At 45.8% G+C, this 72,089-nt stretch overlaps 1 long non-coding RNA gene across 1 annotated transcript; it reads left to right on the plus strand.

Annotated features, from left to right (window-relative positions):
- Positions 1-18,200: 18,200 nt before the first annotated feature.
- LOC132652093 (uncharacterized) lies at positions 18,201-37,113 on the plus strand. The gene is made up of 5 exons (XR_009589583.1): positions 18,201-18,364; positions 30,620-30,745; positions 31,107-31,184; positions 31,551-31,720; positions 35,836-37,113. It is a non-coding gene; the product is annotated as an uncharacterized LOC132652093 (long non-coding RNA).
- Positions 37,114-72,089: the final 34,976 nt, after the last annotated feature.

The following is a 72,089-nucleotide window of genomic DNA, read 5'->3' on the forward strand; positions in this document are numbered from 1 at the left end:
AGGCTATGGGATGAGTCATTAGGGGTCAGTTTAACACTATGCCTATTTAACAGAGAAATATCTGTAGATCCTTCCTTAATGCCTGTGACCTAGGGAGCTGTGGTTCTTTTACATGTGACATGACTTTCTTTTTGGTATTACTTTTCTATAAATGGGCATGAAGGCAATGAAATAAAAAATGTGGTTCAGAAGATCCAAAACAACAAGGAAAACAAATTAACTAGCTCCTAGCAGCATCATGTGTTTGGGGTTTTATTGAGATAGGTTTACTTTTCTGAAGGCACTTAGTTTCCTTTGGATCAACTCTATTTCATCTATAAGCATTTTTTATCCTTAAATTATATGAGGCAAAGTCCATACATGTCGTGTCCAGACATGTTGTGTCCCGGGTTTGTGATACTATAGTAAGAAACAGTCACCCAATCTCAGTGTATTTTCCTGAACTCTGAGCTAAATGCCTGCCAGGTATCGGCAAGGGACTCTGTGCTTTGTATTACACAGGGACCCATGTCTATGAAATCTGCCTCAATTTGTGTTTCCATGACTGCAGAAGCAGGAAACAGAGACAGTGAGTCACACACTGGATTGTAAAGTGATTGTCCAGAAGTGCCCCTACCTCTTGTAATACATTCTCTGACCTTGTGCTTTCTACCAGGTGACCAAGACAAGAGGACCAAGCATTTGAGCAAAAGCTGAAGGATAGCTGCAGGAATTCAGACTACAGGATAGTTATCCTTGAAAGCATGGTTTCAGCCTTGTGGAGTTTCTGACATGGGCAGAGTCTGAAGACGGGTGACCCATGACTAAGCCACTTGATTGTCTGGCAAGTGCAGTGGAAGAGCCTGGTGCCCCACATCAGATCATGTTCACTCACCTCTAATTCAGCTGCAGCTCGAGGGGGCGGCTCCAGCTGAGCTGAGACACAGTGTCCTCACCTCTCAAGTGCACACCGAATTCCAGCCCATGCCTTCTCCAGGAGGAATTTGTTCACCAGTTAGCCAAGTGACATCCAGAAACACAGGCTTTACTGTCCCTGGGTTGGTGCTCATCAGCAGGGTGAGAAGCCAGCAGACAGCCTGAACTCTCACTCTGCAGAGGGCTCTCCAAGTTCCCGAGGCACAGCAGACCTTACTTCCTCCTAGAGCCTCCACCTTGACTGTGAACCTTTCCTCTGGCCTTTTCTCCTTCCCTGTCTCCTCTTTATGACCCTGTATTTTCTGTGGGATCACTTCCCAAATAAATAATCTGCCTCCAAGTTTTTGTCATGTTCAGAATACGGGAGAATCCTTTCAAAGACATGTAATATTCAGAGAAGAGGCATTGCAGATATTGGCTTAAAAATATAGGACTAGAACTGAGGTGTCCCTTGGTGGCAGAGCGCTTGCCTAGCATGTATGAGACTCTGGATTCAATTCTCAGTTGAATATGCATTGGAAAGGAAAGGAAAGGAAAGGAAAGGAAAGGAAAGGAAAGGAAAGGAAAGGAAAGGAAAGGAAAGGAAGAAAAAGAAAGGAAAAACAAGACAGTAGGGTTAATTTAGATCATTTACATTCTGATACTGTTTAAACCCCTTCCTGAAAACTAATCTGGCCCCAAGAAACCCCTGAAGGGTGTGATCTCAAACATACGTAATCTCAGGACTCTGGAGGTAGGGACATGAGGACCTTTGTAACTCTAAAACCACCCTGATCTACATGTCAAGCGCCAGGACATCTGGGACTACAGAGAGGAACACTATCTCAAAACAAACGAATAAAACCCACAAAACAACAAACCCTTGACTGTGCAAAAGGAGCCGGGGTCAGAAAGAAAGAAAGAGTAGGATGGCTCTGTAGGAGGAAACTGGAGGAAGTGACTTTGCTCTGAAAGGACCAAGCCAAGTTGAGACCTGGGCAGATGGAGGGAAAGCTCAATGCTAGCCTGAAGCCTGCATTGTGGGAATGAGCTAGGTGGGAATGAGCTGAATCTTCTTCGTCTTCTTCTTCTTCTTCTTCTTCTTCTTCTTCTTCTTCTTCTTCTTCTTCTTCTTCTTCTTCTTCTTCTTCTTCTTCTTCTTCTTCTCCTTCTTCTTCTTCTTCTTCTTCTTCTTCTCCTTCTTCTTCTTCTTCTTCTTCTTCTTCTTCTTCTTCTTCTTCTTCTTCTTCTTCTTCCTTCTTTCTTCTTCTTTCCTCCTTTTTCTTCTTTATCTTCCTCTTTCTCTTCTTCTAGTCATTCTTTCATAATTTCATACATATAAAGGTTTTTGGTCATATTCACTCCTCATTATCCTTATCTTCTTTCCATTCTCATAAACCCCCATTTATCAAGCCTACCTCCTATTTTCCTGTCTCTTTTTTTGTGACCTGCTGCATTTAATTAAGCCTGAGGTTGATGTGATTGTGGTTGGAATCTCCCTCCACCTTCCCTCCAAACACCAGGCAAGGCTTCTCCACAGAGAAATGCCTTGTGTGCAAGCTTGGCCTGAAATTACTGCAAACCTCAGCCTGAGTCTTAAGCCCTGTGAACTGCTGTGGAATCAGACTGTGCAGGATCTCCACCCAGAACCACTTCAGAGGATCTGGGGCTCAGGAAGTGGCAGAAATCTTAGGAATCTCAAGCCTTCTTCAAAACTCTACAGAAAAATAGCTCTAGTCAATCTATCCTATATGGTAAGGGTAAGAGGAACCCCCAACTCATATCTCTGTCACCAAACATATGCCCCAAGGAATTTTTAACCTGTTTTAGTGGCTAAATAAATGAAGATTAGGGTTGCCACATGAACTTGATTTTTGTTTTGCTTTATTTTGCCCAGGGGGTTGGATTTGTAGCTCAACAGTAGAGCATTTGTTTAGTATGGGCAATACCACAGGTTCAATCCTCAGAATCGCTTACTTAATTAATTAGCCAAGTGCTAAGTGCCAGCCAAGTGCTAGACTATAAAAAAACATTTGCTCCCTGACTCTGCCCCCAAAGAAAATCAAATGGGACAGAGCGAAGCCAAAGGCTTCACTTGCTGATCTCATTCAGGGAGGTGATGGCTTCACAGCCCGCCCCTCTAGCTTTCCCTGAGTTTGAGAATCAGTTACCGAGGCGTAGCTTGTTTCAAAGCCCAACCAGGGTGCCTGCAACACTCACATGAGTGAACAAGTTGGCAGGTTTTAATCACTGTGGCAGATTCAACTATTCACTGATGAGGTCATTGCTGACTTCGTGTGATCCATCAGCCTTCAGTTACAGAATTCCAGAAGCTAGGGATGACGGCAGCTGAGTGTGAGATTCTGGAAATCCAAGGCAGCTGTGTTAACTGTTTCAACAGCAACTTCTTTCTAGTCTGTCTGTCAGTAACTGCTAGGTTCTGTCACATGTCTGTCTGTTGGCCACTGGAAGAGGTGAAAAGGCTTCAGTAACAGCTGTGATTCCAGCAAGGCATTTTAATGAGGAGAGACACCGTTCCTTCCAGCTGAACTATCTTCAAGTCTCTTGCTTTCTCACATTCAACAGATTTTGTTACTTCTCCACATGAAGCTTCTATTTCTTCTTTTCCTGTCAACTCTATTCTTACTCTTCAAGGCCTAAAGGAAGTTTTTTCTGTTAGTAGTCCTCCTTCTCTTGCCCTCTGGCTCTTATAATTTTCTCTCTCTGTGTGTAAGTTGTTGCTTTCATCCAAGTTGATGGTCTTTAGAAGATTGATCCTAAAAAGAGCTAATAGATACTAGTGGAAAAAGCCATCCCTTTGTCACATAGATGTACTTTGGAAGCACCAGGCTTAACAAAGTTTCCTTGAGAAGATGACTCAGAACCTTTAATGCATTCGTATAATTATGCTCAGGGTGAGTGTATGATTTATTAACCAACTGAGGACGCTGAGAGATGAAACAGTGCCGTTAGTGATGACACAGAGTGATCATAGGTCCAAACTGGGACCATCCCACCATCTACGGCATGCAGGCCAATTGAATTTAAATCTGTGCAAGTAGTGATTCCCAGACTTCTCAGACCAAGGGGCCTTCTGTCGAGGAGCATATGCCAGGTGTGTCGCACACTTTAGGAAGTGCTAGTTGTTTTGTGACCCAGTCCACAGAAAGGAACGTCATGAGCAGAGTCTGGACTGCCTTCATGAGCATTTCCCTAACACCTAATGTAGTTCACTGCAATACAAGAACAGAGACGGAGACATTATTCTCTTTTGATTAGGCATTTCAAGAAAGGGTTGCTTTAACGAATCTTGGTACGTATTTTAGACAGGTTTCTGAAGAGAAATGAACCACCATAGTGTGTGTGTGTGTGTGTGTGTGTGTGTGTGTGTGTGTGTGTACATCCACAATCAAAAAAACATTTTTTAACATTTAATTTTGGATTGGGGAGATGGCTCAGCCCATAGACTGAATATGTGCAAACATGAGAACTGAGTTCAGATCCCCAGTACCTGTATAAAAGTATGAAATTCTCGAAGAATTTGTAGAACATTCTTTAAAATGGTAAGGTGGAGAATCATAGTGGAAGACACCCAGCTCAACCTCTGGCCATTGTATGCCCCTAAACACACATGTGCATTTACATATGCACATCTCCAGGCACACACGCATACCAACACAAATCTTTACTAAACATTCCGAAATTTTTCTTGCCATTGCTCCGCCAAAACACAGTATAGCTACCGCCTGCATTGTCTTAGCATTGCATTCGGCATCATAAGGCAGCCAGAGAAGAGACGGGGGTGAGTTAAAGCATATAGGAGGGCACATTCGTTATGTGTGAATAGTCTGCCTTTGTGCTTAAAGAACTTGAACATTGGTAGATTTTGGCATCCATGGGTGTTTCTAGAGACAATCCCTTATAGAAACAGTTAAGGCTTGTAGAGGGAGAAAATAAAAAGAGGGAGAAAAAAAAAAGACGAGGAGAGCCAGGGGGAGTTATTTGAGTGTTACCTTAAGAATTGGCTTATAGACTGGCAAGGTTTGACAATACAATGTGCAGATGGGCCAGCTGCTGGAGATGTGAGGTAGAGCCAAAGGCTGAGAGGTCTGCTAGCAGAATCCCTACTTGCTCAGAGAAAACCAGGCCCAGCTTCCATGCAGACCTTCAAAACTGACCGGATGAAGCCCACACATTTTACAGAAGAGTTGTGTCTGACACGTAAGCACCATCACAGATACATCCAGAATGTGTAACACATTTCTGGCCTCTGTGTCCTGCCCAAGCTGACACATCAAATTCAATGCCACAATACTTACCAGAGGCTTACTTACCTTTAGCTGGAAATATGTTTGTAACAGGAAACTCAACTATTTTCTCCAGAGACTCAAACAGGATTGAGCATGTGTGAGGGGCAGGCGACCCACCAGCTGAAAGTTAGTCCCCACAAGGAGAGCAACAGAACCAGAAAATTTGAACACAGGGGTCTTCCCAGAGACTCATACTCCAAGTACCATGCATGGAGATAACCTAGAACCCCTGCACAGATGTAGCCCATGGCAGTTCAGTGTCCAAGTGGGTTACATAGTAATGGGAAGAGGGACTGCCTCTGACATAATCTGATTGGCCTGCTCTTTGATCACCTCCCCCTGAGGGGGGAGCAGCTTTACCAGGCTGCAGAAGATGACAATGCAGCCACTCCTGATGAAACCTGCTAGACTAGGATCAGAAGGAAGGAGAAGAGGACCTCCCTTATCAGTGGACTTGGAATGGGGCATGTGTGAAGAAGGGGGAGGGAAGGTGGGAACGGGAGGGGAGGAGGGAGGGACTTATGGGGGATACAAAGTGAATAAAGTGTAATTAATAAAATAAAATTAAATTTAAAAAATGTAAATTAAAAAAAAAGGAAGTTAGTCCCCTCCAGAAGCTGAGCAGCATGGGGCTGAGTAAATGCTGGCTCGCCATCTCTACCATCGTCGGTTTGGTCATCCAACAAGAAGAAACGGTTATGAATTCCCAGCAGTAAGAAATGAACAAAGATGAGCTGAAACGTTAAGTACTTGCTTTTTGCCTGTTGACCAGATAACTATTGCATTGGCTATGCAGCGTGGTTGTACGGAGTTTTGATTATTTTTACCTAAAGATGTCTCTTTTTGGTAATGACAAGCGTGTCTTTTTTTTTTTTTTAGCCTGCTTTTTCTCAATATACCTTTAAGGGTTTTTAAATGGCTTCAAGTTGAGATTTTTTAAGAACTTCATTTTTAGTTTGTAATAAAAGTTTACAACTTGATTTTTTTTTTCCAAAAAAAAAAAAAAAATCAACAAACTGCAAGCATCTGTTAACAAAGCTCTAAAAACAAAACAAAACAAAGACTCAGAACTGTGGAGGTTTGAACAAGAATGTCCTCCATAGGTCCGGATGCACGAATACTTGGTCCCCAGTGAGTAGTGCTGTTTGGGTAGGTTAGGGGTCATGGCCTTGCAGAAGGAAATGTTTTGGGCTGGGGGGAGGTTGAGTTTTCAAAGCCTCATGCACTCCTAGTGTGCTCTTGGTTTTATGTTCAGTTTAAGACGTGAGCCTCATCTTCTTGCTCATGCCTTCATTTTGCCATCATGCCCTAAGGAACTATGAGCCTGAATAAACTCTTCTGTAAATTGCCTAGGTCACAGTGTCTCATCACAGCAATGGAAACATAACAGAGACAAACCGTAAAGTCACGTGATAGGGATGATGTAGGAGAAAGGAAGACAAGCCTGTTCTCTGGCTACAGCACACTGGACTCTGTCACATGAGGGAAACAGCATCTTTTTTGAATCAACACTTATTCGGTAGACTAACTGCAAACCACCTCGTGGCTTTATGGCTTAACAGCAATGGTAACAGTCACTTTGCTGGTGATCCTGCAGCCTTGGCAGTCTCACACAGCCTATCTCTGCCGTACTGTCTTCAGCATCCACTGAGGCAAGTGGGAGGGCAGAGAGTTGAAGTGGTTTGCCAGTTGGTTCCCTCTTGTGTCTGGGAATTGATGCTGCTGCTAGCTGAGCTCTTAGAGTCACTGCTTAAATTCTGGAACATGACTCTTCTGTGTGGCTCTGGTTCCGCAAGACATGGTGTCTACACTCAAAGGTCAAACCTGCCGTGAGAGGGACATGTGGGCAGAAGCCAGTAAATCTTTCACAACCTGACTTTGGCTGCCAGGCACTGCTGTCTGCTTGTTGTCTGTTTGCCGAAACAGCCACAGAGATATTCTAATTGCAAGGTGGGAGTAGACTGTGTGGACTCCAAGTGGGTAGGATCAGAACTATGGTTTAGCCTTTTGTATGGAGTAGGGTGTGCCGCAGTGCTCTTACCAGGCTTCTGGGACGACACTGATTGATTGTGCGGGGATCACTTCACTCTCCTGTCTCTGGGCTGTTGTAGATCTGCTCTGCTAATCGTTTGCACAGCCCTACCAATGATTGGCTGGAGAGACCTTCTTGAGGTGTGAGATATTTTCCAAAATCCCAGTCACTCAATGAACACCCTCCCATTTTAGCTGACATATTTATATAGAAGATGCTTTGTGATAGATGGAAGGTAATCTGTCACATCTTGAAGCATTCACACTCTTATGGGCAAGTCAACATTACACAGGTGACAACTGAAAATAACATGCAATAGTCAGTAAGATAGTCCTAGAAAGAGTGATACAGGCCAAGTGCTTCGGAGGATGGACAAACAGAACAGTCAGAATAGCTGGGAGTTGGTCAGCATATCCACATACCCACAGAGTATACGGGAAGGAGAGTAAGCTGTTTGGGTGAAGGGTCCCAGATAAGAGGCTAGCAGTGTTCCCTTAAGGAATTCCATCACAGTCTTTGTTTTAGCTCATTGATACATAGCAGACTGTTCAAGGAACAGGCAAGGAGGTGGGACAGTCTTGCTGGCTTGCGAGCCAAGAAAGCTCAGGGCTAACTATATCTTTGTGTCTGTGAGCTGTGTGACCTTTAAAGAATTACCTTTCTTCTCTGAGCCTCAAATGGCCTCATCCATAAAATGAAAGGAGTGACCAAATGACCTCTAAGGTCTTATCCAGCCCCTACATTCCTTATTTGGGATTTGAGAAAGGGATTTGTGTAGAGGTGTTTAAAGAATGCATATGTTTAGTTAATTTAGTAACTCGGGCTTCATATGTACAAATTATGGCTCTCCCAAGAGAGACAGAATTCTATTAACAGCCTGGCATTTGTTTTGGTCATGCTTAAAAATACTGCAGGAAACCATGAGTGCTGCACACGGAACCAACCCCGCTCACTCCTAACCCAGGCAGATGACAAAGTGAGAAGCAGAGCCAATTCCCCGGGGCAATATTTCCTCCCAAAGCATAGATATCAGTGAATTACTGCCATTCTTAATTGCCTAATGATTTTTTTCCCCTTTCATGTAATCTTTTCAGGGGGGCTGTATTTTTACCATCTTGCAAATTCATATTGGCAGAGTGATATACATTGTCGAATAAAACACAGTGGCCAATCCATCAAAAATCAGGCTGCCGTTGTCTTGAGATTTTTTGGAAAGAGATGAAAGGGGAGGAGCAGAGTTGTGGAAGTGGAGGGTTGGGAGGTGTGGAGTGCAGGTATCCAGTGACCTAGCATGTCCTTGTGGGGCCAGCGCAGCTCCTGGCTCACCCTTGTGACCAGCTGAACATTCAAACCTATCGCAGACTCCTGTCGTTCTAAGTTGAAGTTTTGGCTCTTTGCGGCACTCGCCTTATTAGCCATTGCTGTCTGGGGAGCGCAGAAGGCAATTAGGCCAGGGAGTGACTCGTTTGGGGGGGGTAGTTTATAATGGAATGTGGATTCTTTTTTCCCTAACTTAATTGTTTGCATCTGACCAGAAATCATTACCAGTTGATGGCTGCTTGGTGGCATCTGCAAAATATAGCAGTGGCCCAGTGGAGTTCTTACGAGAGGCCTGATGGAGAGAAGGGACCCTCATCTCTTTTGATGGTAGGGATCCTCATGTGACCTTGAAGAGAGTATTTTTCTACTCTCCAGCCTCCCTCCCATTTTCTGTAATGTGAGGGCCAACAGCAAAGGCCGGAAAGCTTGGCAGGGCAGTGCCTTCTGGTCCCTAAGACAAATTAGGCTCAGCTGGGGATCTTAACCTCCCTTTGGTCAAGGTTTCACCCAAGGCCAATTAAATCCAAATCTCTGGGGGTGGGACCTGGGTGCCAGTCATTTTAAAGCTTTCTACATGCTTCCTAAGTGCACCTAAGGTCAGGAGTCGCTACCACAGGAAAGAGTCTCAGCCTTGGTTTCCTGGAAACAATTATCCTAAATTTCTTCATGAGCAGGGAATAGGAAGGGAAATCATGAGAATCATGGCTCCCGCAAGCAATCTCCTCAGCAGTCATCATCTTGAGACCCACCAGGGCAGGACAGAGACCGAGGTGCTGTTCCGCCTGCCCCTGAAAGGAAGGAGGCAGTCATTGGCTCGTGCTGCCCTGCAGAACAAACAACTGGTCTCACCAGTGTTGAGCAGACCAGGAAGAGATGTTCAAGAAGAGAAACCTAAAGGATGGTAAGTATATGACTTTTGTGTCACTATGACTAAACAACTGACAAAATCAAGAGTGAAAACAGTTCTCTTGGCTCATGGTTTCTGCCTGTCATGATGGGGTACAGTGGCAGGAGTGTGTGGCAAATGTTCCTTATATGGTGGTAGACTGGGAAGCTGGCTAGGACCAGGAGCAGGGATCAACTTCAAATGACTGTTCCTAATGATCAGTCAGACCAGACCTCTGAAAGGCTCCAAAGCTTTCAAAATAGTGCACAAAATGGGGACCGAGTTCAAAACATGGGACTGGTGGCAGCTCAGATTCAAGCCATAACAGGCAGGTGAAAAGGGAACTATTTAAGCTAGTGCTGTCCAAAAACAACTTTTCACAGAATAACATATATTATCTTAAAGTGGTCTAGTAATTCCATCAAAATAGTAAAAAGAAGCGGGTAACATTTATTTTAATAGTGTTCACTTTAGCTAGGTATCTCCAAGATCAAATGCCAACAATTGACCATTTTAAGAAATTAAAAGGCTCATTTACATTCTTTGGGCCAAGTTTTCAAAATGAGCATTTTATACATGCAGCTCAGTTTGGATGAGCTACATTTCAAGTGTAATTTCAAGTGTACCGTCACACAGTCTCTGTGTCAGTGGTCTGATGTAGACAGGATAAACAGTGTTTGCTATGATGTATTGAGATGCCCCGTTGCTAGTGGCAACCACGTTCTCAGTGTCAGTGATCTGACATAGAGTAAACAGTGTTTGCTGTGGTGAGTTGAAGGAGATAAGAAGCCAGCTGTGGCCAGGCAAAGAGTGAGAGGCCTGGGTTGGCTGAATAATTTGCTGGTCAAAATATAAAACAGAAGTACAGGGATCCTTATTGAAAAAGCCATGGCTCGTTAAACCAAACAGAAGCCAGAAACTCAAGAAACTGAATCTTCTCTCTCCTGGAAGCTGCCCCGGTGTATGTCAGGCCCTGAAAAAACCACCAACTGCAGTCTTCCTCCTTCCTTGGGGGCAGAAGTTCCAGGGTGATGGACTATCGTACTGCCCAAGTGCCTGTGAGGAAAACCTATCTCCAGCGCCAGTGAATAGGTGTGAACACCTTAGAGTCTCTCCAGGTGTGATGGCTAAGCTTGGTTGCCAACTTGACATACTGGAGAAGAAGAACCCTAGGTTGAGGTACTGCCTCCAACAGATTGGCCGGTGGGTTATTCTCTTGACTTCTACTGTTGTAGGGGAAACCAGCCCACTGTAGTGGGGTACCATCTCTCTGCAGGTGGGTCTCACTATATAAGACAGGCAGCTAAGAGAATCAGAAGGCACAAGCCAGGAAGTAGCATTTGTCTGTGGTCTCTTCATCAGCTCCTGTCTTCAGGTGCCTGTCTTGAGTTTTTGTCTTGGTTTCCATAATGGTGGACTGTAACTTATAAGATGAAGTCAACCCATTCCTCCTCAAGTTGTTTCTGGTCTCACAGCAAGAAAAGGCAAATAAGGGGTGAGTTCATCCCTTGGCTTGTGTGTCTAGCATGCCTGGTGATGCCACCTCTAAGCTTCCTAGGAAGATGACATCCCTCATGTGAAAGCCTGATGAGAAGGACTTGACTTCCAGATTCTGCATATGGGATGTGACGCCCACAAGCTGCTGCAGCTGTGAGACTGAACAGAAAAAGCCAGGACATTTCAAATATCTGTCTTCATTAAGCCACCAAATGAACCAACTCTGAAGCAGTCTTGCAAAATGGTCTTTAGGATTCAAAAACAGGTGATAATAAGTAAATGTTCTTAAGCAGCTCTGGATGGGCAGCTGACGGCATCCACATAGGCACGATGAGAGATGAGGACAGCAGAAGACAGACCAAGAGGGCCCTGAGAAGGTGAACACCCCAGATCCTCACCTGATGGTCAGTGATGACCTGGCTCCACTGTTGTCCTCAGATTTGGGGTTGATGGAAAATGAACCCACATGGGGAATTTGAGTCACTTCTGAAGGAAGTGTTTGTTGGCTGTGTGGCTGAGTATACCAGGCATCCATCTATGACTGCTGTGGCTTCTGAGCAGGTGAAAAGGCTTAGAGCCCTATATCCTGCCTCAGTACAATATGTATGGTCTACCAGCCGAGGACTGGAGGAAACTGAAGCCAGAGAGGTTCTTTGCTTCTGATTGTCTTGATAAAGAATTCATGCCAAAATAGGAAATCTGTCTTATTATTGAAGTGTTTTTTTTTTTCCTTTCTATGGCTATATAATAGTCTATGGTATGAACAAAACAGGAAATATGTATCTATAGTATTGGACCAGAGAAAACATAAAACACATGCTTGGGCTCTCAACTGCTTCTGCTAGATACATCAGGTTAGTTAAAATAACCCACACATGTATGGTAGATTTTAATTACAATGGTGATTAACAAGGTTTGCTGATGAAAGCTGGAGCCTTGAAATTGGACAAGAACTCTTACTTGGTTCCATGCTGCTGAATAGCTGGGTACTGCATACATGCTCCATATGGCTGAAAACAGACTATGGTGTGCTCTAGAGAAGGAAGAGATTTAAAAAGCACGGTGCTAGTGAAAAGCTTAAGCACACCATTTATGAAAGAAGGTACTTGTGTGGCCAATAAGCAGATGAGGAGCTGCTCAATCATGTTAGGAATCAGAGAGATGCCAGTCAAAACTACAAAGATTCTTGGATTCAAAGGGTCCCCAACCTAAGAACATAGGAGTGTGACTTTGGAAGTGCCGAGCAAGGCTGAGTCAAATGGAGACCCTGGAAAATGTCAGGAATCAGTTGAGAAAACTGACACATCTTACCACCTCCAGAGCAGGACAAGGCGGCAGGAAGAGGAGCCACAGATACCATGAACTAAGGGAGTAAGATCTTAGTCACAAGTAACATTTTCTGCATGTAGCCATGGGTACCTCTCAGCTTAGTCCCCCTGCCTCACTGTCTTCCAGAGCTGGCCCTCAAGTGGTTGGCTCTTGGTAAGTGTGGGCATCCATTCTGTGGATTGCAAAAAGTCCAAAATCTGCTGAGATTGCAGTGATTTCCCAGGAGGCTCATCCCCTGGACACTTCTGCCCTGAAGCTCGCTGAGGCTGCTTTCGTTCAACTTTGTTCCTGCTGTTCCTTGTTTCAGACCACATCAACCTGGATGTAAAAGTTAGTCACACACACCAGAAGAGTGAACATCCCTCTAGCGGTCCCAGTCCCTTCAGCAACTGAGGCCCCTCCCACCATTCACCTGTTTTCCCCTTTGCAGCTTTCTCAACTTCAGCGTTCTTCAAGGGAGGGAAACAGGCAAACTCCTCCCACTCCCTCACAATTTCTGGCAAATAAACCCTAGGCTTGCTTTGTCTCTGCCTTGACTATAGTACAAACCACCCTATATATGCAAGACAAATGGGCTTCAGTTTCAAATCAGGACAGTCCCAAGTTATCCAGGACATGCTGGTCACGGAAACAACCAAGGATCTTATATACAGGGAAGCTAGCTTCTGCCTTGGCTTATTTTCTCCTTTTTCCTTCTAGTTTTAAACAGAATGAAGCTTATGAAGGTTGACTCAAGCTGGTTGTGGAAGAGGGGAAAGTGGCAGGAAGCTTGCAGGTGGAGTCCTTCTTGGGGGGTGGAGTGTGTCTTCAGCTGGAGGACTCTGGGAGAATTGAAACTTTGACATTTCAAAGTTTCTCTTCAAGTTCATATTTTTTTACTCTTTTATTATTATTACTATTAATTACACTTAATTAATTTTGTATCCCCCCATAAGCCCCTCGCTCCTCCCCTCCCGATCCCACCCTCCCTCCCATTTCTGCATGCATGCCCCTCCCCAAATCCACTGATAGGGGAGGTTCTCCTCTCCTTTCTGATCTTAGTCTATCAGTTCTCGTCAAAAGTGGCTGCATTGTCCTCTTCTGTGGCCTGGTAGGGCTGCTCCCCCCTCAGGGGGAGGTGATCAAAGAGCAGGCCAATCAGATTATGTCAGAGGCAGTCCCTCTTCCCAGTACTATGTAACCCACTTGGACACTGACCTGCCATGGGCTACATCTGTGCAGGGGTTCTAGGTTATCTCCATGAATAGTCATATTTTTAGGCTCCAAGTTCCTTTAGATAAGGATGGACCTGGTTACATTTCGGGTTAACTGAACTACAGAGGGAGACAGAGAGTGAGTTCTCCTTTATGACTGTTGGCTGTTAGAGCAAACTAGAACAAGGCGGGGAGCACTATGCCACACTCTGGGAGACCAAGAAAAGGAAGAATAAGCCTCTTTAAAGTCTTCTTGGGTTAGCCAGAAAGCTATATGCTAACCACACACAAGAAAGAGTTAAACAATAAGCTGATCAGATAGCCTTGTTCTCTGCAGCAGTGTGGTGCCAGACAGAAGTTCTGAATACAGGTTAGCATGGCTGTCAATGCTTCATCAAGCTTCACCCAGTCAGTGCTGTGGGTAAATGGTGATGAGGACTTTTAGGAGGAAGGTGGGTGATGCTGCAGAGCTGGTATGTTCTGAATGGTGATCAAGGGATGTGTTTGTGACCCTCGATTGTCCCTACTCAAGATGGACTTGGGTCCATCTACCACAGAGGCATACCGTGGGTGCTAAATAATTTCCCTAAAGGATGAATGATTCATCCTCATAGTGGGCTCATATATCCCTGTTGCCCCCACTTTCTTGTTCACGTAACAGTTCTTAGAAATACCTCCTTGCCACTGAGCAACTTCATTCTCATCAGCCTCAATGGTGGGGACTGGAATGAACTTCTAAAACACAGGGTTTGCTACTATTCAGATCTGGTTAGCCAGTAGAGGCCAATTGGCGATGGTTCCTCTATGTAGGGGTACTGGGGAAGTCCGAGAGCCCTCCACAGGCTGGGGACGTGTGGACAGGAGAAAACATGGACAGGAGACTTGTTTGTGGTTTATGTGAACAGAACAACACAGGCAGGTGAGGATGGGCTAAGATGAATAGCCTCAGTGAATTTAAATATAGCCTGTGGACTAATAACTGGACCTAGAGTACAACAGTGGTCCAAAATGTAAGAGCCAAAACTAAGAAAGACAGATGAGCAACGAGTGTGTGTGTGTGTGTGTGTGTGTGTCCCCATTAACTGGGTGGTTTGCTTATGCAAAATTCATTCACAGAGGGTCCTGCATTGTCCCCAAGAATTGCTTACCCAGAAGAGACAGTCCTTAGAGGTCAAAGTATCTAAAACATAGAAAATGGTCAGACAAAGTGATACCTGCTTGCAATGCCTGCTCTTGGAAGCGTGAAGGAGAAGGATCACAGGTTCAAGGTCGGCTTGAGCTGGGAAGAGAAGCTCTAGCTCAGAAAACCAAGAGTTGAGGGTGTAGCTCAATAGTAGATGGCTCATCTCGCATGCCCCAATAGCTGTGCTCTACCCTCTACACTCTGCGCTCTGCTCTTCTCATTTCTTGCCTTGCACCGTTGTTCTAGGTTGCAGAGAAGAGCTGCTCCGTCAGGCCTGAGAGCACTGTCCTTTCCACGGCCTGTTCGGCCACACGAGTGTTTCCACTGTTCCCAGACCCCTGTTGAGCACTTCATATTAACTACATGCTAATGCTGAACACCTGCTTCACCTACTGGACTCTGGCATTGCTGGGTAGAAGGTAGCGATTCGACCCAGCCCCTCTTGCCCCCCCTAAAAAAAAAGACCCTTGAGCACTGAGTCTCTATGGCATGTCTCTGATAGACAACTTTGCACAAATATCAGATCTCATTTCTGGAAGAATTCAGTGTGTTCTGTGTGACTCTGCTGGGAGAGGCCTCTTGGAAGCTTCTGCCAGGCTTCCCAATACCCCCTCCTCTCTCTCTCTCTCTCTCTCTCTCTCTCTCTCTCTCTGAAGGGGTGGCTGTTACAGAATTCTTCAATGTGTTTCATTTTCAACTATGAGTCGGCAGTCACCAATGCCACGATGTTGCTTCCTGCCTTTCTTCAGACTGTATCTCTAGCTTTTGTAGTCCCCCTTGTCAGTCAGTGATCCCGGCATTTGGACAGATGCTTGACAGACAGACTGGTCCATCAGTGTGACTTATCTCAGTTGGTCTGCAAATTGCTAGGTGCAGGCACTGGGCATTTTCGCTTCTCTACCTCTTCGCTGTATATGGCTTCAAGAGAGCCACTTACCTTTCGCTGAGCCTTGGTGTTCTCATCAAAAATGTGTACTATTATTGACTCCTATACACTCCTGCTTCATGGCATGTTGGAGGGTTCAGCCTATAGACGGATAAGCAAGTATTGCCAGCTCTAACAGCAGGGTATCAATGAAAGCTACTGCAAACCTGCACATCCCCACTCTGGCTTGGATAGGGTCAACATCTGGTCCGTTTCTGTTGGATGGGTGCAAAATGGGACGCAAACTTAGATGTTGAAACCCTGTGACCAATGTGATAGTGTCAGGGGCGGGGCCTGGGGGTCATAAGGTCACAAAGGATCAATGACTCATAAGAGAGGCCCAGACAGCTGCCTTCCCCTCCTCCTTCTGCCATGTGAGATAAGCAAAAAGTCTCTTGCTATGAAACAGACATGGAATCTACCTTGATCCTCAGACCCCAGAGTTGAGAAATAAGTGTCTTTAATTTGCTATCCTATTGATGGCTTGGGGTTAGAGTGGCCTGGATGAACTAAGGACAGTTTCTGAGAGTCTGTGGCACCTGGCAGATCTGCATGTGGGAGGGAAAAATAATCACTCAGCCGTCAGTCCTTCATGTGGAAAGGTGTGGACACAAGAGAGCCGGTCAACATCTGGCAGAGGCCTTCAGTTGCTTCCGCCCAAGTGCATCTCACCAGACTGCAGCCTTCCTAACTTACAGTCCTTGACCGTAGGTGGTGCTTCCAGAGGCTGCTGAGCTCCCTTAAACCATTTGCTTCTGACCTCCACTCATCAGCCTCTTGTCAACCACCACCAGGAGGAAGGCAAAGGCCTTAATTGATCAGGCCCAGCAGCAGCCTTGAGAAGCTGATTCGGGTATTGACTGCAGAGGAGCCTGCCTCCATTGCTAGGAGCGGCTGAACATCAAAACTATTAACCTCTGGCCTTAGCAGTTGGAGAGGCAGCCCAGCAGCAGTAATTAGGAAGTCAATCGGAATCGCCTGTCTCACTTACACTGGCATGTCAATCAATAGCAGCGGTGACAGGTTCATTAGGCCCAGGCCATGCAAGCCCAGACTGTAACAACCTCATAAAATACACCAATGACTCAGGGCAGAGAGAAATCCGCCTGAAGGACTAGAGTGGATGACAATATGTATTGATTAGGGCTCCAGCAATTTATGAAGTGCTACTTGTTGGCCGGCCTTTCTGACTCAGTGCTAAATTTTCCCAAGTAGTTGCAAGATGAAACCAAATATTACCCTTAAAAAAAAATAGAGAAAGTAAGCTGTTTGTTGGCAGGCTTTTTTAAAAATGTTAGTTACTCCTAGCAAATAATCTGCTGGGGTGAAACCTCAATGGTTACTTAAGGCTGTATACGTTTGTATACATTTGCATACATTTGTGTCTGTGCCCATCAGACTCTGAAGGACAGCGTTCATCTGGAGAAGAAAAACTAGGATAGGATATGTGATTATGGAGACCCTGCCTTTGGAGAGACAGAGCGATTTACGTGTTCATTTCTTCCTGGCATTTTTAATGGCTCATCTGGCTTGTACCAGGGGGACAGCTGACACCTGGGTTTTCACAGCTAATTTAAGAGCTCAGCAGAAGGAGCGGGGGAAGGTGGCCACACAGGACACCTTTCAGCTTCTTCCCCGTCCTTATGGATGACATCCTCATGGATGGCCTTATTTGCTAGAGATCCTGCCTGCCTCTAATCACACTAAAGAACGGGATGGTTATCCAAAAGCCTCCTTCAGGGTTGTGTCCTTGAAAACAGTGCAAGGGCAGGTGACATGTTCGTGACTTAGCTGGACTTACATAGTACCTTCCCCATTAGCCATGGGAAGCAGCCTGCAGAGTAAGGAATGGTGAATGTGAATGACCCCGGGGCTCAAGGGCCTATGCTTCTACATGTAAGAATTCATTAGCAGGTGGAGGCTTGAAGTTGGTTTGAATTTAATAAGACTCCCCAAACTAACATCCCTGACACCAATCCCCGTTTGGATTAGCCTTGGAAGGGATGGCCCTGCCAGAAGGAGCATGCACACTAAAACAGACAGATAGTGGTCAAAGGCAGGTCAGAAGGGCTGAATCCACTCCTTGCTATATGGCAAATGAGCTGTCACCATGAGAAAGACCCCTGCCTCCTTCATTTTAGCTTCTTCATCTATAAAATGGGATAAAAGTGTCACTGTTTCGATCCAACGTGATGACTGTGAATTACTGATAAAATAATGGAGCATAAGCTTTTTTAATTTTGCAAAATATTGTGTCTATGCAAAAGTAGAGGCTTAAGGAGACCATCAACTGGGCTCATCCCATCTCCCAGGGGGACAGGAAACTTCCACAAGAGTCTGTGGAAGTTGGGACTTTCCCTGTGTCTAATGGACATGTCCAGATTGATCAACTGATCACTGAACTTTGTAAGGTGACCCGGGTGACCTCTGCTTCTCCCTCCTGTGGTTTCTATTGTAGGAACCCAGGAACAGAGCAAAGTATCCCCAGCTGTGTTCCAAAATACTTGATTTCCCTCACCTTTATTTACTTTGTTAGGGGAGGGTGGCGTGTTAATGTTACGATGCACATGTGGAGGTCAGAGAACAACTGGCCAGAACCGGTTGGTCCTCGGTTTCCACCCATAGTCCTGGGGACTGAACTCAGGTCATCGAGCCTGGCAGTAAGTGCCTTTACTTGCTGAGCCATCTCCCTAGGCCAAAGTACACATCTTCAAGTGAAGACAATCCCTCCAGCAGCACCCAGCGCTTTTGCATCCGCACATCATCCAAGCTCACCCTCGGCTGTGCCACCTCAGGTGAGCCCTCGCCGCTTTTTCCCAGGGCACCCCTTCCTGAGTCCCACTCTGGGATGGGCTTTTGCAATCTGCAAACATCCACAGCAACACAAGGCCATTTCCTCCAGAAGAAGAGCAGCCGCAATGTGCACGAAAAGCCTGCTTTCAACTTAGCAAGCTCTCCGCACGCACCCTTGACTTCGCGTGTGTGGGTGGCATGCAATATTAGTTCAGGGAAAGGTCAACAGGAACGTATGTTCCCCCCCACACACACACACTATGAGAGTAGCAGGGAAGCCCAACTTTGTGTTCAAAAGAGACTCATTCTGATCTCTACCCCCAACTTTATAATCATGTCTGGATGTCCTCAGTTTTGAATTCTGTGAAACGGAGCAGTACCTTCATTTTTTTAAATCTTACGAGGTCTCAAAAACTGTCAAACCATAAAAGCTGTACAACTGTTAGGTCAAGGACTGATGTTTAAATGACTGTGCTATTTGTATCTCAGTGTTGAAACAACAACATTTTAAGCAGAATGTTTTGTGATCAGTATATGTATTCCAGCTTGCATCACTGACCTAGGAAACAGGCAAACTTGGTACAATGAACCAGTTATTATGTATAAGAGAAGAGTGGAGGGGCTATTTTTTTTCTTAATGGTTATGTTATAAACAAGCTCTGTCTTCCTTGTTGCTTACAGTGGTACTGTTTGCCCTGTGGCTTGGGTTTCACGTGGAAGTTAAGATGGGCCGCATTTTGGGGGACGCACCTTTCTCTCACTGGAGCTCAATTCTCCATCATTGAGGCCACATGTTCCTGCCAGCTTATTCCAAAATAGAGTTGACTATCCGAGAGGTGCCGGAGGTGTATGCTTTGGAGAAGTTGGGAGAGAAAGGTTATGGAGGTCCCCTCTTCCTGGCACCGTGATTGTCCCTACTTGGTGATTCTTCCCGTGAACACGGGCAGTGGCAGAGGAGAGTGTGTGGAACCGCCAGCTGGCCACACCCCCCCACGAGAAACACTTAGGCTCCGAGAAAGAGCCACCAGCCAATTACCACTTTCTTTGCACCTCTGCCTGTTGCAGCCATTTCTATCATTTTGCTATGCTTCATTGACCAATGGGTTTTTTTTTTTCCAGCTTTGCACTTTTTTTATTACTATTATTTTTATCTTCGTCATTACCCCAGTGCCTCTGATGGCATTTAGATATGAACAGCCTATGAACCTTCAAGCCCGATTGTGCCATGACAAAAATATTGTCGTTTACATTCTGTGCCAAAGTATTATATAAAAACACATCAACGAAAAGGAAATTCAGGAAGCTGGGAGTAAAGATATATAATCAGCAAAGTATATAACTTCTGGCATATTACTGCTTAATCCTAACATAATTATTCTCATCCTTTTATTTGATTAACTTCTAATGGTTCCTCTTGGTGTTAAAGGTCCCACTCTGATCATTTGATTTTAGTGTCTGCTATAATTACCGATAATGTTCTTTGCAAGACAATTTAATGATAACCGCATAATGGCCTATATGAAGAAAGCTGCAGGGTTTCAAAGCTTTTGAGTAATATAAAATACATTAGACTAACACAAGCTATCAACATGACAGGGAATGTTTGATTTACATTCAGGACTATGTTATAGCGTCGTGGAATTTTTTCTTTTTCTTTTCCTTTTTTTTTTTTCTTTCTGCAGCCATTTACAAGAAATGACAGAGCAGTTGGACAATCTGCAACTTGCTGATTGCAGAAAAGAAAAAAAAATGTATTGTGAAATTTGGAATGGTGCAGTGTCAGCCAGGAGATCTCTGGGAAATCAGTGTCCTTGGGGGTAGAGTAGGAACAAGAACCAGAGCCTGATTTCTGATTCCTTGGAGATGGATCCCAAATAGCTTCCCTACCAAATAGGTGGCTCAGCTAAAACTCAACCAACTGTTCTCTTAGCTCGTCTCCTTGCCCCTCAGATTCCAGCAGCTCAGATCTTCCGCACTAATCCTGCATCTTGGGTTAATCCTTAGCTGCAGGCTCCTCCCTGAGTGGCCCACCTCAATCTTACAACGACTTTTAGGATCAAAAGGATAAGATTTTGTTCTCAGTTACTTAATCTCACCTCCCCAAACAGGGGAGATGAGTGAGAGAGCAATCAACAGTTTTGTTCAAACCCTGATGGCCAACAGAATGGGCCCTCTTTTCTTGCTGGCTCCTGGCCAATGCCGTCCCTCACCCCCCAGCTATAGGCATTCCGCACTTGGGACCCTGGCACACATGACTTTTTCACTGGAAATAAAGTGATCACTCACTACTCGGGCCAAATGCAGCATAATTGATGGTGTGAGTAGATGGAGAAAATTTCCTGTCAGAAAAAAAGGTTAACTGCGGACATATTACACCCAGGGTCTCTGATTCCGGGATAATGGCATTTGGACAAAAGTAGGTCCCCATCCTTTTTATAGCACTTTATGCCCCATTAGTATTACTGCAAGTCTCAGGACCTGCCTGCTCGGGCACTTAATCAAAAGCAATGGGTTGAAAATCATGTTCCAGCTCTCCTCATATTTGATTCATTCCTTCTAGATAGGAAGAAGTGAAAAAAAACACATTACTAGCATCAAAACAGCACATGCATTATGCGCTAAGCAGTTGAGAAGGCTATCATTGGACTTTATCCCTTTGGGTACTTGGCTGGACAAGCACTTTCCTATTCATCTGTTCGGTGGGCTGAGGTGGCCATATTTCATTTCTTCCCTCCCCTTTGACAGACAATCTGTTAGTTTTCCAGAGATCTCTCTTTTAAAGACACATTCATGTCACTTATTTTAATTGTAGGCTTCAGGCAGCAAAGCCTAGAATCTTTCTCTCTCTGTCTCTCTCTCTCAACTGGAAACCCACTCCTTGGATGTAGCTCCTTCGAGAGTGGAATCTAATAATAGGAGAGGCACATTTCTTGGGGGAAGAATTAATTTATACACTTAATTACTCGGGATCCACTTCAAACTCTCTGCCTTAACGCTCTCTCTTTCTTTTGGAGCGTTTTTAACTAAACACTGAGTGCTCTGACAGCCCCTGAGGAGAGCCTGCCTCATTTAGTTGGAGAGTCCTGGCTCCTTCTTACCTCAGCCCTCATGGCCCGTTTCCGTACCCTCTAGGAGGAGCTGGGGCCTCAGCCGAGGATCTGAGGGCCCCATGCCTCTTACTGTTGATTGGGATGGGGTGAGAGGGGCCTCGGTTCAATGAACCACTCTCTGTCACTCCTGCGCTCTCTGCGGTTTCCCAGTGGATTTTCAACTGTATGCTCACTCCCAGGATAACTCTGGAAAATGAAATCATTTCTTCTATCTGTTAAAATGGGGGCAATGGCCAGGCCCCTGCTTGTTCAGCAGGCCTTAGTCTAAGGAAAAGGCTTTTTCTGTGTGAGGGAATTTGTCTCACATCTTGTCCAGAGAGTCAAGAAAGGGCATAGTCAACTGCGAACTGCAGCGTGGGAAAGGCTTGCCTGCCCTGGATTGAGACAGGGGAGTCATTGCTTGCTTCCACAACCAACAGACAAACACAATGAACACCGGGAACAACGGAGCCAGGTCATAGTCAGCCAGAGGCAGTTGCTCCTGACAGCCCAGGGGTTAATTCTAGAGGCTGAGAAACCTAGATACCAGGGCTTCAGAGTGAGCCTGGCTGTGTGCGATGAGGGCAGAGTGGCGTGTCTCTATCTCTGGGAGTGCACGGGGGCTAAAAATGTGGGGAGACCATCCAGTTCCCAGTGGGGACCAGTCAGTCTCACCAACATCCCTCCAATGTGTCAGCGTTTGGGGATTTATCCACTGTTTGTAGATCAGCCATATTAAATGCACAGGAGATCTGAGAATGGCAAAATGGAACATGACATTAATATCACACTGAGATTAATTTAGATTCAATCTGCTGCCTTCATAGAATATTTCATTTAAATTATGGTATCAAGTTGGAAATGTCTTCTTAGGATCATATATCCCATTACAAAGCAATATAAATTCTATATGTTAACATGATAATTATTTTGAAACCTCGTGAAAATCCAGAAGAAAACTAAATCAACCATTTATCAAGTCTCAGGGAGAGGACTGTAAATAATTTTGCTATGCTTGGAAACAACATAGAAACTGTCAGAGGAAGAGGAGGCAGATTTGGCTATATAACACAAAAAAACACTTACATTTTAAAAGAAAAGTACTATAGACCCTATGACAAAGGGTTAATCTCTTCATTATTTACAATTATAATGTTAATTAACAAGAAGACATGAAGTTTCCACAAACTACAAATGTTTGTATATTTACATATATATTTTACTCCAAGTATGTATATGTATTTCATGGAATAGAAAATGCATCAGTAAACAAAAGAGGAATGTTCAACTTCATTAGAAAACCAAAAAAATGTAACTTTAACCTCATTTATTTTCTCAAGCACCAACAGTTAACTTAAATCTTTCAGTGCATTCTATTTTATCATCTTTTTTTTTTTTTCTACTTGATTTAGGTTAACAACCTGCCAAATGCTCTAACATCAGGTTATGTTCTTAGGATGCATAGTATTTCATTCGTGGAGTGAATTAAGAAGACTTTAAAATTAATTTTTTAAAAAGTCATCCTTTTGTGCATTAAATTGTGTGTGTGTGCGTGTGTGTATGTGTGTGACAGTAGCCTAGTGGGCTTGAAACTCACTATTTTAGATCAAGCTGGCCTTGAACTTGCATCGGTATCCTTGCCTTTGCTTCCCCAGTGCTGAAATTACATGATGTCTCACTATGTCCCGATAAATAACTATTCTAAACTATTTTTGTTTGGCGGCGGGTGATCTGGAGAGATAGCACAATGGTTATGAGTTCTTGCTATAGCATGAGGACGTTAGGTCCCAGCACCCATTTAAGAGGCCAAATACCCCAGAAATACTGTAGCTCCAGATCTGATGCCCCCTTCCAGCCTCCATCTGTGCACATACATACATGTAGACACATAAATTAAAAAATATATAAATCTTTAAATGTTTTTTTCATTTTGGTATCTCAAACTGTTTCTGTTGCATATCCCTGTTGGTCTTGTAAGTAGATACAACATTTCAGAAAGCAATCCAAAGATATAAAAATGTTTATACTTTTGACCTGGGAACCCCACTTCTGGGACTCTGGCCTTAAAAGCTATCCCAGAAGATGAGAGAGCTAATCTGGGAAGTTGGTTATTGCAGTATGGCTTATGATGACAAAAATCGAAACCAACCCAGCCCCACAGGAGGTGCTGGTATGTCGTCCACTCCTTGAGTATTTGCCGATCTTGCAAAGGTCACCGTGTGGGAAAGGCTCCTTTTACTATTATAGGAAAAGCTAGTTCATAAAATTGAAAGTCCACTAGGATTTCCCTTACACACAAAACAAACACATGTGCAAAAAGACAGAAACGCATCAAAATGGCAACCACTGAGACAACTATACTCCCAAAAGGGGTTAAAAGCCCAGGCCAACCCTCCTGGCAATGGGCAAAGAGACCCCTTGGTGGTGGCAGTATTCTTCTATCAGTCAGGGGCAGAGCAGTTGGCAGCCCTTTGTTCATCCTAGCTGGAGGCCTGGCTTGGTGGCCAAAGCAGTCTTGTGCCTGGGACTCGTGAAAATTAAATCAAATCCAGGCTACACCGCGCAGGAGGACAGAGACCTGCGGACCACCATGCCACCCACAGACCTGCCCTCCAGTGCATGGGGCAGGTGGGCCATAGACATCTACTTGTTGCTACACAGTGCAGCACAAATGGAGAAAGTCAACCAGGGGCCTACCAGCCATGTGCCCAGCCTGCAGCAGAAACCACCACAGTGTGTGGTGATCAGATGAGAGAGAAGGAGAAGTGGAACAGCTTGAGCATTACAAAAAGAGATAGGACTGGAGAGTCCAGAGTAGAGAGGAGTAGCCTGATGTCAGTGGTCAGCCCCATCACCTGGGGCTATAGAGAAGTCCCAGCCAGAGCTGCCGCTGAAGGCCATGTCTGGGTTCATGGCTTTGCAGGGCAGGGGTGGCGCGATGTCCTTGGTTCATATTTCCACTAGAGAACATGGAGACTCCTGGTCAAGGACCACATGGATGTCCAGTGGCTGTGCATAGCTGGCCCCACCCCTCACTGGATGTGGCACACTGGAGAGCCAGCGCCACCTCTTACTACTGACAGCACTCAGGAGAACAGGCCCTGTGTCTCCCCTAGGTAGCAGAGTAGAGCTTGCTCTTGTCACAGGGTATGGGTGATCTGGCCCTGAGGTCCTGAATATGGGAGAATTAACCTTGCCACTTGTCTGCCATTGGTTGTCATGGGCATAGAGGTGATCCCCCCCCCCCACAACACCACCTCCAGTCATGAGCTCCGGAGAGCTAGCCCTGCCCCTCATCAGCTGCAGCACTCAGGAAAGTAGGCCCTGCACCTCACCTGGATAGCACAGGAAAGCTGACCCTGATGGTGGGAACGTAGGTGAGCCAGCCCCGAGGTTAAGAGCATGGGAGAGTTGGCCCTACCATTCGTCAGCCATGAGGTGTCCTGTGGGGTGGGACCAGCGAGGTGTCCTCCTCGCTCCTCACCAGCTTCAGCATTCGGGAGAACGGGCCCTACACTTTGCCTGGGCAACAAAGTAGGGTTAGTGTTGATAGAAGGGTGAGGGAAAGCCAGCCCCGAGGGGAGAGTGCAGGTTCAAAAGAGTGGCTAGCCCTGTCACTCTTCTGATGTGAGGTCTTTTGGGTACAGGGGTAATGTCCTTCCCCATTTTCTCACCACCTTCAGCAGTAGGGAGAACTGGCCCTGAGGTCATGGAGTGGGGGAGCCAGCCTGCCCCCTCACTGGCTGTAGCTCCTCTGAGTAACACAGTGAAGCTGGCCCTGATGGCAAAGGCATGAGTGGGCCAGCCCCCAGAGTATGAGAGTGGGAGAGCTGCCCCAGCCCCTCACAGGATGCAGCACCTTGACTGTGCAACACAGGGAGCTGGCTCTGAGGGCATGAGGGCAGGAAAGTTGACCCTGCCTCCTCCAGATGGTGGCATTGCGCGGCCTAGCAGAAGTAGTGCTGGCGAGCTCACCCTGGCAGTGGAGATGAGGGAGAGCTGGCGGGCTGACCAGATCAGCTACCATCCAGGCTCTGAGTTGGTCCCCAAAATATGGTTGGGATGTGTGAAGGGGCCGTCCTGCTGATCCAGGGCTGAGAAATCTCCAAGACACAGGGCAACAACAGGATAACCAGGAGGAGTCTTAGTGGGGATACAGTATTGATGGTGTCACAGAAGCCAGAGATCTCGGGCCAGACTGACAACTCATTGCAAAGAACATTTGCAAGTGAAGATGTGTGGACAGAGGGATATACTGTGACATACAGCTTCCATGATGGGATGTTTTTCTATGCTTTGGGTTTTGTTGTTGTTGCTGCTGCTGCTGCTGTTTGTTTGTTTATTTGTGTGTTTTATTTTGGGGAGAAGCTGCAAGAATGAAGAGCAGATAGGAGGGGATGGGGAGATGAGCAGGACTGGAATGCATGATGTGAAACTCACAAGACATCAATAAAAAGTTAAAACACACACACACACACACACACACACACACACCATCAACAGTAACCAAGGCCAAAGCAAAATGAGGCCAACTGACCACACCAAGTTTTAGGAAGTTAGTGAACATTTGGACATCCCACATATTAACAGTTGGGCAATTCTTACCAGGCCAAACATGCTACCATATGAGCCAGCAATCCTTCTTCTAAATATTAACCCAAGAGAAATAAAATCATATCCTCACCAAAGCATGGATTAGAACACTATGGCAGCTTTAATATTCACAAGTGCCCCACACACACAAAAGACCAACAACAACTACTCAAGTGTTTGTCAACTGGCAAGTGAGCAACAAATATCAACACAGCCACACAGTGAGCTAAATATTCAGCTGCACACAACACATATTAATTCCAGACACAGTGTCACTAAGTGAAAGAAATGAAACTTTATTATAAATCACATTATTATCCTCAGATGACATCCTGGAAAAAGCAAAATTATGGGTCAGAGGACAGATCAGTTGTTTCCAGGCACTCTGAATGGAGGAAGAGACTGGCTATCAAGGGGCACAAGGGAAGCTTTTGATGGTGTGCATGGTTGTGATATCTTGCTACATGACTCAGGCCTTTATCAAAATTTATAGAGTTGTATTCCCCACAAATGATGATTTGTTTCTGCGTATCTCAACTAACATAGTCCTTGACCTCCCAAGATTTATCCATAGTCTTGACAAAGCATTAAGAGTACAGATAATTTTTCTCTTTTCCTCATCCCTCAAATTCTCTGGTATAACTTTGAAAAAGAAAAATGTATCTCTATGTTCATTATTGGCTCTAGAGAGGGTCAAGAGAATATGAATAGACATTTGTCTGTACTCTTATTCAAAGATCCACCGGTAAGGAACAATGTGGAAATTATTTATAGACTTTGAAACTCCCAGAGCCAGGAGACTGCCCCTAACTGGCTCATACATTTTAAAGAAGTGCTACTCTTTAACCTGCCATGACTTCAGCTCCTAAATAAGGTAACAAACAGTTCTTTTTAAATATATGTTTAGTTTAGAAAAAAAAAGTTGTCGAAGTAGAATTTGTTGCAAGAATGCAAGGTTGGCTCAAAACAAGAAAGCCTATTGATGTAAAATACCATATTAATAGACTAAGGAACATGACATATGTAATCATCTCAATAGGTTCGGAAAATGTGCTTGAGAAAAATCCAACATCCTTTCATGACAACATCCAACAACTAAAAATGGACACAAATGTCTTAACCTGAGAAAGGACATCTGCTAGAAACTTACCCTGAGCATCATGCTTCCCGGTGAGAGGCTGAAGACGTTCATTAAGATCAGGAATAGATTAAAATGCCCAGTCTTTTCAATTCTATTCAATGCTATAAGATAATTGAGTAAGGAAAAAGAAAATAAAACCCATCAAATTAGAAAAAAAGAATTAAAACTATGTAGGGCGTGATCTTCCATATATATAAAATCTTGAAGACTCTAAAAGCAAAAAACTATGAAAACTAAGAAATAAGTTAAGCAGAGTTGCAGAAGACAAAAGTCAATAGACAAATGTCATTGTGTTTCTAAGCATGAGCAACGAATACTCCAAAATTATATTAGAAAGGGGGTTACATTTACAATAGTATCAGAAAAAAATAAAATATTTACGGAAATATTTAACAACGACAATAAAAAAATCACACTGCCCAAGCTGTGGGAACGAAGGCTGCAGTGTTAGCATAAGGATGTACATACAGCCATGAAATGGAACCGATGATCCAGAAATAAAGTCCTTCGTTCACGGCCAATTGGTTTTCAATAAGGGCAAAAAAACAATTCAGTGAGAAAGCCCATGTGTTTTCAACAAATGATGCGGGGACAACAAGGAATACCACGTGCAAAAGAGCAAGTTGGATCCCTTTCTGCAAATCATGTGCAGAACTTAACTCAGAGTAGATCACAGGCTCAGAGAGGGTATAGGCATAACTCTCCAAATGCTCGGGTTATGTAATCGTATCTTAAATGTAACTCTGAACCTTTAACAATAGGAAAAAAAAGAAAGTCAGACTTCACTGAAATTAAAAGCTTTTGTGCATCAAAGGGAAGCATCCATCCAGAAAACGAAAAGACAATGTACTGCGTGAGACGAAACATCTCCAGATTGTGTCTGAGAACAAATTTGGCTCCACAGCATAAAAGTTCTAATAGCTCAATAGTAAGAGTGTAAACTATTCAGTTTAAAAATAAGCAAGCTAAGGTTGATCTCTGGCCTCTATATGCACATAGATGGGGACACAACACACACACACACACACACTTCAGATTGCACTACACAGACAGAGACACCCCTCAGATTGCATCACACATACACACACACACACACACACACACACACAAACACACACACACACCACAAATTGTATGACTGCATTTATTTGAAATACCTAGGACAAAAACAAGGAAATCACGAAATTTGCAGGCAAATGGATGGAACTAGAAAAGATCATCCTGAGTGAGGTAACCCAGAAGCAGAAAGACAGGCATGGTATACACTCACTTATAAGTGGATATTGGCCATATAATATAGGATAAACATACTAAAATCTGTAGTCCTAAAGAAGATAAACAACAAGGAAGACCCTAAGGAAGAGGCTTAATCCTTATCCAGAAGGACTAACAGGATGGACATCAGAAATAGGAGAAGATAAGGAATGGGACAGGAGCCTACCACAGAGGACTTCTGAAAGACTCTACCCAGCATGGTATCAAAGCAGATGCTGAGACTCAAAACCAAACTTTGGACAAAATACAGAGAATCTTAGGGAAGAAGGGGGAGATAGAAAGACCTGGAGGGGAAAGGAGCTCCACAAGGACAGCAACCGTACCAAAATGTCTGGGCCCAGGGGGACCTGCAGAGACTGATGCACCAACCAAGGACCATGCATGGAGAGGTCCCAGCCCCCCTGCTCAGATGTAGCCCATAGGCAGCTCAGTCTCCATGGGGGTGCCCTAGAAAGGGAAGCAGGGACTGTCTCTGACATGAACTTGGTTGCCTGCTCTTTGATCACCTCTCCCTGGCGAGGTGGCTTTACTAGGCCACAGAGAAAGAGGAACCAGACAGTCCTGATGAGACCTGATAGGCTAGGGTCAGATAGTAGGGGACGAGGACCTCCCCTATCAGTGGACCAGTGGAGGGACTTAGGGGGGAAGAGGGAGCGAGGGTGGGACTGGGAGGAGATGAGGGAGTGGGCTACAGCTGGGATACAAAGTGAATAAATTGTAATTAATAATAATAATAATAGATTAATGAACTAAAAAATATCTGGACAACTACTTCTATAGGTAGATAGTACATAAGTGGTTGTGTGGGGCTGAGGAGAGTGTGGGATGAGAAATGAGTCTCAAGATCAGTGAAAATGCTCTGGAGTTAGACAGAGGCCATGTCTGTATGACTCCGAGGCAATACCAAACACCAGTTTATTAAACTCTTAAAATGAGTGAGCTTTATGATGCTTGAACTACTAGCATCTCAATTAAAAATGAAAATGAAAGGTTAGAGAAAGACGCTGGGACAGTTTGGGGTAAAATATATGTAAACATCAGCCAGTCTGTGTCAACACCACAGAGGGTTTCCTGGTCAGTCGACTCCTGAAAGCCACGGGGTGTCATGAAGTGTGACTTGTTCCAGCCACATCTGGTTGCCTAGCCTAGCTCTGGGAAGCTCATGCCCATAGTACAGATACTTGGATATGTGTTTCCCTCATAGATTATAGGGACTTTAGGTCAAGGACTAGAGGACCATTCTTGAGGTATCAGCATACGTGGAAGGATGAATGTGTCTGGTGCTAAAAGATTAACAAGTTAACAAAGTTAGATTTCATTTGTTCTCAGTGCATCAATCTGCATACCTCCTTCTCAGGGTGAGCTGCTCCTTGATGTGTTTCTGGTGTCCTGAGGGTCCTGGCATCACTGCAGGAGGCTTGAGTTTGAGTCACTGTGTCCTCTGAGCCTCCCCACTTTGAATGACTTCAGCCCACTTCACAGTGAAAGTTACACATGACTGTGTTTGTACATGAGTACATGAAAACTCATTTATATTTCGCTTCTGCTTTGAGTCATGGTTGAACAGTTGGTAAAACGATGGGCTTTGAGAACATTTGATTGAAGTTTAAGTTTTGTTTTTGAAGCTCTCTCTCTCTCTTTCTCTCTCTCTTTCTCTCCCTGCCACTCTCTGTTTCTTCCCTCTTTCCAGTTTATAAGAATAATTTTGTAAGCTTTTGCGAAGCACTGAGGCCCAGAGCACTGTGGCCTCAGGCAGCATAGTGGACAGGAGCTCTGTAGAGAGTCATGTGGGGAAGCAAAGACCTCCTCCTAGTCCTCAAAAGCTTCCTCAAAGGGGGATTACCCCATGCACCCATGTTTTGAGTCAAAAGCAGCGCCCCCACCCCAGCCCACACACCAGCATCTCCCAGGGAGTCCTCTGTTGCCATTTCTGGGGCCCAGAGTTTCCCAGCAGGGTGAAGAAGTGGGGCACACAGGTGTTGACAAAGATGAGGAGAGATCGATGAACATGGACGCGGATTCATTCCCTGCTGGAGAACTAATCAGTTGGTTTTCACAAGTACTTTATTCCCCCGTCATATCAGCTGCAAATACCTGCTGCAATGCTCAGGCTCAGCGCCACACAGGCCCAATTGATTATATTACTTGGTTTGCTTTAGGAAGAGAAATGGAAAAGACCTTTGTCCCCTCCTGTATATATATATTTTATAAGGCTGAAGCAAAAACAACTAAAATAACAACTGTTGTGGATCCTCACAGAACAGGCAGCGTGCCTCTGGATTCAGGTAAGACTTCTGAGAAATTAAATGACTATATCTGCCCTTCTTGGTCTGCAACACCCCCCCCCGCCCCCAGCTCCGCCATTATTAAGCGTATCTCAAACCCCTACATTACAAGAAGTAGGAGGTGAGCCCCTGCCCAAGGTGAAAGCTTTTCTTAGACCAGAAAGACAAACCAGGTTGGTGCGGAATAGCATCAGAACATGAGCCCCCAACACGACTTGCCCAGAAGTGTAATAAAGGAGTCCCCACGGGTAAGGGACTGGCCATACCTATCTACAGATGTGGGCATGTGTTAGCTTGGATTCAGGTCCTGGTGGGACTGTCCTCAGGCCCTTAATGAAAAGGTATCAAACTGTTTCTAAAGCCACCATGCTGAAGTCTACAGGGAGACCCTCTAGCTGTCTACGGGGGACAGTGTGGCTCAGAAGAGGAAAGAAGTTTGGTATGTATGGCTAAGTATCACCAAAGTCAGGGTGGGAACCTGAATCCCTCCAGTCTTCACTCGGTCTCTTGCTGTGGGCTTACTCGTGATTCCAGGCTGTCACTGAACCCTATGTCAGTGTATGGAAGCCAACTGTGTCAGCCAGTTCTCAGCCTGAGGCAGACCAACTCAAAAGGAGGAGGACTACTCTGACTGGTGGTTCTGTTCATGGCTGCTTGGCCCCATCATCTGGGGCCTTAGGCAAGGCAGAACTTCATGCCAGTAGCATCCAGGAAGTTGGGGCAAGCCAGTGTCCAGTGTATCCTTCAAGCAAGCATCCTCCCCCATCCCACCAACCAGGCTCTGAAGTTTTTTACCACCTTCCAGGAACTCAGTCAGCTGGGGACCAAGTGTTCAACACAGAAACCTCTGGGGCCATGCAAGGGCCAAACCACAAAAGCCCATTTGTGCTAGAGGAGGATGAGCCCATTTACCTGTGTCTTCTCATCTGGAGTCATCGATTGCAGCCCTCCTGGGGGCGGGGCTAGAAGGGAAGCGTGAGTATGAAAACTACACAAAAGGGTAAACACGAGGCTTGCCTGCTCAGAGACTGGTTAAGCTCAGGACATGGCACCCCCACGTATGGTACCTTGGAATTTGAGAATGCAGTGGGATCAGGAAGGCCCCTCTCACCTCCTACTGCCCTTCTTTCCTGAGGCAGGCCATGAGGAATCTCTTCCTCCAAAACATGCTCATAAAACCATCCCATGAGGGATAGCATCCCAAAGGAGAGCGATGTCTCTATCACTGGAGATATGGAACCCAGAAGACAGAACTGAGGCTTTACTCAGTTCCCCAGCAACTACAGTGAAACCACACAGCATCTCTGCAATGGTGTTTTCTGCATGCTTGGACATTCTCAATCAAAACTAAGCATAGAAATACACATTTTCATGTTTCATTGTTGAATCTTTATTTGACAACTCTCCTATCCTTTAAACCTACATTAAATAACTTAAAAACCTACATTAAATAGTTTATATTATATTACTTCTAGCCTCACAGCTTTTCAATATATATTAAATGGTAGTATTAATATATCATATATTAATATAATAACATACATTAAATAAGTGGCATACAGCTCTTGCCTACCCGACATGAGGCCTTGAGTTCCATCTCTAGCACTGGGGCAAAGGAGAGTGGGAAGGAGATGTAGTGGGAAAATGCTAAATTTCTCATGGCTATAAGCTGTAGGGACCTCATCCTTGAACCTAGTGATAAGCAAGAAGATAATTTTTTCTCCCCTATAGAACATATTGAAGGCCTTTAGAAAGGAACAAGTAGGAAAGAAAAAAAAAAAGAAAAAGAAAGAAGGAAAGTCACAGGGCAGGAAAGCAGGAGTGTGGTACCAATCCGAAGGAAGGACAAATGCCCTGATAGCTCCCCCAAGATCCTCCTGAGCTGGCTCACCTCTCACAAGCCCATTCACAGATTTCCTACTTTTATTTCTGTTACTGTGATAAAAACGCTGCCCAAACCAATGTGGTGGAGTAAGGGGTTTATTTGGCTCATGGGTTAGAGAACCATTGACAAAAGCCAAAGCAGAAACTCAACGCAAGAATCTGGAAGCAGGAACTAATGCGGAGACCACAGACGAATGCTGCTCACTAGGTTGCTCCCCATGGCTTGCTCGGCTTGCTTTCTTATTTAACCAGGACCATCTACCCAGAGGTGGCATAGCCCACAGTGGGCTGGGCCCTCTCATGTCGATCACCAATCAAAAACAGGCCCACACAGAGCCGTCTGATGAAAGCAATTCCTTGAGTGAGGTTTTCTTTCCCAAGATGACTCTAGTTTGTGTTGACAAGACAGACCAGCACAATGGAGCAAGAATCCTCTGGTTTAATCCTGGCTGCAGATAGTCCATGCCCTGCGGCAGTAACTTCACATCTCTGAGCCTCAGTTTCCTACTTTTGAAATGAGTGGGTGAAAGAAGACAGCAACTCTTGTCTGACTCTAGGGCTTTCTCTTCTTTGTAAAAGAATCTAAACTCCCTTCTCTTCTTTGTAAAAGAGTCTAAACTCCCTTTTCCTCCCATTTCCTTGTGCCTGATCCTCTGCCTTTCTTTGTGCCACAGAAAACCCCTGGAAGGAGTTTGTTGAAGCCTCTGAATCTCCTTTCTCACTTTGAGCTGTCTCTGAAGCCTCCCTAGTTCCTGTCCCCATCACACCACTAAGACTACTTGCCAAACTCATCAGTTAGTCTCACAGCCAAGCCTCAAGTCATTTCCCTGTTCTTACCTTCCCTGAATTCCTCCTGGCATTTATAAAGTTAACTACTTCCTCCTTATGGAATGTTCTTCTCTTGGCTTCTTTACCTCTCACTCTCTAGATGGTCGTGCATCGAACCCAGCAGATTTTTCATGCTGCTCTCCCTACCTCATGCACTAGTTGTAGAGGGCAGGCTCCTTCTGGATATCTCTACAGGCCTCTCCCTTTTCCAGCTTCTAAGTGTCTCACCTGAGCCAATGCGTTGAACTCCTGCGGCTCTTTACAGCTGCCAAACTGTTGTCTCTAGCTACAGTGTTCTTGCTACAGACGCTGGTGCCAGCTTGCTTGTTCTTCTGTCAGATGGAGAATTAACCACCATTCCCGATTGAGCATGGAAGTTGACCAATGGAAGTTGGTGGTTTTCTCTTGTAAGCTACCCCTCCCCCAGTAAACAAAGGGATAGTCCACACCTGGATTTAACTACAGACCTAGAGGTGGCCCTGGTCCTCCTTCCTCTCTCTTCTGTCAACCTAAATAACACAGATTCTACAAAGATTAATAAATGTATTTCGATTGGCAGAGCCCTACAATTCCTCTGTTCTTATTCAAGGAGGTTGAGGTAAAAGAACATTTAAAAAACATAACAGAGGCAAATGCACAGATGTTTGACACAATAATCATTGGCCATAAGGTTAACAGCAAGGAGATTAAGCCTCAATAGAAAGGGCCCCCCACACAAATTTGAACTGACAGGAGCCAAGACCCTTGCAGAAGTGTACTAAGGCTGTGGTATCTTACATGACTTTGGTTCTGGCAGAGTCTTCTGAGAAAATTCTCATACATGTGTGAGTTCCCTCCTTCATAATCACTGGGCTTTGTTGCTAATTTTTAAACTCTGAACTTGACACTAGTGACTTCTTTTTTGAGACAGGGTTTCTCTGTGTAGCTTTGGCTGTCCTGGACTTACTTTATAGACCAGGCTGTCCTAGAGCTCACAGAGACCCGCCTGCCTCTGCCTCCCTGAGTGCTGAGATTAAACACATGCACCACCATGCCCAGTGAAGTGACTTTATTTTAACTGTGGGAGTTTTCACGCTCTCTCAGAGGTGCCTGCAGACCACCAGCCATGACTCCAAGTACCAACCCAGAGATGCTCCAGTCTCCTGTCAGTCTCTCACCACTCTTGCCGGTCCAGTTACCTTTTACTTTTCACTACAGCGTCTCTCAGACTGAGCTTCCTATCTCCTCTTTTGTCCCTTTCAACCCATCTTTCTACTACTGAAAATCAAGTCAGGGACCTCAGAGACACCTCAGTAAGTAACAGCACTCTCTATCCAAACCTGAATAACTGAGTTCAGATCCCCAGCACTCATTTGCTATCTCTTTTCTCCATGTCCAGGAGGCTGAGAGCATCTACTTCATTCACTGCTGCAGCCTTCGTATCTAGATTAACATCTAAATAAGTAACATGGGGTTCGGTACATATTTGTCGTACATATTTGATCATCTCAGGAATGAAGTTTGAAAATCTTGATTTCAAATACACTCAGGAATTGGGAAGTACTATATGTATGAGAGCTAATGTATTCCCCAAGTAGGATGCAGGAGAGACCAGTTACCATTTCCCAAGATTATGGGGGTCAATAATTACCTTAATGGAATATATCTCGAATGGTAAAATGGCAAGTCCTGCAGAAAGTTTTTAAAAGATGTGGGTCAGTGGTGGTTTTCTTCTGTGCATTCCTATTCCTATAAGATAGATACTTTTGTCTTTGTTTCTCCATGTTGCTGGCCCTGCCTCTGGCTCAACAGCTGGGAGATAAAGTACCTCTATCTTCCTTGAAAGGAATCAATAGCAAGAATGAGCACTTGGCTCGCTCCAAAAGGTCAGCTTGACACCTGATTTCTCAGGCTGCTCTCTTGATCCCTCCTCCCCATTAATGGGGTAGCCTTCTCTTTTCTGGCAGGCAACTTTCGAAGAACAAATTTGTTATACACTAGGGGGATTAAGATAATATCTCAGAGTTCATTTAGTTTGGCCCCTTGAAGGATGAAGCATGGCTCCAGAGCAAAGGCCAGTATGTGCCCAAGTCGGTGTGCATCTGTGTGTGTAGGTGTGAGTAGGGGTCCAAGGCAGAGGTGAGTCTAATGAGTAAGAAGCTCCGCAAATGGAGGGATTGTCTGCAAGCACACACAGAGCTGCAGTGTGAAGAGGCATGAGCAGATGCCGGTTGTTTAGGAGATCCCAGGCATGAAACGCACCTGTGCACTTTGCAGGTTTGGTAGAGGGTGCCTTGCTGGGAGCCTGGAACCAAGCGAGCTGACCGTGTCATCTGCAGTCACTTAATTTTTCTCACCTTGGAACTGAGTCAACTAACCAAGCCTTCTGCATCTCACAGGGTCACGGTCGTGGCCAGGACCGAAAGGAGCCATCTGAGTTCTTCTAACTGGGAATCCCTGCATATATGAGTTGCCTTGCAAGCTTTCTTGGATGTAACTGGCCCCTACATGTTCCTGGAGATGTACAAGGTGGCCCGGGGTGGCCCTCGGCCTTTCAGCACAGTGTTACCCCTTGTAAGAAGACAAAAACTCAAGCCCCAAGTGCGAGACAACAAACAGCCTGCAGGGCAGGATTGCCAAGGGCGGGCTGGGATCCGAAGATCTATCAGCACCCCACCCCCACCCAGTACCTCCCACCTCTTGCAAAGCTTCAGGGAGGAGACCGAGGCTTATCTTTTTTTTTTTTTTTTTTTTTTTAATAGGTTGGGCTGTGGCCGCCTGGCAGGCCCCATCTGTCCGCTGCCCCAACTCAATTTGATTCCCATTCACCAGCCATTGTTTGCCTCCCTCTTCTGATCAGCAGTCTAGCGGGGGTGGGGTAAGAAGGCTTAACCATTCTCCTTGGCTTAGTGGATCCGGGACCCCTCCTTCATGGTCCCACCCCCACCCTTGCCCCTGGAAGAGAATGTTCTGGACTGTCTCAGCCCCAGGACACAGCCCAGTTGGCCAGGGGGCTGTGGTGGCAATATCAGGAGCTGGAGAGTTGCTGTCAGACCAGAGTAGGGTTTGGGTTGGACGATGAAAATGTGCAACCAAATAAATGGTCAGCCCAGAAAACACACGTACAAGTTGTATGACACAGACCGAGAAGGTTATATTTAGGAATATGTTGTATACATGTAGATATACATATATGCTTGTAATAACAATTAATGAAAAAGAGGCCATGAATTTGAAAGAGAGTAAGGAGGGGTATAAGCGAGGGTTTGGAAGGAGGAAAGGGAGAATTGCTGTAACTCTAGTCTCAAGGGAGGAAGGAAGGTTCTCTATAGGACAGGTTAGGCCAGAGCCCTAAGGGTTTCTGAGTGGGTGAGAATTACAGACCAGAGTTGGTACCTCAGCAACTCATTTCTTTCTGTTTTGTTTTAAAGACAATGGGGTAGGCCTGGTGAAAAGCTGTTTCCAATCCTGCAGCCAAAGCCCTTTAGAATCTGTCTGTGACCTTTGGCACAGTCTTGTTTTGTCTTGGTCTTCTGTAAATTGTCATCCTGAGTCATACGGGACACAGGGAGCATCAAAGCTGAAGGGACTTGGCTCTGCCACCACCCTCATCAGTTTAGGGTCTGTTCTTCCAGTCCATTTGAAGCAGTTCATGAACATGTGCATGCATACGAGCGAACGATGCTGGTGTTTGTGAATGTGAGTCATAGTGAATATATCCTTCCAATTGATAATTTGCCTGTTTATTTCGTATTGAATTATGCCTTCACAAAACAGTGTTGTTTTGACCTGCGACACACACAGTAAAGTTTTTCCTGCAGTAACACTATCAGGAAATTTTGCTCTGCAGTCACTCGTTCACATGTCTATGAGTAGAAAAGAAAGTACAAGGGTCTTAGAGTTTTCCTAATGTACTTTGTTCACTAGAGTGTTCGCCTGCATGTATGTGTGTGCACCACATGCATGGCTGGTGCCCAGCGAGAGCAGAGGAGGCATCCAACTCCCTAGAACTGGAGCTACAGATGGTTGTGAGCCACCAGGTTGGTACTGGGCACTGAACCTAGGTCCTCTGTAAGAGGAGCCGGCGTCCTCAGCCACTGAGCATCTCTCCAGCCTCCAGAGTCAGTTTTAATCAGACAGTTTAAAAAGTCTGAAGAGTGGGGAGTGAACCATAATGTGTTAAGGTGGCCTGCTTTAATTAGAGGTGCATTCAGCTTTGCTGAAGCAGTTCTAGTGGCAGAAATCATAACATGCCTTTGTTTATTAACAATGCTTAGAAACAGCAAAATTTTAATTTTGGATTTTGGAAAATTAGGAAAAAATGAAAGAGCAACTCCTAAGCTATGCATAGAAACTGAGAAATTGCTGATCAGACTTTGGTCATTACTCATATACCACAGATCAACTTCCTTTTTTGCTCTGGGCCTTGGTGTGTGTGTGTGTGTGTGTGTGTGTCTGTGCATGTATGTATGTCTGTATCTGTCTCTGTGTGTGTTGCCAGTAACTTCTTTGTCTACATCCAAATACCCAACATACATACCCATATAATATCCATAAGTATAATTCACAAGTATTTTGGTTAGGAGGGCATCTACAGCACATCAGTAAAACCAAGTGTAGCACAGCTCAGTTCTCTTTTTCAAGAATATTTTAGACTTATTTATTTATAGAGGGTAGTATGTGCATAGTGTGTGTGTGTGTGTGTGTGTGTGTGTGTGTGTGAATCAGAGGACAGTTTGCAGGACACTGTCAGTTCTGGGAGTCAAGCTCAGATTGTCAAACTTGGCACTAAGCATCTTTGCCTGCTGAGCCACCTCCGGGGCCCCTGCAGCTCAGTTCTCATGTTTATAAACATGCAGGTGATAGTTATGCGGTCAGCTTAATGCTTTGTTTATTTTGGTCATTTGTGGGCATTACCTTCTGGCCCAGAGCTTGGCACATGAGAGTCTCACTGTGGAAATCTAGTCAGTAGATCATTCGTGATTACAGAAAAAGCAAGGCACTCAGGCTGGCCTTCTTGTGTGTCCATTCTCCAGAGAGGCTAGGCCTTGCAGAAGATACAGAGCTGCTAAGCCTTAGGCTGAGAATGAGTAACAGTTGTGTGTTGTGCTCATCACGTTTGTGGTCAGTACTCACAGTATGAACTATGAACCCCTACTCCAATGAAGAAAATCTTCTCTAAAATATAAATGTAGAACTCTGTTCCATGTGATGCTCTTCAATGCATCTTGAACTCATTCTCCTCAGTGAGAGAAAAGAAGCAAAAAAAGAAAAAGAAAGAAAAAGAGGTCCAATGTGGTTTAGATCTGCCCTATTCCCAGTTCTCTGGGGGTGCACAATCACTTTTCAAGAGTTAAAACAGGTACCTGGGAATGCAGCTAACAGTAGAGGAGGCATAAGTGGTGAGGGTGCTCCTTAGGTGTGCAAGCTATCTATCCTGGCAGAGGGCAGCCCTGCCCCAAACTAAACATCCTGGCACCTGAGACACCTTCTTTCTTTCAAAATATCACATATCCATTATCGCCGTTGATCCCCGCAATACCCGAGTGAGGTGAGTTGGAAAGCAATGGAGGCCCCATTTGGCAGAGGTTAAGTGGCTTTGCTGAGGTCATTCATTCTAGTAGAAGAATGAGCCTAGAGCTTGGGCCTCTGGGCTAGGACATCTGGGACACTGCCGCCACGCAGACACAGCGCTTGGGCACACGTGTGCATACCCACGCGACATTTGTGTTGTTAATAAGGCTTTTGTTCAACTGGGGATCCCAAGTCCTTAAGAGCAAGGACTGTTTTTACACTTCTAGAAATCTTCTATTAAAGAAAACAATTAATTACTTTCCAAGTTGGGCTCTGTCTGCATTCCCAGAGTGGCTAGACCACTCAGTCAGGGCTAAAGGACGGTTAAGAATGAAAGTATATTTTGTTCTACTCAAAGCCTAACTGCCACATGCCAGGTCATTTTAGACCTCTAAAATCGGCCTGAACACTCCCTGCTTATGCAAGTTTGAACAGTTTAGCTGCTGTTTTGTAGACACTGTCATAAGCTGGCCACTCTTCTGAACTGTGCACAGGGTCATTGGGCTGGCACACCCGTCCTATGGAGCTGCCTCACGCCTCCGGCAGAGAGGTGCATCGTACCCACCCGGGGTCGAGATGTGGTACAGCTGTCCTACACGAGGCTGGCTATACAAACTCCATAGAGCATCGTCAGAAAGTTGCGAGGACCATCTGCCTGCCTGCCTCCTTTCCTCAGGACCAGCCACTTCTGGAATCTCTCCGCTCGCTCTTTGCAGCACCCTGCCTCTGTAGCCTTCCACAGCTCTGTTCCCCACAGGGCACAGCCATCACTGAAAACAAAATTAGAATAGAAGCCACAAGGCAGCCAGCTAGATAGAACTAGAGCCTGGAACTAGGAGGTGGAGAAAGAAACCAAACTTGAGGGCCGTTGACAGACCAAAGGAGGAGTAGTGCTGAGCCTCCGGGCCTCAGATTTGCCCAGACATGACAAATCCACAGGGCTTCCTGAGGAAGCTCGACTAAGGATGAGGGATTGGAATTGGAAAGGAGAAACAGAGACTTCGCTTCTGCCTAGCCCTGGAGACTGGCGTCTGCCTCTCACTTCCCCTTTCCCTCAAAGTGTACAGGGATGGGCAGTTTAGCAGCAGGCCACTTCTGCTTTTCTTTTATTTCCCTTTCCTTTCAAAAGTCAGAAAGAGGCTGGAGATGAGGTGTGCACAAGGGCTTCACGCAAAGCCCTGGCTGACTGACTCCACAGAGGATAAATGACTTGGGTCGCCATGCGGCAGGTGTTACACAACTTGTCTGTGTTGGCTTGAGACCTTGGTGATCCGCCTCTAATTGAAATCGCTTTCCCTGACCTCCTCCATAAGCCAGGGCTTCTGCTTCCCGCCAGCGCCGGCGGAGGAGCTGCCTAGGTGGAAGGAAATCCTGACTGGAGAGGAGTCCAGCTGACTATCTCTGCTCGCCTTCACCAGGCTTGGTCAGGGAGGCTGGCAGGGGGCCGGGAACGCCCTCTAGGGGGCGTTAGACTCCTTGGGCGAGGGGTTGGGGTGGGAATGTTGATCGCCATTACAACTTAAGAAGCTGCCTTGACTCTCCTGGACCTGAGCCTGGGGCTTCTAGGCATTGGGAGATACATGGAGCATATGCCCGTCCTTGCACAGCCCGACTGCCTGCTCAGCTGTTTCCAAGAAAACAACGACTAAGAAAAGGGACTCTCCATCTCCTCTAACTAGGAGTCATTTGCCGCTTACGACTTAACAACGAAGCTGGCTGTGGAGAGCACCATTGCCCACCTCTCCCTATTGTTCATCCTCAGTGCACAGACACAGAAACCCGTGTGTGCACATATCTGTGCGCATTCCAGATGTACCCTTTCACCACACTGTGAAATGTTGCCTTTAAAGAGGCTCCAACGGCACTCAGTTGAGTATTGTCAAAATTACTTATGGGCAACTATGAGAGCCACTGGCTTTACTGTGGCTGTAATGGACTCCATACAGAATCACACACCATTTCATTATAAGCTACTCTCATTTCGTCTCTTTCTATACCTAGAAGCTGGGTTGGCTTATTGGAAGGGCTTAGGGGAAGTTCTTTAAAGTTGAAAGCTACTCTTGCTACATTTCTAGGTCGTGTCATCCTCAAAAGAACAAGAAAGAGGGACAATAACAAGATCTTTAAAGTGTCACACAAAATAACATCAGTAGATCTCAGGAGCTCGGGCAACAGCTGCGCAGAGAAATAGTGCTGACGGATAACGGCTCAGAATTCAACTTGTCATCGTCCTGCTTCAGTCTCCCCCCTGCAAGAAATCCTGAGAGAGGGTTGGGGCCAGTGGAGACCACTGGGGAGGGAGCCCACGGTGAACCAAGGTTGGAGTACTAAAGGCCACATGTGACTTGCCAGTTGTGTCCTAGGTGATTCCTGGAAAACTTTTAAATAATGAAAACTGGGAAGAGGAAAACTCCTAAACACTCCCTGAGGCCCTACTGTGTGCTATCCTGGCACGGCTCTGTCATCCATGCTACTGAAGTTTCCTCCTTTCATTCTTAACCCAGTCAAGTGCATTGACTGCTGTACCTGTTTCATAGCTGGAGACTCCGGAACTCATTCAATGGGCAAAATCTGGACTCAGCCTGTTGGACTCCAGTCAATGTGGCATCCTGATCCTAGAAACAGGCTAGTGGGCGCCATATTATTTTCATAGATATCTGGCTTAATTAAGGCTGTCTGTCATAGTTAACAGTTCAGGCTGATACTTGGCTGAACCCAACTCCTGCATGTTAGAGCCAACACCAGGGGAAATTCAAGCAAAGAATCGAAACAATACAAATCATTTATATATTCTGAGGAAAAAAGCAATAGCCGTGTAGATAATAAGATTAATAAGAATATAAAACAAAAGAGGAAATAGCCAGAAGATATTAAGAAATCCTTCAGAGAAAATAAAATTCAAATGTTAATAAAAACATGAGAAGATGTTTAATGTCTCCTTGTAGTTATCAGACAACAACGTGACAGTGAAATCATGTCCATGATCAAATTTGTAAAGAGTGTAGAGTGCCAGTGTCCAGTGCCACAGCTGCTGGGAAATAGCTTTCTCTTACACTTGATTACAGGTAACAAGAATCATGATTCGCTTTTAGAAATAAACTAGGAAGTAATTAATTAAATTGTGCGATAGATGCAGGTGCCCTTTAACCTAGCAATTTAACTCCTGGGTAGTGGTTTTTTAAAAACAAATTCTCAGTAAGAAAATATTTGATCCAAGTTAAAGTTGCTCATGTCAGTGCTGTTTGTAACTGGATAAAACTGAAAGTGAGATGAAAGCCCATGTGCAGAGGAAAAGCTGAAAAGACATAGGAGTTTCTTCTGTGTAATCCTGTGGCTCCTGGTGCACAGAGCCACGTACCTCTGACTTGGAGGAATTATAGTGATGCAATTTTAAGAAAAGAAGAACAATGTATAGATTAAGGGAAGTATGAGGTCCACTTTTGTGGTGAGGATCTTCGCCAAGTACATGCAAGTATATGAGTGTAGGGGGTACTATGTATGTATGTATGTATGCATGCATGCATGTATGTATGTATATACAGTGTAACTGACTGTGAACACAAAGAATAATGTGGAAAGACTCAAGACAGATTGGGACCACTAAACACAGAAGGAGAACAAGGAGGGTACGTTGCAGTGGTTTAGATGATAATGGCTCCCCGAAACGTGTATTTTTGAATTCTTAGTCCCCAGTTGGTGGAACTGTTTAGGAAAGACTAGGAGGCATAGCCTTATTGAAGGAGGTGTGCCTCCGGGGCGAGCTTTGAAGCTTCAAACCTCTCTCTCTCTCTCTCTCCCCCGCCCCTCTGCCTTCATCTTGTAGATCAAGATATAAGCTCTCAGCTACTGCTCCTTTCTGCTATTACACTACCTGCCACCATCTTCATGGACTCACCCTCTGGAACTGTGTGCCAATAAACTTTCTATAAGTTGTCTTGGTTATGTTGGTTTGCCACAGCAAGAGAAAAGTAACTGTAAAACAATGCATGGAAGGGGCCAGACTGCTGTGGGCCATGCCTAGGTGAGTGATGTTAGGTTGAATATGAAAATAAAGTGAGCAAGCAATAAGAGAAAGCCAATAAGCAGCCTTTCTCCACAGCCTCTGCTTCATTTCTTGCCTCCAGGTTCCTGCCTCAAGTTCTTGCCCTGACTTCCCCCCACAGCAGACTGTAAACACAACACATAAGGCAAACAACCCTTTCCTCCTCAGGTTTCCTTCAGTCATGGTGCTTTATCACAGCAATGGAGAGCAAGCTAGAACTCCAGCAATCTATCCATCCACCCACCCATCCATCTACCCACCCTACTTACCTGCCAAATGACCAAATGACTGGCTTACCTATCTTTACACCATGACTAAAAGCCAATCTGATGTGGCCATTTTCTCAATTGAGGTTTCCTCTTCCCAGATGACTTTAGCTGGAATGATGCTGGCAAAAACCTAACTAGTGCAGGTAGATAGATATAAGAAAGAAAGAGATTAGATAGATAGATACAGACAGACAGAAAGACAGACAGAGAAATACATAGACAGGTAGACATAAATAGATACAGACAGACAGATAGATAGATAGATAGTAGATATAGACATAGATAAATACATAGACAAACAGATAGGCAGGCAGACATAAATAGATACAAACAGACACAGACAGATAGATAGATGGATAGACAGATAAATAGATATATAGATAGACAGAAATAATATACAGACATACAGACATAGACAGACAGATAGATAGAGACACATAGACACAAAGACAGACAGACATAGACACATAGACACACAGACAAATAGATAGATAGGTAGATAGACAGAAATAATATATAGAGAGATATACATACAGACATAGACAGATAGATAGACAGGTGGGTATATAGACAGAAATAATATATAGAGAGCTAGACATACAGACATAGACAGACAGACAGATAGATAGGCAGACAGACAGACAGAGGATGGGAAAGAAGGGAGGGAAAATCAGAGAAAGGTGGATGGGTAGACTCTTCAAGGTGCCCACAAAGATGCAGAGTAAAGGGAGTGCTCAGCTGGTCAGTCCCTGCTGAGTGTGTTCATCAGTTGATACAGTCACTTCAGCCAACTGACACTGCCTACGCCAGTAGAATGTACAAAGAAATCCTACTGCTGAAGTTCACTGAACAGACTGTGGTCACTGCAGGACTATTTGTAGCAGCAATTCACAATGTTGTAGAACCAAAATTACAAGATGCCTCTCAGCTTTAAAATGGCTAAGTTAGCTTGTATTACAATGGGATATATACAAGAGCAAAAGAGAACAAATGACTGCCGTCAATATCACCACACCAGTATATCTCCAGGTAATGATGATGAGAAAGATGTAAAAGCTAAACACAAAGAAACATGCTGCAATATTGCATTGGTGTAAAGGCAAATTATTGGCGTAAAGCTAATGTATGCAATCAAGAACTGACACAATGGTCAGGGATTGGGGCGGCAGCCAGCAGGTACACAGACAATTCTGGGGGTCTGGTCCCACTCTTTCCTGTCCTGTGATGGTTTGAATGAGGATGGCCCTTTCAGCCTCGTGTTTGAATACTTGACCCCCAGTTGGTGGAACTGCTTGGGAAGGTTTAGGAAATGTGGCCTTGTTCGAGAAGGTGTGTCACCGGGAACGAGGTTTCAAAATCCCACTCCACTTCCAGTGAGTACTCTGTCTCTCTGTCTCTGCCTCAAGCTTGTGGAGCAACACATAAGCTCTCAGCTCCTACCCCACATGCCATGTCCCTCACCACGATAGCCATGGATTCACCCTCACCCTCTGAAATTTGTAAACCTCCAAGTTAAACTTTTTCTGTTATAAGTCGCCTTGGTTATGATGTTTTATCACAGCATTAGAAAGGTAACTAAGGTGGCAGTAGACACACTGGTATTCATTTTATAATAATTTATCAGCCAGAAAATGTATGATTGACACGCACTTCTGCATTGTGATTCAATAAATACACAACAATTATAATGGCAATTACATCCGGAGATGAAATCTGAACTCTGACATTCTCAGTTTTTCTACATTTTGAGTTGTTTACCACATGTATGCATTGTCTTATGATCTAAAAAACTAAAGGTATTGTTAAACACCTTTAACAATAAATTGTGAAAACAACCAAGAGTGACTCAGAAACAAAGCCATGATCACAAACTAATGGAACTAAATATAGGGTCTTCAGTAAAAGTGTGTGTTTATTATTTATTTTTAGTGTGTGCACTTGTGTGCACATATGTGTTTGCATGTGGGGGCCAGAGGTCAATGCCAGTTATCGTTTTCTATAATTCTCTACCTTATCTTTTTTGAGACAGGGTTTCTTGTTGAGCCAGAGCTTGACAATTCAGCTAGCCTGGTTGGCCAGGACTCCCCAAGGACCCTCCTGTTTCCGTCCCCAGGATCCTCCTGTCTCCGTCCCCCCGGAGCTGGGCTTGCGTCAGTGTTGTGGTACCTTAGTTCACTTGTTGGTTTATTTTCCGTGAGCACTGAGCTGTGGGTGTGGGTCCTCGTGCTTGCACACCCCACACTGTACTGACCGAGCAGATCTCCCAGAGTCAGTGTTTTATTTTATTGTTGTTTCAGGGCTGAGGATCGATCCTAAGGCTTCACGGATGCTGAGAGACTACTCTGCCACTGAGCCTCAACCCCAGACACAATTTTGAGAAAAGAATCAGACTTTCCAATCTCACGTTTTTTTGTTTGTTTGTTTGTTTTTTTTCTTTCTTCCTTGGATGCTGGCTTCCCTTTGGTGCTGAGAGATCACACTTCCCTACTTCTGTCCCGGCCACAAGCAATCACCATAGCACCAGGCTTCTCCACATGGCCCAGGGTGAGGTGTCATAGACAGAACGTGACCAGAGAAGGGAGAGAGGCCTTGGTTTAAGCATTAACTCTGCTAGAAACTTTAGCAGTTGGATAATGGGAAGACTATTCCCCCAATTAGCTCAACTAGATCCACAATTAGATCCCTTCCAAATCTGACAGCCTTTTATGTTTGGTGGTGTGGAATATATTTTAGATGGGTGGATTTGGTGTATTTGGTATTGACTATTTGGCATTTGGCCAGGATAGACACTGAGACATACCACTAGAACAGGTTACAAGAGTTTTCCCTTCAGGGAGCTTATACTTTTAGAATGGAAGAAAGGCAACAAATGGATAGATGGATTGTTGGATGGATGGATGGATGGATGAATGGACACCAAGATAAAGACTCTGATGATAAGTTATATTGAAGAGGGCAGTATGAGCTGAAAAATTATCCACTAGGTTTCACAGCACGAGGGTAAAGCTGGGAACCTAACCAACACTTTCAGAGTGTTGGGAGGAAGCAAGCCACATGGAGTACACAATGAGCAGAATGAGAGAAGAGAAGATGCATTCACAAATGCAATTCAGAAATTTTCCTGGAAAAGGAAGTCAAGAGGTCATGTGGCAGCAAGACAGAGATGTAAGGTTAAGGAGGCAGTTTTACTTTATTATTGCTTGTTTTGCTTGGGGAACCAGAGTAGAGCATGTTAATGCATTGACAGGTTGGTAGGAGGGATCCAGGAGAGGAGAAACAAATGGTGGACAGGCGACCACACAGACAGAGGGACAAACACTTGAGCAGCAGAGGGTACTGGATGTAGTGCACAATGGAGATCTCTTAAGATGGGCAGCTCATCCATGAGGCCCAAAGGGAAGAGAAGCAGGTACAGGGGAGACCGACAGGCAATCTTGTGGAGGAAAGATGTAGGAGGCAACCCCACCACCTGCTTCTGTGGAAAAAATAAAGTCTCATCAACTGAGATGCAGCTTGGGGTATTTGGAGACAGTTAAAAGAGTTGCTAGACATACTCCCAGGATTGAGTTGAAGTCTGTAATAATAAGATCCCATGAATACTATAATAAACTTATAGACCACCAATTTCTCCTGTGATATATAAATATAGTAAAATTCAGGTTCCTTTTGCTCCTTGTAACTCTGTAAGTAGGCCCTGGTCCTTTCTAGGGAAAAATGCCTGTGTATGTGTGTGCATGTATGTATGCAGACAGGGAAGAGATGGCTGAGGTCCACTAGAGCTGGAGTTACAGATGGCTGTGAGGCGCCCATGCAGGTGCTGGTAATGTAATTCTAGCCCTCTGTAGAAGCAGCAAGCATTCTTACCATCTCTCCAGCTTCTGAAGATGCTTTGAAATGATCCTAGACTGGACTTGGTAAGTCTGTAACTAAGAGAGAGCTTTGGGGGGTTATCATATCTGAATCAATTGCACAAGTGATCAGAGCAGCATCATGTGATCTGAATGTAATATACCTACTTGTTTTTCTGTTTATCTGTTTGTCTATTCATGTATTCACACATCCACCCACACCTACCTAACCATCTACCACCTACCTGCTTATCTACCACCTACCCACCCATCTAACTACCTACCATCCATCAATCTAATCCTCTACCTACCCACTAGTTTGTCTATTAACTTACCCATCCATCCTCCTACCCACTCACCCATCCTACCCAACCAACCACCCACCCATCCTTCCATTTGTTTAGCCATCCATACATTCATCTATCCTCTGAGCTTCTCTGAATCAACCTTGCGAAGGAAAGATCTAGGAGGCAGTCCCACCACCTGCTTCTTTTTTCTCATTGAAGTATGAAGTCTCATCAACTGAGATGTAACTTGGGGTTACATTGGGTGCTGGAATAACAACATTCTGTTTATTAGTTATCTGGTGATTGATTCAGTAAATTTGATCAACAGGTGTTGGTTAAGCATTGTCTACTTTTGCTCTGCACCCTTCACTGAGGTTTGTGGAGAACATAAGAATGCAAAGGGAATTCTGTCCATTGTTCCCATGAAGTTTGCAGATGAGGCAGGAAAGCCCTTCACTTCTCCAATAGGAAAGCCAATGCTGCATGAGATCCACGGGCCAGAACTCTGACTAGGGAGCTCCGTGTTCACAAGGACACCTCTGGCAGAAGGCAGGATTTCAGCTATGCCTCACATCTCAGTTTCTCATCTTCAGAGAAGGGGGGGCACCCAAACTTGAAGAAATAGTACGATATTAGAGTGAAGTCATAAACATAAAACATTAACATGTAATTCCCTTATGCTTTTGAAAAATTACTTCATAAACGCAAAGTAAAATATTTTTCCCTTTTTATTACCTGACAATTACATATTAAGAATTTCTTTTTATGTTTAAAAACATATGCAAGCCGGGGAAGGCAGACGCCGAAATGTAATTGCTTTCCTTCTATAAGAATCAGATGTCATTTGCTTCCAACTCAACTCTGAAAAGAGATAGGAAAAAGCAAATTGTTGTATACATTAAATTTGGAAACATCTGATAGCTTTCCTCAATTAAACTATTTAAATGGAAAAAGATTGCTGTACAGCTCTATCATATCCCACTGAATAAAACCTCAGCTGAGGCAAATTGGCAGTGGCAGGTACCAAATGCATCGGCAATAATGAGATTGGACAACCCAGTGGAGGTCATTGGTAATTGTTATTATATGCAATATCGCACTGTCAGAAACAGAAAGAAAAAAGCAACAGCAACAGCAACACCTTAGTAGCAAGCAGACCAACACAGAGTACTGGAGAGGCTGAGCATGGCAGGGAGGGCACGACCGAGCTAGGGTAACTGAAGGTTGCCTGAGAGCCTGAATTCCTTCCTCACAGGGCTGTGGGAGGGGTCGCTGTATATGCTTGGCATGTGGGAGCTTAATCGTAACTCATCCTATCAGGAGACTTTTGCCTGTTAGCCACTGAAGCAGGGTCTGAGGGTGGTTCTGGGCCACCGAGAGGGGATACATAAAAGGGGAAAATAAGAAAGTTGTTTGTTTTCATTTCCCCAAACAACTTTCTAAATGTTGAGAAGGAGAAAAAATATTTGCTTGTTCTCATCATGCAGGCGTCCTTGTGAAACTTCCAAACTTAAGAAAGAAGAGGCCAGAGCTGGTTGAGGCTGTCTGGAACCTAGGCAAGCCTGCGGGCCTGAGATCTCTACTAAGCTGAACACTGAACCCTGCTTTGGATTAGGAGCCCAGCTAGTTGCTGCAGCACCCTGAGCAGGTGACAGATTCATCCCAGCTACTGTGACCCAGGGCTAGAGACACGGAAATGTTTTTGACTTTTGTCTTAGGCAGTGTTCAATGCTGTGAAAAGACACATGGCCACAGACAGTCTTACAAAAGAAAGCATTTCATTGGTGCTGGCTTACAGTTGCAAAGGTTTAGTTCATGGCAGGGAGCACGGCACAAAGGCAGACATGATGCAGCTCAGAGTTCTATTCTTGGATCCACAGGGAGCAGGAAGAGAGAGACACTGGGCCCAGCTTGGGCTTTTGAAACCTCAAAGCCCTCCCCCAATGACACACCTCTTCCAACAAGGTCACACCTCCTAATCCTTCTCAAGTAGTGCCACCTCCTGAGGACTAAGCATTCAAATATATGGTCCTATGGGGGCCATGTGTTCTACCCCCACAACCCTCATATCAGCATTTCCCAGCATTCCACAGCTGTTGCGTAGCAGCAGTCAGTGCACGAGCAGCAATGCAGGGTCCTGTCCTCTGGGATCAGTATCAGAGACTGGATATGACCATTTTCATAGACCAAGAGCCTTAAAATGAGTGGGTCCTACCTGGCAGTCACCCTGTCTTGCTGAGGTTTCTAGCATATGTGGTAGAATTACAGGTGTGCATCCCCCAGCTTAGGATGAAAAAATGTTATTTGTTATTTTTTTTTAAGATTTATTTTCTCTTTTCTTTTGTGAATCAGTATTTTACCTACATGTACGTCTGCACACTATCTGCAGGCCTGGTGCCCACAGAGGTCCAAAGAGGACATTGCGTCTGCTAGAACTAAGATACGGATGATTGGGTTGTGAGGTATTGTGTGGGTACTGGAAGCCTAACCTAGGTCCTCTGCAAAAGCAGCAGGTGCTCTTAAGACTCTGGCCCCTATTTCATTTGTTTATCCCCATAGATCACCTGTCCCTGCACCGAGAACTAGTGACACACAGACGACACAGAGCCTGCATTCTGCCCTCGTGGAACTGACAGCTCAGAAGGGAACCACATGCCAACGAAATCCTTGTCCTCCCACCCAGGCAATGTGGGTAAGGAACCAAGGAGAGAGGCCCCAAGAGGGTAGAGCTGCTCAGGGGTGGCTCCTGGAAAAGCTGGTATTTGAGGTTGGATTGAAAACTGGGTATAAGCAGATGTAAAGAATTTGGGCAGGGAAAGCAAGGAGAAGCAGGGCCGCTCACGGGGAGACTAGGTGGCATGCCAGGCGCCCGGTGGTGGGGCCCAGCCACTCCTGGTAGACAAACAACCCCTTCCTCTGTCCCTAACATCAAGTCCTGGGCATTAGGGATATGAAATTCACCTGGTCAGTGTGTACACCTGTGAATACACCTGAGCATGAGCAGGATCTCATATAGCCCAGACGGGCCTAGGACTCTGGATCCTTCTCAGGTCTGCCATTGGTTTAGGGCTATTTAAGCCTAAAGAGGTCTCTCTAGTACTGGACTGTCCTGGTCCTACTTGATATTCATCCACCATCACGTCACAGGACTCTCCGTGTCAGGCCTGAACATGGCAATGGGCATGAAAGCCTGGCCCGGCAGCAGTTCTAGCCTCAGGTCAGACAGCCACATGACCACTGCTGTATTATGGGAAAAGAACAGGCTGCTGCCTACAACAACTCTGATGGACTGAAGGAGAAAGGAATTTTCTAGAAAACAATTAGACTCACAGGTCTCAAGGGGTTAAAAAATGGATGCGGAACAAAGGGAGGTACAGATGCCCTCAAGCCCTGTGGCTAGTACTGTCCTCACCACCTGCCAGTGAACACTTTGGCTCCAGAACAAACACTGAGAACCACTGTAGCAGTCTTAACACCCTTGGGCCTCTCCTTCCAAGAGCTCATACCCTGCAGGAGGAGCCACTGGATTGGTGAGATCTAGGTTACCCCTAACCAGAGCTACCAGAGGAGCAGATGGCCATGGCAGAAGAACAAGAGTCACTGGCGTCCATCAGGTAATGGCTCAAGTGAGCACCCATGGTAAGGGGTAAAGGTGAGAGTGAATGGTGGAGAAGGAAAGGTTAAAAAGTATCCAGCAGCTGGGCGTGGTGGCACACCCAGGGAGGCAGAGGCAGGCGGATCTCCCAGACTTCAGGGCCAGCTTGGTCTACAAAGTGAGTCCAGGACAGCCTGGACTCACAGAGAAACTCTGTCTTGAAAAACCAAAAAAAAAAAAAAAAAAAAAAGACAAGAAGAAGAAAAATTATCTAGCAAGGGAAGAAAAAGTGTCTGCCAGTGGGAAACTAGAGCTGTGTCCTATAAGGGATGGGCCTCACCAGGACTCTGATATCTCAGCAAGGACCTCTCAGCTTAGGCTCCAGAGAAGACCCTACTAGGAGCCCTTGGGGAAGATGCAAGATGCTCACCACCAGGACCAACCCAAGGATTCGTCTTGAAGGAAAAGATCCAGATGTGTAAAGGAAGACAATATTGCTATTTAAGGCCACCATTGCCTCCTGAGCAGAGTAGAACACCGCCCCTTGGTGTTGCTAAGTACCTTGCTGCAAATTAGGTTTGGGACTGGGGCTTAGAGAAAGAGGATGCTAGAGAAGGAATTTGGAGGGACCTGGAGGGAAGAGGAGAACTAGAAGAGCTGAGAGGTTGGGGGGGGCGTAGAGTAAAACTTGAGGAAGCATGTGGAAGGTCCTTGGTGGTGACTGGAAGACAATGGGGAGTTGGATCTAAAACAGTGCTGCCTGCTATTTGGGTATATGCCTCATCACCTACAAACTGAGAAAGAGGCTATGTCCCATCTGGTTTTCCTGGGAGTTCCCAGGGAAAGCTTCTTGGAGGATGAGATGACCCAGGCACTGGGTACTGCAGAAGAGTGAGAGCATTGGGTGTTAGAAATGGCAGGTTCTTCCCTAGGACATGAGTGGGGCTTAGCTAAATATGACCTCTAACCCAAGAAAGCCCACTGTCTCTGTATTATAGCCAGAACTGCTGTTGGAGAGCAAAGCACTGAGGAGCAAGGATGTTGGCAAGTTTCAGGACATTACAAAAGTGAGCCTGACTGGTTGTGACAAGGTCCCCTTCATGGAAGTGGAGATGGACAAGGAATGGACAAGGATAGCCTCAGAAACTGGAAAGATCAGCTAAGCCAGCTACACACTGTTTGTGGTACTGAAAGATAAACTTTGGTTCATAAAAATGTCAGAGTGAGCAGACAACAATTCAAGAATTGGGCAGCTGCAAACCCAAAGTGAGAAAGGGGTCATTATGGGTTGAATATGGGGTGCTTGAACAAATCAATTGTCTGACAGGCTACTGTTTTTGTTTGTTTTGTGCCTTATTTGGCCCATCCTGGTGGGAGGTTCAAAACATCTAATTGATAACTAGTTAGCCACTGATGATTGGCTGGCTTTCCTTTAAAACTGGTGGTTTGCACTGAGTCCAAGTTAGGTTTTGTTTGCTTATGTAAGAGTCCAAGATATTAGGATCACTTCCTTCTAATGCCCACACACTGTTTAATCATTTTAGCACGGGAAACTGGCATCTTCACTACTCCTAGTTTTTTGTAGAGAAAACTCCTAACATCAGCAAGCATTCCTGAAGCACTTTCTGTGTACGAGGCATGATACAAGCATTCATTCATTTGATGCCCGCAATACCTCTTCAAAGAGAGTTCTCTCATTGTCTCCGCATTGCATATAAGGAAACTGAGGGGCAGCGGGGCTCATTCCAATCTCCCTGGGCATGTGTAGATTATTTGCTGCTTTTCAGTAGGCCGTGTGCTGCGGTGTTGGAGTGTGCTACGGTGTGCTGGAGTGTGCTCTGAGCACAGCAGCGAGCAGTGGCAGTCTTCAGAGAACTCATGCGTATCACTCTCCTGTTCACGTGCCATCTGTCATCTTCAAGACAAAACATCACAGTTTCATCTTTGTGCCCCCAAAGCAGCTGCAGTGTCTGCCGTGTATAGTAGAGTGTGTCAAGTCTGTTTTTGTAGAATGGTGAGCCATGGATCTCTAGGCAGAGGAGTGGTGTGGGAAATGGTGTTTGTGGAGGCCCTGCTGACTAGATGAAACTCATGAGGAGCTTCGGGAAATGGGGCCTGTGGTTTTTCAACTGTGCCCATGGTGGGGCCAGCATCTGGTGGGAGAAGCCTGATCCAACCTTGCCTTTTCTGCCTTCTAGTGCAGCTGGCGGTTGGTCAGGCCCGTGCCCTTTCTTGTTTCCCAGCATTGCATCACATTTCCTGCCTGATAAAAGCCTTGTTTTGGATTCAGGGACTGACAGGGACCCTGGGCTCTTAGTGCCTCTACGGCTGCTGAAACTCATTGTCTCGAGAACCTTTGACTCTTGTTACAGAGGCCCATGGCCCTGAGGAACACATCTCAACTATCAAAGGCATTTCACACAAACACAATTAACTCCAGCCCCAAAGAGAAGGAGCAAGCCCGCACAGTGACAGTTAACAGAGTGGGCAACGAAGTCAATGATGCAGGCACAGCCAGGGCCCTCCTGCCCTAGTCTGAACTCTCTATGTGACCAGAGGTCTATGTTTATCTGTTTCACACCAGTGCTGTTCCAGGGGCTGGCCACTTTGGAATCTTGAGGAAGCAGGAGTTGAAAACAGAGTTAATAATATAGAAATTCGACTTGGGGTAAAGTCACAGAGCTTTAATTTTTGAAAATATGAACTATAGAAATTAAAGCTTGAGAAGATCTTTCTAAATAATAGGAAATTGCTAGATTAAAAAATTTCAGTTAGGTTAGCAAAGTTTTCCTCTTCACCTTGGGAGCGTTATTGAAACTTTTAGAAGACAGATGAGCTGGTTAAAGTGTCAGAGGAGGATATGGGCAGAGAAAAGTTTGGAAACACTGCTGTACTTTTCTCAGAAACCATGCGAACACTTTCCCTAAGAAACTATTAAATAGATATTTTAATTTAACCTCTGCTCCCTATCTTCTTCCCATTTTTTTATTTATAGCCCAGCTCATTCTCAAAAGGTAGGAAGTTATTCCAAACCCTTTGGAATAACTGCTGAGAGAAAGCCATGCAGGACACACCAACAGCCTGAACAACGGCAGTTAAGAGCACTTGCTGCTCTTCCTAAGGTCCTGAGTTCAATTCCCAGCACCCTCATGTTAGCTTATGACCCTCTTCTGGCACACAGGTGTACATGCAGCAAAAGCACTCATACATAAATAAAATGAAACCTGCACAACAAACTCCCTCTTGTTTCGTCCCAGTCATGAATCAGGATTCAAAGAAGAAAGTAGTAATATGACAAAATATCTGCCCTCAGGGAGCAAAAGAAGCTCAGATACAATCAAAAGCAGGAAGAGCAACACCCTTACCCCCCCCCCCCAATAACTAACCAATTCAACTGCAACCCAGAAAGCACTGGGCAGTGTATGAATATCAACCAAGGGTGTAAGCAACAGAGGACTCAACTCAAATTGGTTGACACAGAAGCTCCGCCCAGTGGGCAGTCCTGAGGTCAGGTGGCTTCTTATGCCACCTGTATGCCAGGGCTGTCTTCTCAGGTTGAAGGCAGAGTAGCTACTTCAGCTGCACACATCAATGGCTGATGATACCCAGAAAAGATGCAGGACATCACGACTTCCCAGATGCCTCTATCCTTCTGGGAGGGGACCTGCCTCTGAAGTCCCTGGGCTTGGCTGATCACATCAATGGAAACACTGGTGGTCTATGCTCATCCCTAACTTAGCCCCTAACTATGAGAAACAGAATCATTAGGACTGACATAGGCTTGTATATGGGAAAAGAATGGCTTTCTGAGCAAAATACTGGTGCGCACAGAGAGGGTTTCAGATCAACAAGAACATAGGAGAAGAGACAGCAGCAAGCTCCTGAGTCTCCAAAGCAGGAACTTGGGCGGACTTCTCCCTGGAAGGCTGGTCTGCCTGTGCAGAATGGCCTGTTGTGACTTCTTTCTTAAGGTAGGGAATGATAAGGAATTCTAAAGAGAAGGCTAAGCTGAACAACCCAATGCCAAGCAGCAGGTTGAAGGCCTGGATGCTAGACTTGGTCCAGATTGGATCTGCTAATGTCATGGCTAAGGCGCATGGTGCTTCAGAGGGGAGATGGCTAACCTCAGGATGACAGCTCTGACAGAGGCTTTGAATTTGGCCTCTGCAGGCAATACACCAAAGCTGTTAAAAGCACAACCTAGGCCTGAGTCCCAAGCACCTTCCTTTGCTGTCTGCCATTCAGCTGTGCTCAGCTCACTGGTCTGAAAACAAGTGGAGTTAGCTGTGTTATTCAGGCATCTAGAAAATGGTGGACACTTTACAGCTCTTAGCACTGGTGTAGACAGGCAGCGAGAATGAGCTGTCAACAGCAGTCTCACAAGGGAGCAAGGGACAGGTGTCATCGTGTGCAGTTTCTGTTTGGTTTGAGTTTTGCAAAAGAATGTTGAAAGACTAGAACAATGACTATCTTTGCCCTGCACTCACCCCCTCCTTCTTTCTCCTTCTTTTCTTCTTTCTCTAATTCACTTAAAATCAAGCTTCAACAGCTAGAGAGATTAATGGTTAAGCCTGGTGGTTAATAGCACCGGATCCTGTTTGAGAGGACACCGGTTGAATTCCCACCCTCCACATGATAGCCCACAACTCCAGCTCCAGGGAATCTGGTGCCCTCCTCTGACCTCCTTAGGCTCTGCAGGTGTGTTGTGCATGAGCATATATGCAGGCAAATCATCCATGCACACTCAAAAAAAAAAAAAAGGCCAACTTTATTCATATTGCAACTTTACCCCTAAATATCTCAGCCCCCACCTCCTGATAATGGAGACATTCTTCTACTTAGTCATATGAGCATCCTGAGAAAGTTAACAAGTTCCTTGAAGTGATCTAACTTTATTTAGCCTTGTCTAGGTTTTTCTCTTTTGATCCAATTAATAGTTTAATAAAACAGGAAAATAGGTGCCACCATTATTTACCTTGGGAGGTACAATATGTATTTGCATTTGGCATAGATAAGTATCTGTGCATAGATTGTATGAGTAGGTATGCTTTGTGTCTCATGTGTGGTGTGTGTGTGCATATGTGCTTGTGTGTGAGTATTTGTACGTGTGTGTGCACGGTGTGTGTGCATTTGGTGTGAATATGAGTGCATGCACGTGTGTGTGTGTGTGTGTGTATTCTGAGGAGGGAGACACTAAGCAATCATCTTTGACCTAAATGAACCAATATGTGCTAGCAAGTAAATGCTCCAATACCCCCTTCCCTCCCAATACATTTGAAGAAATGCGAGTTAAACTCCAGAAACTGTTGAGTGGAACCAATCTTGGCTAAGGAGGCTGAAGATCCTAATGGTTTTGTTCCCTTGATAGATTGATTCAGGTGTCCCTCTCTCCCTTCATCTCCTTTCAGGGAGCTGGCACAAAAGTCTATTCTTCACTCTAAAGGGTCAGCATTATCTTCTATTTTCCTCTCCAGGCCTGCAGCTGACGCACAAAGAAAGGTGTAATTACAATGCGACGTGCTGCCGATCGAGGGGCCTGGAAATTCTGAGCCTCTCGCTCTGTTCAGAATACATTTCAATTTGGGGCCGTGAATTTGACATTGAAATGAGCTTTTTCTTTAAAACCCTAGAGAAAACAGCCCATGCAGGGGCGCATTCACAGATGGTTTTGCAAATCTAGGCTAAAGTGAACATTCAATTTGAGGAGGTCAAATCAAGCTGGGATCCTAAAGCCCAGAGCAAGAGCCCCACAAGGCAGAGGTGCGTCTGGGAGGGCATCACCTCGGATTTGGTCTTTTGCAGCTGCTGCTGCCCTTCCTGGACAGCTCACGAGCTGATGCTTCTCCTTTCCAGATCCCTGAGTGTCGTGCTCTGTGGTTCCAGGCTTCAGGGGTGGAAGCTGCTGAGACAATATCCTGATAGGAAAAGGTCCCTCAGGAAGGCTTCCTGCTGGCAGAAGAAATATTCAGGCCCAGGAGCTCAAAACAGCTGCACAAGACCAGAAGCCCAAAGTCCTGGCTGGTCTCTTGGTCACTTCCTAGGCAGTCAAGCTCAACTGCAGCACTGGCTCCTGGGGCACCTGGCAGGCAGAGGACCATCCACGTCTCCAGCACGCCGGGCTTAACTCCTCGAGAACAGTGGATGGACCTCAACCGAGCCTGGAAAGCTACCGTGAACCTAGCCCCCCAGGCCTTAAAACCAAGTTGGGGTAGCTTAGGGAGCCAGATTAAAACGATACGCATTCAATTTGGCTTTAAATGAATTCACCAAATCGGCATCTTTGATGTCAAGTGGAAGTGAATTCCACAAATCTCAATTTATTTTATGGGGCAGCGTTATTGATTTTTTTTTTTTTTTTTTATCGTCTGCTACTCTTTCTTCCCCCCTGCCTCCCTACCAACCCTCTTCCACCTGGATTGAATTGTTTGATTTAAGAGTGGCAATTCCAAAGGAGGGGAGGACATGCTTCTGCCTTCATTCCTTCATTCCTGCCAGTCCCAGCCCCAGGGCCCAGGGCACATGTGTCCCTTTAGCTACAGATGACAGAGTATCAGGAAGGCATTGGTCGTGTTAGGCCCTCGCTGGGCAGACTTGAAGAGTTGGCGCACCCTTTTCCTCTTTTCAGCCCTGCATGAGCGCCTCCCCCCGACCCCAGCCAGCGTGGCGCCTGTGTGTTTTACTACACATATCCCCAATGTGCCCTTACATTCTCTTCCCTGAGGCCACAGAGGCTGCCCTGGGCCTTGCAAGCATGCCCATACCTGGTGGCCCATGACACCAGGCCTAGCAGGTTAGCTGCAACCTGCCTGACTGTCCTTCTCCATCCATGCTCACATTCAGACGGAGTCTCCATATCCCGAGATCCTGGTGACTCTTTGGACCTCAGTGCCTGTTTGCTAACTCAGGAAGTTCGGCTAGGGTACCTGGTTTTGATGATATTCTGTCAGTCTCTCAGGTCCCTGTTTGAGGCTTTCCTGGCTATGATAAGCTTAATGTGTCTCAAACAAAATTGGTGTTTCCCTTCCCTACCCAGGCCTGCTTTCCCAGACTTTGCTCTGAAGTGATGGCTCCATCTTTACTTGATGGCCAGAGAAGACCCAGCAGCTGTCTTACTTAGTTACTTTCTTTCTACCCAAATCCAGTCCATCAGCAAATCCTAGCTGTAGGCAAAGCCATGGCCCCTAAAGTTCTGGTCCCCTAAACCCTCGGAACCCTGTGTGTATGCTACCCAACAAGGTACAAAGCTCTCGGCAGCTGTGATTAAGGCTTAGAGTCAGAAAGGGAAAGATTATCCTGGATTGCCTGTGTGAAGGCAGTGCAACCCCATGAGGATCTTTCTGGGCTATGGTCATAGACAGTGATACAAGCAGGAAACGGACTGTGCTGGCTACTCTCATGTCGACCTGACACATCCAGGGGTACCTGAAAGGAGGGAACCTCAACTGAGAGAATGCCTCCATTATATCTGTCGGGCATTTTCTTAATTAGTGATTGATGTGGAGGGCCCAGTTCATTGTGGGTGGTACATCCCTGGGCTGGCAGTCCTGGGTTCTCTAAGAAAGCAGGCTATCGACCATGAAGCCATGAGCCTGTATCCTAGGCTAGAGGAAGCTTCCTCAGATGATGAACAGTGAGTGATATGGAAGTGTGGGCCAAATAAACCCTTCCCGCCCCAACTCGCTTTGGCCATGGTGTTTTATCCCAGCAATAGTAGCCATGGCCAAGACAAGGACCTCCTATCTATCGCTGTCCTGTCATAGACAGAGCATGGGCAAGGCCTGGGGAAAGCTTCTGGAAGCTGAAAGGACAATGACACAGATTTTACCAGCAAGCATCCATAGGGAGACCTCCTGAAGAATCATCTTTGGTCCCATTACCTAGACCACGGCAGAGTCTCTGCACCAGTCTTTCTTTCATCTTCAGGATTAGATTTCTCCGGTGCCTTCTGATTCCTGCAATTAACTGTCCACTATGGCCATATGGTGTGTGTGTGTGTGGGGGTATACACACATGTTTATGGAGGGAGGTATGTGCATAAAGGGTCACATATGCAGAAGCGAGAAGAATCCATCTGGTGTCCTCCTCTATCATTTTCCCACCTTGTGGTTTGCTATTTCATAGTCTTTTATGAAGAATATCAGATATGAAGCGCCAGAATTTCCTGGCAAATGTTTTATCCAGACAAAATAACCAAATAAAACATAATTCCAGGAGATGGTAGCATCAAAGTCCACCCAAATTACAAAGCGGGCAATGGTTAAAATCAGAAACACTATCCACCTCAGCAACTGCTTCTGAGCCCCCACAAACGCAGTCCATAGCGAGGCTCCAGTCGTCCGTCTGCTTCTGCTCTCTCATGCAGGAGTTACAGACACACACAGCAGTTCCTGGCTGCTGCTGCTGCTCTTCCTCTTTCTCCTTCTCCTCTTCCTCCTCTTAGTTCTTCCTTTTCTCCTCCTACTTTTCTTCCTCTTCTCCTTCCTTAATGTGAGTGCCAGGGATTCAGCTCCGGTCCTCTTGCTCATACAGCAAACTTCTTGGCCCACCACTAAGCCAGCTCCCCAGCCCCAGCCTCATTTTTTTTTCCCACTTTTTCTTCTGAAATAATTTCAAATGTGGGACAAAGCTACAGGGAGGAAACAAGGAACTTTCGAGTTGTCTTCCCAGGATTGAGCACCAGCTAGCACTGAGATCTGTGTCCTTGGTCACCCTCTCTCTGGAATCATCCCTGGTCCTACCTCCACCTCGTAAATTCCCACAGCCTTGAACTCCCTTCATGGCTCACAAGCCCACCTGGCCCTCATTCACTCTGCCTCACTCTGCCCTTTTCCAGGCTCCCTGCCAGGCTCACACTTTTCTTCTTGTTCAAGCCTTAGCTGTATGCCGTCACCCCAGGCTCTTCCTGCCTCAGCCTCTCGCCCCAGTGACGATGCTTGCTCTCCTGTTACTCCATTCTGCTGTCTTTCCGGCTTTTCTCAGAAGCTGAAGCCCTCTCACCCACTTAGGGTCTGCTGGTATATGTATATATTCATCTATTTCCTCATGTCACACTTGAGACAGGACCACGTTCTCCCTCCAGATCTCTACAGTAGTTCCTGCCATTACAGGTGCTTAACAAACATCCACTGACACCTAAGAAAGGCCTTTATAAATACCTGATTGTTTTGGACATGTGAACCTCTTCTTAAAGGCAGGCAGTATTTTCTTTCTTTCTTTCTTTCTTTCTTTCTTTCTTTCTTTCTTTCTTTCTTTTTTTTTTTCAGCTAGAACTGGGCACACAAGAAGACCCAATGCTGGGAATTTCTTCCCAAGTGTGGGGCCCACCATGTGGAGGGGTGAGCCTTCCCTAGGCACCACCAATAGCTCTGCAGTGAGTGTACACACTGATGGAAGCTTGAGTCCTTGCTAACTGCTTATTTCTTTCACACTGTTCCTTCCAGATTCTTCTAAATGCTGCTCACTTGTTCATGTGACACACAGAGAGCGCTACCCCAGCTGACAGGTGATGAAACCGACAGGAAGGCAGGTCAAGTGGCTTACCCAGAGCCATTCAGGTATTAAATGGCAGGAGAGTCCTCCTGATCTCTAGCCCGGTGCCTTCTCCTGCAGACCACAGAGAGCTACTCCATGCTCCTCCCCTTGGGGACTGAGGAGCCCAAACCTGACATTATGGGCACAAGGCTTTTAGCAGATGATCCAGGGCAGGAAGCAGTGTGGTTAGATGAACTCTGGGTATGTATGGGTCTAATTGCTTCACATTTCCTTTCCTTTCATTCACAGAGTCATTCATAGAGTCACAGGCTGACACTCATTCATGGTGCGTTCATTGAGTGCCTGCCACATCCGTGGCTCTCTGCTTGGCATGGTGGCAGAAGCTGAGCCAGGAGCTGGGGACCTGCTCTCAAGAGAGGGTCCTCTATTCACAGGCCAGAGAATCTACCAGCATAGAGACAAGTGATGAAGCTGGAGTTCAGTGGGCATTCTTGGCAGCGAGGGCATTCGCTCCTCTGAGACTAAACTGACGAGCTCAGCACAGCCAGAAATAATCAACAGATCCTCACCAAATGCTCAAATTGGATCTGACTCCTGAATACTTCTACCCTAGTCCTGCCTGTTCTTATCCTCCCTAATGAGAGACACGCCCCCTCCCAAAGGCCTAGGTGGTGGCTAGGCTGAGCTGCCTTGCTATGGACCCTATCCAAGGGGACCAGAGCAAGGTGTGGGATGGGTGGGGTGAAGAGCTGATGAACTAATCTAGGCAGGCAGGGTGGGTCCTCAGTGGTTGGTAGCTGTATGCAAGACAGAAATCTCTCAGGAGACAGCGTTGTGCTTTCTGAGGCAGGGGAGCCTCTTGTGCACAAAAGCTGTGATGACAGACATCAACAGGCAGAGCCAGGAAATGGAGAGGGTCACAGTGGTGAGTGAGGTTCCCCACCCCACCCCCACCCTCAGTATCCTTGAAGGTTTGTTTTTAGCCATGCAACCACACACTACTCATGCTCTTGGTGCAGGGTGTCTGGCGGTGACAAACCAGTTCTTTTCTACTTAGCCATGAAGAGCACAGGCATTCATGCCTGGTCTTCAGTGTGGAAGGCTGTGCTTTGTGCAGGAACAGGAGTGAGGGACTCGTGAGCCTAAAGTAAAGAATAAGTGTCTTTCGGTACTCTTCCACCCCAAAGACAGTGTTGACAGGGCTGTGGGGCTGTGATCACGGTGGGCTCGTACAACCTGTTGATCGCACTGTGGCTCTCATCCATGTTCGGGAGTCCCTATGTGGTCGGTGAGATGTAAACACAACCCGATTTCATTCTTTGTCAACACTGTCAACCTCGGCTGCCCATTTACTTTCCTTAGTGACGTCCTGTAATTCCTGGTGAACTATTTAAATTATTTTAAATTACTAAAATTGTTCGCATCGCCCAGTTCAATTGCCAACTGAATCCCACTGGATTGTCCCCAGCACAGTGTGTGACAGACCCCAACTGGCTTGGAGGTTAGGTGAGGCGGTGATAAGGGGGTCACAGGGACAAGTGTCTCTGTACCCAACAGGTTCTTCCTATGTCCTTTTTCTGTAGGTTTTTGCTATTTGTCTTGAATCTCTGATGGACTAGAAATGGCCAGCCAAGTGGTGGCGTTTCCAAATACTGCTGTCTCTGGGCCTCTGTGAGAGCAATCTGGTAATCCCAAGGAACATCTCATTGACGCTATCTAGGCTGAGAGCGGTGGTCCAGTGTCTTCTCGTTCTCAGAGTCTACTTCCTAGATTGCCACAGCTAGGGCCCCATAGTTGGAGAAGCTAACTAAACTGTCATTCAGAGCAATCATTTTCTGTTTCTCTTCTATCTTTTCATCCCCTCTCTCTTCTCTCATAAAGTTGCTTTTATGAAAATTCTCAACAAAGTTGTCCCCAAACATTCTCCTACCCTGTGGCTCTATACAGCTGCTCATGAAATATGAGGAGGAAGCCCTTGAGGAGCCCAATATTTTATTGAGGAAGTAAAAATAATACAAATGCAGCAGTGAGAGGCTTGGCTAAGGCGATACCACAGCTAGGATGTCAATGCACATGGGCAGAGACCAACAGCCCTCAGTGGCCTCTTTGCATCTTACCGCTTTGCCAGTGAGAGCTCTACGAGGTGATCAGTCCGTTCACCATCTCTGGGCCTTGTGTCTTCCCAATAATGCAGAGAGAAGATCACCAGTGTTTCCGGGATAGAGTGAGGTGATGGATGAAAAGCACCGGGGACAGAGCAGGCACAATCAAGACCTGTACACGGATGATGGCTGACAACAGCGGAGGCCAAATGCCCTTGGAGTCATTGTCTCTTGGATCTACGTAGCCAGAACATGTCAAGGCTGTATTTCATGAGGCTGCTCCCAAAGGGCTTGACCAGAGTCCCTAGGTGATTTTGACAATGTGTCTGCTCCTTCCAGGAACACATAGGGACTGGGAGCATCTCTCCCTGCGAAAGGGTCAATCTGCATCGGTGGTCCAGTTGAAGAAATAAACAAACAAAAAAACAAACCAAGAGAGGCAAGCAGCAGGACTTTCTGGTGATGATGGATCAATGGCCAGAAGTGTGTATGGCAATGAAATGTGTGCCCTGGCTCTATTCCCAGAACTGAAGGAGTGAGGGGACTTTCTGTCAGAACTCAGGGTAGTAGTTACAAAGGTCAGGTTCAGGGGGCAGCCGGTAGAGACTGGGAACATCCATGTGCTGACAGGCCTCTGCATAGGAGCCTGGGCTTAGGTAGCAAAAGGAGTCACGGTCCATCACAGCCATTGGCTAGTCAGGAAGACACCACCTTGCCCAGAGTGCCTGAAGCAGGTGAGGCAGAGCCAGCCAGAGCTACAGTCTTATGAAGGAGTGGCAGCTAGGCCTCTTTCCCCCCTAGGAGGTAGAGCTGTCATGGATTTAAACAAGCAAACAAACAAACCAAAACAGAAACGGAAGTTGGGGGCAGTATATGCCAGAGCGGCCAAGTGTGCAGCCGGAGTAACGGCACCTCCACACCTGTACGTTCCGGAGGCCCCCGTGCTCCCAAGGCGCAGCCCGTGGAAAGCAAAGCTCCCGCAGCATCTGCCAAGAATACAACCGACATAATAATTTCTTTGACCTCCACCACACGAGTTTCTGAAAAGAACAAAACAGCATCATTCCCTGGCATTTACAGTTTAAACCTTTCCTATTCAAGTTTCTAACAAAAAAAGCCACCAACCCATTCTGGCCGTGATTAAAATTCATAGGCTTGCTGCAGACAACAGATGCAGAAGCAATTTTAGGCCAGTCATATCCCAGGTCTGCAAAATTAATTTGACAGGTTTGCATTAAAGCACTGATCAATATCCACTTTAGAGCGGCAGAGGCTAACTGAGAAAAAATAAGTGACCGGAGTGTTACCAGACGAGAAAAAATGAATCTTTGAGACTTTTTTCCCTCTAAGCTTGCACCTACATCAGGAGTCCTGACCTCAATCCATTGATCGGCTGCAGTTAACATGACAAAAGGCCCAGCAGATAGACCGGCTTGGCCTACCAGGGAACAATCACCCGGATACACTAAATGTTTGAGGAGTGACTAGACTGCAGAATGAGCCTTGGCTTCGGAGGACGCTCACCAGCCAGGCTTCCTCAGTCCTCCCCTCCCTGCCCGAGATCCATTTGCAGAGAAGCAACTTTTCCCAAACTTCCTCCCACAGATGGCTCAGGGATGTGGTCCTGAGGAAGGTAGGGTCTAGCTCAGTTTAATCACTGAGACAAGAAGGCAATTAGGTCCAGACTTTCTTTAGACAGCACTTCAGAAAGGAGACCTCCAGGCTGGCATCAGAAAAGGCTTTTTAGGAGTGAAATTACGGGTAACTAACTCTACAATGGGGCAAACTACTGCCTACATGCAAAGAGAAATGAGCCCAAGCCAGCTTTTTAAAAAATAATTTTATTTGTTCTCTAAAATTTTCATATATGTAGATAATGTATTTTGATCATATCTCCTTCTACTCCCTACCTTCAACTCTCCCTGAACCATCCCCAACACATTCCTGTCCCAACTTCCTATCCTCTTTTGTTTTTGAATAACCCACTGAGAACAATCAGTGTAGCCTGTGTATGTGTGATTGTAGGGCCATCCACTGGAGCATAAACAATCCACCAGTGGCCACACACCCAAAGAATGTTGACTTTCTCAGCAGCCAGCCACTGCCCAGTAGCTCCTCAGCTATGGGTGGGGCCCCCTGAGGCCCTCCCGAAATCTGTGCTGGAGGTTTGACTGTGAAGTCAGCTTTTCTTCTCCTCTATTCTTCAGGTGTGCCAGGAGTTCATGTGGGTGCCTGAGCATACCCTGAAACCTGGCGGTTCTGGTTGAATGTATTGTTTTCTTAGTTGATCCCACTCTAGAGCCAATTCCCACCTCGGCAGTAAAATCAACAAATCTGAACTTAGCAGTCACCAAAAATGCACACAGACAGAGCATCTTCCTCTGTGCCTACTGAGGATGCTCACGTGGGAGACCCACTGCCCTCCCAGGACAGGCGTTCCTGGGGGAATTTGAGGCTCTCCTTCCCCATTGTGCTCATATGCTGGGGACCGGTATATTTAAGGCAGAGCTTCATATACAACTCCTTATTCTCTGCATTCTTCCTCTCCGGTGATCCAGCAGGGTCCCGCTCGGTCTTTCCTTGGGCCTTGGCTCTGCTTTCCCAGATCTGAGATCAGTTGCTTCCGAGCACTGTGTGACAGCACATCCTGCTAGAGAATTCTAGGACAGGAGCTCTGAAGTCAGATCCTCATGTTGGAGTGCCACATTTGCCGGTTGCTACCTGGGTTACCCTAGGCAAGTTGAATTTACTCCTATTCGACTTATTATTGTTATAAAGCAAATTACCCCCAGATCTGCCGGCTTAGAACAACTACTCTATTACCTGCATGAACTCTGTGAGTCTGTCATTTAGATAGACCAAAACGGGAATGGCTTCTTTCTGTCTTATATTTAGGGCCTCACAGAGGCAATTTGACAGTGGGGGAGGGGCGAGGAGACCTCACTAGGGATGAAGCCATCTAAGGCATTTATTCCTGTGTGGCTCTTTGATCCGTGTGTCTTAAAGCCTAAGGTTGGTGATGACAGTCTTTGGTTCCCCCCCCCCTCAGGTCCCAAACTTGAAACATGCAGCCTCGGGGCGGTGCAAGCAACTCAGTGTGAGACACAGTTCTCCAACTACGCGGTTTCCAGTGAACAAAGCAGGTGCCAGGTCTCTCATGATCTAGTCTCAGAGGACACACGGCACCCCTGGAGCCGTGTACTATTTGTAAACCACAGCCAGAGGCATCGCTCACATCCAAGAAGGAGCACGAAGCTCCCAGTCAGTGAGCGGCACGTCAGATAATCTTGGCTCCGTGCTTTAAAAATCAGAGCAACTTCTCTCAAGCCGAGTTCCTTATCTAAACAGACATAATAACGTCCATCTTACAAGACTGTTGTGAGGCTTAAATCAGATAATGTATTTAACGGGCTTGGAGCGATGTCTGGACCATTCAGTAAGTGTCAGCTCGTATTATTAAGAGTGACGTTAGCTAAGTGAGCAGTCACCGTGCCTTTTCTGCAGCCTTTGCACTGTAGGCATGTGTGCCCAGCCTCGTGACGGGCCCTAGGAGCAGCTCAGGACCCCACCGCTGCTATTAGGTTGGGAAGATGGGTGCAGACATGATTAATAGCAGCATAAGCCAAACGAGACAATGTGTCAACTCTGTCCTGACACCTCTGCCCCTTCTTTCTACACACAGACATATGGCACTTTGCTCACAGTGGATGGTCGCCAAGTGTCAGTTGAAAATTTCAATAGTAAAGCTGTGTTTTTATGAAACCAACAGCACTCTATTCGCTGTGATCCACAGCTTCTGCTTGTGAGGTGCTTGTGAGAGCTATTGACATGAGAGTGTGGTCCAGCAGGGGTAGAGGACATGTCAGACTATGCATAAGTGAGCCTGTGAGCCTCTGGGAATAAACCCCTGGCTTTATTTATGTTCCCGCTGTGCACAGATTCCACCTGTGGGCCAAGGTCAGGAAGTATTTGCTCCTTTGCTGGAGCCCTGGAACAGTGGGCCCCATGTCCAGCATGCTTGATAGCCGACAGGAAGTTCTTCAGTGGGTTGTCTCTCTGGGAAGGCACCAAATAAGAGTTCTAGTTTTGAAAGGACACAGATGGCTGCCAGCCTTGTTTAGTATTCTGATGTAGCCACCACATTCAATTATTGGTTATATTTTTCTAACTGTAGTCACACATCCTCAGCAGAGGTATTATCTCATGGGGCTTAAAGAGATTCAGAATGAGTCTGAGGTCAGTAAAGGGGTCAGTCCAAGGGGGGGAGGGGTGTCTACCCATTAACCTTCTATTTTGGCAACCAAACAGCCATATCCAGCACATAAAGTAAGACCAGAAACCTGCCACTATTAATAATGTTACCCATGCAAGGTGATGGGGATTCATCTGCACTATTTCAATATTATCACTGTTGCTCAAGCTGTAGAACAGTCAGATAGGCATGGGAAATGGGGACCTGTCAGGGTTCACAAGTGAAAAGGAAATGTGAGAAAGGCTGAGGTCACTACGGGTGATGGCAAGAGTTCTGGGGAAAGGGGTTCTTAGCAAAGCCTCTTTCACTTACACCATTCATTCATTCAGGAACACATAGTCCATTCATTAAGCATCATTTATTTGACTCTTAGTATCTTTCATCCCATTAACAGGAATTATGCAGAGATGAAAAATAAATAGCATAGCCAATATGCAAGGCTACTCAGCCAACAACAAAATAAAAACATAATGGAAATCAGCCAGGTGCCCTCACTGCAGAGTCTGAAACAAGCCAGAGAGTGTCCAGACCAGGAAGCAACTGGAGGCTTCCAGGGAGGTCCTTATGAAGAAACGTTTGTGAGTAAGAGCAACCAAAGGTGCTCTGGATGCCAAACATTAAATTTTTCTTCCATTTCTAAGCACAGGTCTACAAATTCTTCCTCAGCTGAAGTAAACCCTGCCTTTTTGATTCCTTTAAAAATATGGAAAGGGGAAAGAACAAGGAAAATAATTGAAGAAAAGGTGAAAGAAAGACAGAGAGATACACACAGAGACAGAGAGAATGGGGAAGACAGAGAGAGGGGGGGGAAGAATGGGAGAAAGAGAAGGGGAGACAGATAGAGCAAGGAAAGAAACAGGCAGAAGGGAGAAAGATAAGGAGGGAATTCCTGGACTAATGGCAGAGGGCCAAGAATATTCTAAATTCTGAAATGCTCACATCATGAAACTATGGTGGCCAAGAGCTAAGCTAGCAAACATGGAGAGTAGCTTCCACACACAGGGACGACTCCACTGGTGCAAACTCACATCTACATGGAAGACCTTTGTGGATGATTAGTCACACTCTTCTCCAAACACTTGCTTTTCTGAAGCTGTGATTTTTCATGGCTTCTAGGATGGTCCATGTGCTAGCACTCTATCATCCTCTTTAATCTTTACTTTTCATGTGATAAAACTAAAGCTCAGAAGCATTGAGTAGCTCCCTAAGGGACTGGAAATTAAAGGTCTGATAGATGCCAATGCCTACCAAAGGGCATAGCACAGAGCATGGGGGATGAAGATGAGGCACCAAGTTCAAAGTGGTACCCTGAATTCCTTATCAGCAGTGAAGCACATCGGCACAAAAGTTCAGACACTTACAGAGTAGGTCACCCATGCACCTGGCATCCCCACTGTGCCATTCAGCTAGGCACTCCATGCCATCAATGTCAAGGGGCACCAGGAGCCCCAGGGAACCACTTCACCAGTTTCCGTTTCTGTTCCACCAGCCCCACCAAGCATTCCTTGCTTATCACTTCCAGAAGATTTCTTTGGCTCCCATTCCCCCTGTATAATAAGGTGAGATAATATAGCTGGCCATAAGGAAAAAAATCTTGCCAAAAAAAAAAAAAAAAAAAGGAGTCAACTTGGCTGCTCCAGCTAAAGTTACTTGTAGGACAATGTTTGGAAAAAAGGCCTTCGCTCACGGAAGGTCTTCGCTCACTGGTGCCATGACAGGGCCCAGCCCTGCCTTTCAGTGAGGGGACCCCCATTCCATTCTACAGATGTGCCACCTGAGGGATAAAAGAAGGCGAACCATTCCAACTTCAGGCAGTTGAGAAAACGTGCAGCCTTACAGACTACGACAGCAAAAGCACTGGAGCATTCCCCAGAACGCACCCTTTGATTACCTGAGTTTGTGTCCCGGTGGGATTCAGAGGCACACACACTGTAAAAGATGACCGGCTCCGATGCATTATTCTCACTCTTTCTGTAAATAAAAAATACATGCCGGCGCCACTTTGTTTGATGGCTTCTGTCCTAGTACTTAATTTTATTTCATGACATAAAGGAAGAGGGTAGGGAAGGAAAGTCAACTTCTGTCCAAGTACACTCTCATTGGTTAACACCTGAGGGGAAAAAGACTGAAAAGAACTTAATTCAAAAAATCCTTTAGGCACACAGCAGCTTCTAACCAGTAAGAGCCAGACAGCTGTGTGTGTGACACACGCAGAGAGAGACATCAATAAATAATCAGCCGGCTTAGACTTTTAAGCAGGGAGCCAAGACTCACCATTCAAAGGTAAATTGCATCCTTCCCAATAGCCTCCAAGCAGGGCATCATGCTTACATAGGCTGGGCTACTCTGCTGACTGCTATTGCTGGTTTTACACATTTGTTCACCATACAAACAGCATCAGCCTATGACTAGAGTGGGCTGTGGAGCAGAGAGAAGGCTGCTCAGGTCCTGGACTTTGCATCAGGAACATGCCTTCCCAGCGTTCAAGGAGTCCCATGCCTCCTGCAGGAGTGATGTCATAATTTAATCTGATGGGGCATGTTTCCGATGTGGGCATGTTTTGCCCACAATAACCTAGGAGACTTGACTTCACTGCCAGGGGTATGGATTTGTCTCTGTGGCAAGGGAGCACTTGCCTTCCTAGGTGGGATTTAAGTCTTGCCTCAGCTCCCAGGCTAGGACTCCACAATACCCTGGGTTACCATGGTCCAGGAGACCCAGGGCATCCATCACTTGTCTTCAAGTGTTTTATGAGGCTGTCTGTGAACCAAAGAGCCAGCAAGGGGGGTTAGAGAGCTGGTCTCTTTACACCTTGAGCACTGTGTCTTATTGCTTGTCATTTTCTCCCCGGCTGTTGACACTTCATCCCTTTGAAAGCAAGCTGACTTACATGTTTTCTTTGGTGGGCTGGGAAAGGATTCTTAAGCAAAAGGTCCTTTCTCTGCCTCAGAGCAAAGGTAGCCATGATGGGCCCCTTTCCTGGGACTCCTGGTGGTGACATGAGCAGCCTGTCACAGTAGTTTCTGAATGCCTATCCTAACCCCAGACCCCAGAGCAGGAAGAAGGAATCTTGGCGATAGGCGAACTCATTCCCAACCCCAGGTGTCTGGCTATAATTCTGCTTCAAGGCAATAGTGTAATCTCAAGACACAGAAGTCACATTAGCCACTTAGCTGGCTCCAGGCCTGGGTGGGTCCTGCAGAGGTCCTCAATTGGAACACACAAGCAGGGAAGAACTGAGAGATGGTAAAAGAAGCTGTGGTCTAACCTAACCTCTATTTGTGAAAAGGCTGTGGGAAATCAGTCACAGTGGAGACCAGAGAGGCTGACAGACCCAAGAAAACATACCACTCCAGGGGTGTTAGAGCCTGGATGGGCACCTGGACCTCCCACTCAGGGCGGAATCTAAGACAGGCTTGCCTGTGCCCTGGAGAGTCATCTGAGCCATCACCCCACTGCACTGGTCAACAAGGATGCTCAATAGCGCTGTGGGGCGGGCAGCAGGCTAGACAACACTCTAGCACTGAGCTACAGCCCCAGCCCACTTCTTACTCTTTCAGAAGTGTCTCGGCAAGTTGTCCAGGCTGGCCTTGAACTCACTCTGTAGCCTAGACAGTTCTTCAACTTGCAGACCTATAAATAGTTGGGGCTACAGCCCAGTATCCCAGACCCAGGTGAGAAACAGACCTGGAGCTGCTTCCCCAGACTGAAACCACCGCTCTTTCATATCACACACTTGCATGGCTGCTGAAGGGTCTTTGCTTGTTTCTTGAGGGGAAGGCATGTGCCCTGCCCATACTCAGCAGGTGATGAAGGATATGAGGCCTGCACTAGATGAGCCAAACCTCTCAAAAACTCTCTTCTAAGAACTAATTTTAATGCTTTTGAACATTCTTACTAAGTACTTAATAACAGGATTTTCTCATGTTTCTGACCTCAGTTGGAATGACAATAATACCCCCTCTGTCACTGGGCATTTTGTCCGGTTTCAGCTAATAACGGCTCACTGTGGTGGCCCTCCCCATTGGTCAGGGTCATCGTTGCAGAGAGGCCCTATAAAGAGACATAGGGAGGTAGAAGGATGTTGCAGACATTTTGGTTTATGAAAACATGTTTTGTTTGGTTTTTTTATAATCCCAAGTTGGGGGTTTTAGTTTGTTCCCACCTGTTAATTGCCTCATGCAGAGTGTGGTCTTTGCCAGCTGGAATTAGTTGAATTCTGAGATCTTTGGGGGTTATAAACATGACAGTCCAGGGGAAGAAGGTGCAGTGGCTTGAAGGAGATAAAGGCGGACTGCTTATTGTACTTGCTGGTTCTCTGGTTTGCTTGGTTTGCTGGCTACCTGGACTTCCGGATTTCCTCAGAACAGATACTGGTATTGTCCCCACAAGAATCCTATGCCCCTACCCAGCAGGAGGCAGTAAAAAGGGCCACGTCTCCTTTCCCTTGCAATCTTCTTTTTCTCCTACCCGGGCATGGAAGATTGGAATGGAGGTATAAGCTTTAAGGAACACCCAAATAAGGTAGCATTTGAAAAGCTAGCAGCTACAGAAGGAAAGTGTCATATTCTTTTTCAAAAGCAAACACTTGAGAAATTTGATCTAAATACAGGTTGACCCCAGCCAAGGACTCAGACTCTTAACCACCCTATTAGGCTAAGAGTCTGGGGACCAGTTCCTTGCCCATGCCCAGTAGTCCTCATGCAGGTGAAGCCCTGATGCAGAACGTCGCCTGCTCTCCCTTTTCACTGAGCCCGTAAACTCCTGAACAAGCCTGGACCTCTGCGACAGTTCCCCTGCCTATTTCAGCATTCTGTACAGGAAGGGTTTGCATTTTTTCTGCAGAATAAATAATAATGACAACAACACAATGAAGATCTACTTTCCTTGCCAGGAAAGAGTCTTCATGCCAAGCAGAGCAGGTGGGTTGTGGTATAGATCTACCCTGCCCCCAGCCCACCGATGTACTCTCATGCTGAAAGGACCGCCACCAACAGTGGGGGCTGCTTGCACAGAACATAGGCAGTGCAGGGAGGGTGAGGCGAGGCCGAGGGAAGGAGCACGAGTGTTCTGCTCAAATCTCTAAACAATCAATGGCACAAATGCCTCTTCTTATAAACACACAACGAGGCAGATGCATGCCCAGGACAATCCAGAGAGAAGCCGTGCTGTGGGAATGCTGCGGAGTCACA

This window comes from Meriones unguiculatus, chromosome 2, assembly GCF_030254825.1.
Source record: "Meriones unguiculatus strain TT.TT164.6M chromosome 2, Bangor_MerUng_6.1, whole genome shotgun sequence".
NCBI lineage: Eukaryota > Metazoa > Chordata > Mammalia > Rodentia > Muridae > Meriones > Meriones unguiculatus.